General features: G+C 40.9%; 1 long non-coding RNA gene across 1 annotated transcript; it reads left to right on the top strand.

Annotated features, from left to right (window-relative positions):
- The first annotated feature begins 18,728 nt into the window (after positions 1-18,728).
- On the top strand, positions 18,729-55,163 carry LOC127423188 (uncharacterized). Its single transcript, XR_007894287.1, has 3 exons — positions 18,729-18,847; positions 42,045-42,123; positions 53,792-55,163. It is a non-coding gene; the product is annotated as an uncharacterized LOC127423188 (long non-coding RNA).
- Positions 55,164-72,089: the final 16,926 nt, after the last annotated feature.

Raw genomic sequence — 72,089 nt, 5'->3', positions numbered from 1 at the left:
AATGAGCCGTTTTCTGCTGAGTCATAGTCAGCCCTTTCTCACTCCCTCCTGCTCTTTCACACCTGCCACTGTTTGTCCAGAAGACACGGTACCTATTCGTCAGCTTTAATGCCTAAAGGCCAGTTTATACTTCTGTCAAACCTACAGTGTAGGCTAAGCGTAGCTATGGCGGTGACGGCATAGCCAATGCTGTACCCTTTGCTGTATAATATGCTTAATAAATAATATGATCACAAATGTTTTTAATGCAACAATAATTTAATAAATAGTTTTGAATCCACAAATTACATTGCTTTTGTTTATTTATGAAATGTATATTTATTTCAGAAACAAAGGCATTTTCTCTAAATACATGAGCATTTTGACTGTTTTGACTGTGTACTCGACTGTGTACTTGACTGTGAACGACGCAGATACCAACGGCAACTCTAAATGCAAACCACACAGAGCCTACGGCGTAGTTTCAACGCAAAAGTATAAACCAGCTTTAACATACCCACCACCACACCCCTTTTCTCTGGCTACTGTGTGCTGTGCCAGTGCACTGGACCAAGGATTTCCTTTCCCTTTTCCTCCTTTCACCATACCACTACCTATTCCCCCTTCCGTCTGTTAGCGGACCGTTAGTCACCCACCCACTCACTTCTACCAAGCGTCCCAATGCTCTCATCTAATTGTACTTTTGGGGATGCAGCCAGGCAGACTGAGTGGCGCAAGCTTTCAATATTTCAGTCGCAAGTCTACCGGCTGACAGCGATAATGATTCACTGCCTTACTTCACTGGATAATGCACAGTGACACGCACATGTGACAATGTGTGACATTTCTAGTGCGAACAGTTTACCTTAGTTGGGGTTGATGCCAGATTTAATATTACGTGAATAAAAACGAGTTGAGGGACAGACGTGATGGATAAACAAACAGGCCATTCAATGGGTTGTGTTGTTCTGTAACTTTGTGGCAATCGTTCAGCCGATGGAACATTTGGAATTGCTTTAAAAAATCCACTGGACAAAAACTGACGTGACATAGGATCTTATAACAGTACAACTTAATGAACAGACTGTCTGTCTATCACTCTCAGCCTTGTTTTCATTTGTTTAAAATGAATTATGGTGTCTACCCTGCTGAAAAATCAAAAACAGCACAAACCAGCCTATGGAGGTTTTCTGGTCTTTGCTAGTCTCCCTGCTTGGTCAGGCTGGTGTGTTTGCTCATTTTAGATGTTTTTTGGGGCCCTTTTCAGCTTGGCCAGTTTGGGAGACCAACTGGTTTTAGCTGGGGGTTTTTTACAGCAGGGTACCCAATTTCTCTTGATGCAAGATGTGCCACCATTGATAGTGTTTGCTGTCAAGACATGGCTTGTTGCTCTATGTACATATGACTATTGTGCATGTGTTTCGTCAGTAAATGCAAGCTGCTAGCTGCTCAATGAGTTACCACTTTCTGCAATTGAACGCTTCATGTTACTTTTCCCATATTATACTTTATTATTTACGGGAATAATCGTAAATGTAATTTGGGAAATTGATATTTTAGCACTTTTGTATCAAATTTTGAGTCACGGAACACTTACTTTGTGGCTCCAGAAATGCCAGTCACCTGCTTCTCAATGTTCTCACCCTCCTACAAGCCAGTGGAAAGAAGTATTGCATCGTGTTTTATTTCTGTTTTCTTAGCTATTTCTCTGAGACTGGGATCCTCGGTTTTGCTGGCACTAGAGTCAGGAAAAGCCCAGAGCGCCACGCCCTTGCACCTCGTAAGCAGTGACGTTGGTTCTAGCGAGTGCAAGTCACCTAGCATGATGTTGGGACATTTTTATTGCAGGAAAGAAGTCTAAATATAGTACAGAAGTTGGCAAAAGCATATTCATTGTAAGATTTGACCCTCTACTAACTGAAACTAACTACTGCGTCAGACAGACACTAGGGAGATGGGGGGGGGGGGGGGGTTTTGGAGGAAAGAGAGAAGAAAAAGGATTACAAAGATGAAGAGGTAATATTTGCAGAACAAGAAAAAGGCAAAGAGAAGAATAAACATGACTGCTTGTTGTTTAAAAGGTTTGGGATGGGATGTTCCTAATGAGAGCAGCTGACTGAATTAAGATTATTAATGCAAGATGTTTCGATTCCCGGTTTGTTTTAATTCTGTTTAAGTCCCTTTGCCTGTTCCCAATCCTCTCTTCCTGAAACAATGGGGATCTCAGCGGGCAAGACCACTGGGGGCTCACTACCCCACCTAGAGATATGTTTTGGATCATTTTAATATTGGGGATGTGCAATCACATTTTCAAAATCGACACTGGGTTACCCAAAATGCCTGTTGACTGATCCATTTTATGTAAGCCCTGGTTATTATAATGCTGGTTTTGGGTTCCCCTGAATCAGATCAGACGTTTTTCATAGGGGATGTTTACATCAGATACATTATTGTGTTCAAAACAACAAGAAGGAGCACAATGGAATGGAACCGTATTATAGACCCCCTTAAATGGAACATAATGCAGCATTTTCAGAGTTTGCAACCATTATTGCGGGGTGCTTAAAACAATGCAATGGCCAGAGACATGCATCTGAATCAGGGTCAGAAATGAACAGGGGCTCGGGGGAAAAAAATAACACTAATTCAAAATGTAGGGGCAATAAAGGCCCCCATAATGAAGTCCGTTGTTTTATTTGTGACATCTGATGTATTTCTTAATATTCTCTATTCTATGCCTAGGTATAGGCAAAAAAATATAGCATAAAACATAACTCAGATTGAGAATTTATGTTAATAAATTGATTACATTGAAGTATGTCATTATTTCAGTTATATGATTAGAAAACATGTAATCATAAATCATACAACCAGGGGGTAAATATTGTCCCTTAATATTAATTTCTGACACCGGTCTGAATGTAAATTGCTAAGGCAGCAGTGCCTTAAAAGGGATGAATTTAAAGACAACTTTTCCAAGAGGATTTTACAGTCCAAACTGCCTAATGGCTACAGGCTGGGTTTCCCGATAACGTTTCAACTTAAGCTTTAATGATCATCTTAACTAACGTCACTCGTTATTTTACAATGGAGTAATGCCTGTTTCCCAAACCAGCACATAGATCGCTCGTTTTAAAGTAGAACTTAAGTGCTTTGTTACAGGAGCAGCCCGGTACAAAGGTGCTGATCACTTTGGCAAATATGTCCGGGTGTTTGTCTTCTCAAAATGAAAATAAGGTGGAAATACTGACAAACATGGAAGTTGTTTCTAACCTTGTTGAGGCGGCAAAATGTATTACCTAACTACACAGAATTTACAGAATTTAATTAAAGAAATAATTATGGCTTTAGCAAGACAGAGTTTCAGATGTATTGATGCTCAGTCATAGAGATTAATTGGAAGTGACGCAATAAACGCATGTAACGTGAATGTACGCTATGTGAATCTTAAGGGGCTCTCACATACAGTATCCTAAAGTTTTGTTCCTTTGGTTGGAAACTGAACAAATGCAAATAGAACAGAATTAAAATGACAGGCATCAGTATTGAACTACTCATACTGTCTAAATATTAATATATCATCTGGTTAGTTGAAGGTAGAAGAATTTATCCATAACAAAGAGGCCTGCAGAAAATGCCATCCCTGTAGCCAAAGACAGGGAAGATCTGACAAGACTGGAACGACTATTGCTATAAGTGGGATTTTGGCCTCTGTTTTCCATGCCACTCCTACACAACTTTCTCTCTCCTACTTTCTAATTTATACCTCTCTCTGTCTGTCTGTTTTAAGAAGAAAGTACTGACCAAACACATGCTGACTGAAAACTCAGATGTATTACACAGATCCTGCCAATGAAACTATGCAATGCTGAATTTGATAGAGGAAGAGAGAAAGAGAGAGAAATGGAGAGAGTAAGTAAAAGACAAGGAAAGATGTGGCCATTTCACGATCCAAACTGTTGTGACAGGTCTTAGGGAGTGTAAAACTAGTCTGTCATTCAAAGTACCACTCATGCTAAAATTTTATGTGTGTGTTTGTACTGTTCATATGTGTAGGGTTATACAATATGTTCCAAGCTAATAGTCTTTAAGTTGTGACTGGAAGTATGGTTCACTTCTGTGTTTCAGTGTATCTTATTCTTTGATCGTGCAATTTACATTAACATTAATCTGTGCGTAAAATTGCACTGCATTCTGTAGTGTAACTATAATCAAAGACTCACTTTAGTTGTGTTGTTCTTTACCTGGTCACAATCACAGGTGCAAACACTGGCTCTGTTCCAAAACCTAGTGAGCTGCCTTGCTGTGTACTGCCTGAATAGGCTTACAAAGTTCCGTTTTAGTTAGGAAGCTGTCTGAGTGGGCAATTTGAAATGCTCTCCATAGGCAGCAGCTCTGTGCTTCATACAAAAAGCACACACATGAGTTCTTTCACGATTGATTTCAATAGAGTGTGGTGTTAGCATGTTGCAAAGCTCACAACTCGATACTCTAAGAATAAAGATACATAGCACACACAGATATTTGGGTAAAGTAGTTTTTTTTTCTTTCTATTTTTATTTAGATTTAACTATTTTTATGAACACTCTTTGGTATATAATGAATGATATACAGTATGTTAGTAATTCTCTCTGGAATACTCTATTCTGATTGGTCAATCGCAGTCTGATATTTCTAAATAACAACCACACATCCAGGGATAGTGATAGAGTGATATCAGACCGATCATTCAGGTATTGCGAGTCATCTTTCCTATTTCTTGTTTCACTCGGCGATCTTTACAAGTAAGCTAATAAAATGATTTCAATTTGAATCAATGTTTCATGTCAATTTATTTGTTTATTTGGCAAGTAGTCTTGTAATAAGTGGGATAATGAGCAGTCAGATGGTCATTTTTACAAAATAAAAAAAAACACCAACAGAACAACAGCAGAAGCAACCAGAGGTGCAATTCAGCTGTTTCTAGAGACTCTCACAGAATAATTTAAACTATATTTAATGTCCATTTCTTTATTGATTTGGTAGTAAGCTGTGTAATAAGCATAATAAGTTACAGTCAGTCAGTCAGTCAGTCGTTATCACAAAATAAACCCCAACAGGGTGATCAAGTTCTTTCATGTGAAGCTGAGGTTGGGGTTTATTTTGCAATAACAACTGTACATTATCCTTTACATATTGTAGCTTTTTTTAGTAACAAGCTACTTTTTCCAACATGTATCGTCACAAAACACCACATTTGTCACATGTAGCAATTAGGGATGCACCAAAATTTTGACCGCTGAAAATGGCATAAAATGCTATTTTTGGTTTCTTGCCGACAGAGAAAAAAAGGCAGAAAATCTTGGCTGAACATTTTAACAAAAAAACATTACTTTAAAATACGGCAACAGAAACACTAAAATGAAGAAAAAGCTTTGTTTATTTTAAACATTCAAGTCCACATCCCCAGAAGTGAAGTGACCGCTCTCTTGGTCATTAGCGCAATAATATAGAATGTTTTCCAGTGCTCCGGTAGTGTGTGTCATGGTTGTTAGTGCCAAGCTCAAATATGACATTAAACGAGCATAAACACACTATTAAAGTAGTTTATATGACTTTATATGATTTAAAGTCTCTTGAAGCCATATAATAGTTTTGTGGATCGCAAAGGATGCGTTTAATAAGTAAATATACGGTCTGCATGTGCTGCGTGCTTCAGGGAATGAGCGCTGCTCTGTTGTTGACACACACATAGCACACACGTGGCTGTTTCCAGCGCTGTGGGAACTCCTTCCTGGGAAATCATAAATACAATGTGATGTGTGTTCAAGTGATTTTAGTTGGAAAGAATGAACCCGTTTTGCAATTTAATATTTCTTTATCTCTTTTTTTACTTACTAGTGAAGGCAGGAAGCTTTTTAGCACCAATGCAAAAAAATGAATAGCAAAGCCACGCATTAGTTGTGTAATTAACACTATCTATTTTATCATTTTTGTGCGGCCACATATAATGATGGGAAATGTAGTTTTGTTGCAAACACTTGCCGTACATTAACAAGCTAAATTGATCTTATTTTCTTTCAAGTTTTATCGTTATGCTTCATTAACAGTACAAAAAATGCATTAAACACAACTGCACTGAGTCAAAATCCTAGACTGAATTACCATCAATAACACTTTGCTTCCACCATGATTCTTAAATCGACATGCCCCCAACTCGGAAAGTAGGGGCTCAAAGTTTCCGACTCATAATTACGACTTTGTAGTGACGTTCATGTGTGTTCAACTCGTAAATATGATCATTCCAACATGACTTGAATGCACTAAGAGGTCCACTAATGAATCCATTCCAGATCCACATACAACAGAACTGGCTTCTTATTCACAAAATATTTTCTCTGGAATTACTGTTAATTTTGCAGCTGCATTATCCACTAGAGTAGTTAATAATAAAGGTTTTAATAGGCTACACACTTTTTTATATAATTATTTTCTGTCTACTCTATTTTATAATAAAATGTGTAGTTATAGAAAAAGTGGTTTTGGTGCATCCCTAATAATAGGCCTAATATTTAGAATTTAATTATTCCAAACAAAGTCTCATTTAAAATATTAATTTTCAGTTTTCTGCCAAGTGTGTCCAGATTTTTCGATTTGTTCATATGGTTTATGTAAATGAACTACTTCAAATAAATGATTTCCTGATTCACTTCAGCACCTGCGCAGAAGTCACTTTGCTCATTTTTAAAGCAAATCGATTAGTTATTTACTTTAGTTTATCACTGTTTTATCAATGTTTCCTTTAGAATTGGGCCAAAATGAAGTACCAGAGAAACTTTTCATTTGATAGGCCTACCTTAAAATCTGCCTATGAAGTCAGCTCACCAGGTTTTGGAACCGAGCCATGGAGACTTCTTAACAAACCTCATTATATATATATAATACAAAGACCTTATAATTCTTTGTGCAAATCAAGAAACCTCAACTTACACGCAAACACAACAGGCACAAAGAATAAGGTCACAGTTTCACACAACAATAATTATATTTTGCTTCAACTGATTACCCTCTTGGCAGATATTTTTTGCCCATTTTTTGTGTTTGTGTCAAGAATTCAAATAAAACCTGTCAACTTCAATAAGTTCAAGTCAACAAAACTTGATGACATTCATTATTTGGAGCACCGAGGAGGGTCTGTTAAGTTCCTGCAGGTTTCTGGGTCCAGCTCAAAGCCTGGTGTCTCCTGCCTCCATCAGCATCTGTAGTCCAGAATCACTCTCCAAGTTAAACAAAGTGAGGAGCGATAGTCATTGAACCAGTGGCTCAAGGGGATAACAGACAGCCTCAACAACTGCTAGGCCTCTCTCACCTTTCTTGCTGCTGTAACCAAGAAGAGTTTATTCGAAGTATATGGAGACGTGAGTGTAAACTCTGTGCTGTAGTCCACATTAGCTTAAATTACTATTTGCTTGCTTGGTTATTCATTTGGGTGTCCTCAGGAAGACTTCCCTGCACCTCTCTGGGTCTGGTTTCAAGAGTCTTGTCCAAGTAATCCTTGCCTTGGGACTAATTCTAGAGGATGCATGCATGTACATGTATACATTAAGTCTAGACGCAGCAAGGGAGGCAGTGGAGTTGCACTTGACACTGACCTGCAGGTTCCTAAGCATTTGAGTATGTGTGCATTGGTGTATGGATGTGGCCCCCATCCTGACTGACACATGATGCATATGTGTTTTTGCGATTCCTTTTACATGCTCCTCACCAGCCCTGTGTGTACATGTATATGTTTCCACTGGCTGTACTTTCAAGAACCCTTATGGTCTGCTCATTGTGGAGGGGATATTAACCTAACCGCAGGGCCTATTTTCCCCATTTCAGTTTAAATCTGGTGCTGTATTGAATATTAAACCTTTTAATTTTATTCAATTGGTGGTGACAAACACACTCAACCAGATCCAGATGCCTGGAAGCATGTTAGTCCACCCTAAAAGGCTTGTTTGCTTCCTGGACCCAACTCAATTTGGGCTGCTTGTAGATTAGCAAAATCTAGAAAACAATCAGATATAGAGATATTAGCCATCTGATTTTTGGATTAGTAGAATTTGCCCTTTTTAAATGGCAAACTGGTCTGTCTTTTAAAAGTGCCATTTCTTTTTAAAAGCTTTGGCTATGAGATGCTAGCCCCCGATCATAAAATGCTGTCATTGTGGTGAAACTATTTTCTATAAGATAAATAGTGCCATTTTACTAATATCTTTGTTTAGTTGGGGTATTGGTGTGCAGAAAACATTGAAGTTGAAGTCATCAGTCGATATTGCTTTCCTCTTTTCCTTGTTTGAATATGAGGCCTTGAGGAAACTGAATGTAGTCATGTTACTTTAATGCTATAATAATTGGATTGCTTTACTGAATCGGGGTTTCCAGGGTCATGGAAAACCTGGAAATATCAGGGAATTTTACAATTGTGTTTTCCAGGCCTGGAAAAGTCATGTTAATTAATAATAAAAATAAATAAATAAAAAAACATGGAATTTTTATACTGAAATATGGAATACTTTTGTAGTTATGCTCGGCTCTAAAATATTAATATCAGCACATTACACTCTGTTGTATTCCGAGAAACCTGTATGTATATGTATTTAATTTCTTTCAAGCTACTTTTGGTGCAATAGCCTAGACTATTTTAAGTATTTTGTCTTTCTTTTCACATTAGCAGGAGGGTTTAAAGAATCCTTTAAATACATTTAAAACAATGCAGAATCGAATCGTTAATCGAATCGAATTTCATTATGAATCGCATCTAATTGAATCGTTCTGAATTTGCAAAAAATCACTTTGAATCTAAAACCTATGAATTGTGAATCGAATCAATTTGCTTTCAACCCAAAGATTCACACCCCTAAAAATATTAATAACTACAGTTTTTACCAACACAAAATAGGTATTGTTTTATAGAAGCAGTACTTTACAATGCATGTAGGCATTATGACCAAAACTGAACAAGTGCTGTGAAATTTGCATGCAAATCAGAAGTGATTCATTTTGATAATTTATTAATAATTTTGCACTGTACATATTATTGTAATGAGTAAAACATCAAACTAATAATTAAATGTTAAATGTTTCATATGTTGTTGGAAAGCTCTCAAAGAGTACAATACAACCGGCCTATTTGTTTTACTCTCAGACGAAAATATACCAAGTAATAGCTAAGTGTATGTCTTTGACATACATGTTACATGTAAACAGGTGTTGCTTATAAGCCGCGTTTTCGCTTATAACTTCACGAAAAATAAGCAGAACATAAAATATCATACCATTACTTAGAGATGGGGATTCCTGTTAAAACAAGCCCACACACAACATAATCGGATGCATAGATTATTAGATAATCCATACGAAGCACAATGTGCACACCTCACATAATTTGCTATCTGGCTGAAAACACATAGAGCTTTCCTGGATCAGATAACTTCATCAGAAATGCAGTACGTTGTCCAGCATCATGGAATGCTAAACCAATCATATTAGGATTCAAATTGCTACAACCAGAGGTGGAAGTCATCCAGATATGGGCAGAGAGGATTGTTCACTCTAATTACATATGGCCACCAGGAGATGGTGCCAAGGACATGACACAGACTCAATGATGGCTCAAATGACACAGAATGGAACTGAATGAGACCGTGTTACTCTTGACTGCATGCTTTGGAGAGAGAGCATACCTTTAGTCAGTGTTGTATTTGCATGTGTAATTAGTTCTTATGTACAGCTCTTATGTTTTTTTGTTGTTGTTTTTTTTTTTTTTTTGGAGAGGCTTTTGAACACTTTGAGGTGTTTTTGGACATTAGGATAAATTATATTTGTAATGCTATAACTTTTGATTGCTTTGTTGTATCAAATCAAAATTTTACTCAGTTACATGTGACATGATTGGGAACAAAACAAAGGAAGTTTATCTGAGCTTCTTTATTTACACCCTGAGATATATAATGTCAAATCAGAAAAATAAGGGGAGAAAAGTTCATTTTCCAGCAGTTTCTTAGGCTGTGGGTCTCATAATTTATCATAATCTATATCATCTATATCAGTTTGTCCAGCAGAGCGCTCCGACTCCATTGTTTACAGAGCTGAACTGACGGTGGCTCTGCAGAAAGGGCGGAGTTCAGCAGTGTCTTAGCAATTTACTGATAACTAGTTTGTGAAATACATACTGGAAAGTTAATAAACAATGACCCCATCATTTTATATAACTAATATAACGTTAACCCTGTCCCTGACAACCATGTCACTCATGTTTATCACATCTGTTTGTCAGTGCAGTCAGTAATGTAGCAGATTGAAAGGTAAACATCAGAGCATCTTTTTGCAGCTCAGCAGACAACGGTGCAGTGGTGGATTGTGTCTGTTGAGTGTTGATTTCACGCTCTGTTGTTACCTAGTTGGTGTGAGACAATGCTGGAAAGTAAATAAAGTCCATCTTTTGCTCTCCGTGGCAACGAGCTTATAGCTAACTAGCTAACCACATAGCTACTTTCATACCTTGTCAGCGTGTAAATGTATTCACCAACTGTTTTGTTCAGGATTCACAGTTTGGTACCCTCTTCAACCGAACAATTCCAGTCGTTGCATTTATGAAGTGTAATATTTAAAGTCTGGTTTTCCAGACATTACAACAGGATATGTAATAAAAGTAGATTTAATAAATAGTATATTTACCCTGTGTAAATAATAATATATAGGAACTGTATCTAAAATAAATAAGGGGTGATAAATAAATACTAATACAACAGGCTGGAAAAATAGACATTTATTCATTTTAATATCCTATATATATTTTGAATGCGTTGAAACTTGACACCGGGCGACGCACCCTGAAAACGGCACCGTTAGAATGGTTTCATGCTGAAGAGCCGCTTAAAAGTACGTTTTTTTTTCTCTCTCTCGTAAATGTAAACAAGTGTAAATGCCAACACCATCATATATGTCGAAAGGACTGAAGCCTGTCAACCAAAACATGAGTTCATTGATGTCATTAAACGACTCTGCTTTTTCATTCCATCAGTTACTCCTGGTCGGAGGCTTCCGTAAATATTTAGTTTATATGTAGGGTTATATCCTACATAAATTTAATGGTGCAACACTCAAATATTTAGTAGTGCATAAATGTTGACTTAGTGCCCATTTACGGCACAACTAGGCTAAGTTTTAGCCTACGTATAGCTGGGGCAACCGGCCCCTGATGTTTATTTAGGTATTTATTTTATTTGAATTTTTTCTTTATTTTAATGGTCAGCCATTGACTGATACTAAATATACAGTACTTATGTATATTTAGCTATTTATTGTATTTTTATTTATTTTTTAATTTAAATGGTCAGCATTTCGCTGATACTAAAAATACAGTACTAATGTTAATTTAGCTATTTATTTTATTTGAATTTATTCTTTATTTTAATGGTCAGCAACTGACTGATTCTAAATATAGAGTACTGATGATTATTAAGCTATTTATTGTATTTTTTATTTATTCTTTATTTTCTCAGTGTTCATTTCTAGAATTTGTTGACAATGTAGAATAATAATGTCAAATATTCTTTGATAAAAATATTTAAGAAAGCAGCCTTCTGAGTACGATTGCATAGTCATATCGGTGCAGAATCGGTGCACAATCCACATAGAAAAGGTCTGTTTTCATTCCAGCTCAAAAATTTGCTATATCGGCCACCATATCGGTAATCTGTGAATTTTCCCTCTCTAAAATCGGTATCGGTCTCAAAAATCCCATATCGGTCGGGCTCTATTAAATATATAACTGGCTATACCTTAAATGCATTGTTTGTGGCTTTGGGTAAAAATGTCTGCCAAATGGGTAAATGTAAAAGTTTGGATAAAGGAGTCAGCTAACTGACTACTTTCTTAACAGTGATTTGTGAGGTTATGGCTCTGAAGCCATGAGTTGAAGTTTATGGTTATGTGGTTAAAATAGCATATAAGTGTTAAATTACAGAAATTCCACATACCATTCCCAATCTGACCTGATGGCATTACCTTATCATGGGATTTTTAGCAACTGAAACTAAATTATATTATTTCAGATGGGATTTTTTTTTGCAAGCCACCTTCTTTGTCCGTGGGCACTTTTGTATGATTCTAGCAATTCAGATGAGTTATTGGGGTTTGTGTATGCACAAATGTGTTTATGTGTTTGGAGTTGGCATAGAGGGACTGAGACAATGTGTTCAACATTTTTTTTTTTGTCTCTGAAAAGGAATTTGACTATAACAGAATCAATGTTTGTTTATGTGAGTCTGTTAATGTTAATGCACATTTGGCTGTGTGAGTCTATATGTGTTTTTGTATTCTCACCATGTCTGTTTGTTATGGCGGTCAGAATGAGAGAACCGTCTTAAACAGGCAATTGGGAGGCGGAAGACAGAACTTGTGGTCTGGGTTGAATTATTGACATAGTCCTGGCCAGACCTTACCCTTGTGTCTCCAACAAATCCCAGGGCCTGGAATTTGACCCACTCATTTACATGCATACTGAGAATAAGCTTTATCCTGGTCCAGTAACGCGCACACACACAGTGTTCCGGAGGGAGAGTTACATTAGGTCTGATCTGTAGTCATGTGAAGCTTCTGGCTTTGGGGTTTGGAAAAAGGAGAGAATGGTATCAAGTGAGTGTATGTCGACTCTTTTTAGATAGGGTTGCATAATCGGGTGCAACTTTCTGCCTTGGCGTGGGTTGTGAATCAAAACATTCCTCACTTGGATTTAGGTTAAAGGTTATGCTGTAGCAAGGTGGGCAAGTCATCGGTAGAAGTTTTACACTTGTTTTGCCCTGCTTAAAAGACACAGGGCCTCATTTATACAGACATTCGTAGAATGATCTTAAATGTGAACGTACATCAGTTTGCTAAGGAACGATTTATAAAACGTCTGTATGCATGAAGAAATGTTCATAAATGCATCCCACTTTATAAATCGCACATCTTAAAATCTTGCACACTTGAACAAGCGTATGGACCTACAGAACGGCCACAAATGCCAAACATTTACATGCTTGTTTACATTAAATTAAATAGGCACAGTCTACACAGCATTCGTGTTCTGTATAAACTACATGCAAGTTATTTTCCCGCTATTCTCTTCTGCTTGCTCTAGGTATTAATTGTGCTGCATTCGATTGTATCGATGTCCTTAACAACAGCAGACAAGAGGCTGAAGGATGAATTCATGCAACAAAAAAAAAATGTAGGTGAATTTTAAATCTGAGACTGTTATGATGCTTTCAACCATCTTTGTATTGATTTAGCTATGTTTTTAGCATTGCCAATTATAACCCCTCCTTCTCCTTATCCCAGAAATGTGCTTCACATATGACATACCTTGTAATACACCTGCCTCTCAAATTTAATTTATTATGGAAATGTGCAGAAAGGGCTATAAATAATATTCTGTTACAGCAGATATCCAAAATAAAGCATTATCATTATGCAAACCTTATGTAAATATGACCACATTCTGACTCATATATTGGTATGTAAACATGCTCACTCATTTATTATTAAATTCAGTCAGTCAGTGACATATTTGCATCACCAAAATTAGGTCAGCGTGGATCATGAGCACAAAAAAAAAAAATAATAATAATTTGTAGCCTACACGTTTGTCAGTCGACATATGCATAAGAACATTTTCACATCAGTTTCTGCCTGATTCTTCCAGATTTGTTCTTCACTTTTGACATAGGATCAAATCCATGGAATTTAGGATCAAATCTGATTGTACGTACTAGTTTGTTGTTGGATGAGTAGTGGAACATTCTGTCTCATTTGTAGTACAGTATGTGTACCTTTTATATGAGGTCTGTCTGCATGTTTTACATCTGTCATCTTCAGTAACCCATAGTCATTCAAATGCTCCCAAACAGCCGATTTAAATCACTTTTTGGTGGATATTGGAGTCTGGAAGATCAAATTCCTCTTGTGTAGCCTCAACTTCAGTCCGCAATAACTGGCATAGTACCAAGCGGACACTGTCCGTAACCATTGCAACAGCAGCTTCAACCACCCAAGCACAAGAGATTTTCAAATGTATGTTTTCACAGAAAAATTCAATTATATTATATATTTGTCTTTTATAGATATAATATTTTTGCCATCAGTAAGCAGAAAAATGTAGCTGGTTTTAACCGTAGTTTATGGATAAATTAATATCGAGTTTGCATGTCTAAGTATTTAATAAATGCAGTGAGTTTGCACATGTTTTGAGTGTTTCCGTGCATTGTGTTTGAATGTGTTTAATAATGTGCATCAACTTTTCACATATGCATGAAAAATTCAGTGTAGGGTATGTGCATGCACCGTGTTGGCACGTACGCCTGAGTATTTAACAGATAGCATATGTGCATCCATCGAGTTGCATGGATGCGTGAGCATTTTATATTAAATGGGCATCCTTCGAGTTGCATATATGCACATCCACCGGGCTTCATGTATGTACGGGAATTTGTCTAATTTAAGTATATGCGTGTCAATCCTTTTTTCGCATATGTGAGAGGGGGTGGCTGGTTACATCCAGACTATGTAAGTACGTTTTTCTTAAAGATAGGCTAAGTGCATGCTCCATGTACACTGGTGGCCAAAAGTTTGGAATAATGTACAGATTTTGCTCTTATGGCTGTCTTGTCTGGCACTTCTCACGCACCTTACAGTCTAGCTGATCCCAAAAGCTCAATAGGTTTTAGATCCATAACACTTTTCCAATTATCTCTTGTCCAATGCTTGTGTTTCTTTGCCCACTCTAACCTTTTCTTTTTGTTTTTCTGTTTCAGAAGTGGCTTTTTCTTTGCCATTTTTCTCATAAGGCCTGCTCCCCTGAGTCTTCTCTTTACTGTTGTACATGAAACTGTTGTTGAGCGGGTAGAATTCAATGAAGCTGTCAGCTGAGGACATGTGAGGTGTCTATTTCTCAAACTAGAGACTCTGATGTACTTATCCTCTTGTTTTGTTGTACATCTTGCCTTCCACATCTCTTTCTGTGCTTGTTAGAGCCAGTTATCCTTTGTCTTTGAAGACTGTAGTGTACACCTTTGTAAGAGATCTTCATTTTTTGGCAATTTCAAGCATTGTATATCCTTCATTCCACTAAACAATGATTGACTGATGAGTTTCTAGAGAAAGCTCTTTCTTTTTTGCCATTTTTGACCTAATATTGACCTTAAGACATGCCAGTTTATTGCATACTGTGGCAACTCAAAAACAAACACAAAGAAAATGTTAAGCTTCATTTAACGTACCAAATAGCTTTCAACTGTGTTCGATATAATGGTAAGTGATTTTCTAGTACCAAATTAGCAATTTAGCATGATTACTCAAGGATAAGGTGTTGGAGTGATGGCTGCTGGAAATGGGGCCTGTCTAGATTTGATCAAAAATGATTTTATTTTTTTTTAAATAGTGATGGTGCTGTTTTTTTACATCAGTAATGTCCTGACTACACTTTGTGATCAGTTGAATGCCGCTTTTGTGAATTAAAGTACCAATTTCCTTCCGAAACAGCAAAATCTGTACATTATTCCAAACTTTTGGCCACCAGTGTATTTTACAAGAATATGGTTATCCATCGAGTGACATTAATGCCCAGGTATTTTGCATCCATGGGGTGCACATATACTTATATATATATACAGGGTTGGGAGGGTTAGTTTTGAAATGTATTTCACTACAGATTACAGAATACATGCTGTAAAATGTCATTTGTAACATATTCTGTTAGATTACTCAAGGTCAGTAATGTATTCTAAATACTTTGGATTACTTCTTCAGAACTGGTAGATTGTTTCACTTGTTTTGACTATAAAAACTCTGCCAGTACACTAAGACAAAATACACGTTAAAAATACATTCTTTGAAAAACCTAAATATCTTATGCAGTGTTGTTTCTAAAACAAGAAAAATCAAATTGATCTTGTTTTAAGGATTTTTAGATATTTTTACAGGAAAACAATACAAAATGTATTATCAAGAATATGATTTTTGCCCTAATATCAAAGATCTTACTAGAAAAAAGAAATTATTATCCCACATGAATTTTCTTGATAAAAAAAAAATATGATCGTGCCTGGTAACATGCATGTAAAATGGCTAGAAATAGCATTTTAGCTTAGCGTAAAGCTGACAATTTACACAAGGTTTATTTCTATTTCTTCTATTTTCTTCTTCAAACTTACTTCTGTGTCTGCTCAAATGAATGTAACACATCATAAGAAAGTGTTTCACCACTGTTCGAATGCACTTCGGATCGCAACATTTATATGTATAAATGTTTTCCATCTGATAGGACTAAATATTAAATGAAACAAATGACAATAAAATGCAAAGTAATCTCTTCAGTAATCAAAATACTTTTTGAATGTAACTATTCTAATTACTAATGATTTAAACTGTAACTGTAGTGGAATACAATTACTTATACTTTGTATTTTAAATACGTAATCCTGTTACATGTATTCCGTTACCCCCCCAATATATATATATATATATATATATGTATATATATATATATGTATATATTATTTTACAGTTGCTTGTTAATTGTGTTCAGACATTGTCAGCTAATTGGACAGTTTGTCGGCTTTGAAGACAGTGGAAAAACATGGCTGTTCTGATTCTGTTTCCACCTCCTCTGAAAAGTTCTGCACTAAGCTTTTAATAAGACTTGTAATTTTTTCTGCTTTTAGTGCCTGTTAATTTGGATGGATATTGGTTGCAAACTATTAGGATGTGCTCAACTGTGCTATATTAAAAGGAATACTCTGGGTTAAATATAAGTTAGGCTCAATTGACTGTATTTTTAATATAATGTTGTTTACCACAAAAAAACGTGCTTGAAAAAGCTATCACGGTTATAGGGGTGCACCGATCGATCAGCCACCAATCTAAACCGGCCGATCTTTGTCTTAACTCTGTGATCGGCCGATCAGCCTAGAATCAGGGCCAATCTTTTTTTGCAGCACACAGGGAATCACACTACACTGTTACTATATTGAATGAGCGTTTTCTCAGCCCTTGATGTATGACAGTGTGGCCTCTGGAGGGTGAATTGTTGGCAATTCTAAGTATTTATGAATGCAAACTTTCAGACATGCTGTTATTCAGATGAATATGCAGGTTTGTTTTTAAAAATGTGTAAGAATTACACATGTATGAATAGTAATTCTGACTTGCTGCACAGAGCACGGAGAGGATAAAGAGTCTGCAAACGGGTATAAAAATGAATTAAACAACAAATAAACATGCATATACAAATCTGAGTATATGTGATGTAACGTGAGTCGTGAGAGCTTGTAATGGATATATTTTTCTTCTTTTTGAACGTATCTCTGCTGTGTGTGATGCTCTCATGGTTTTTAGAGAGAGAGAGAGAAAGTGGTAAGGGTGCTTGCACCTGAGCTAGAATATGTTTAACACCTGTTTCTAATTCCAGTGAGCATGGGGAGAGTGGCATATAAGCAGCCACACCACCAGCAGAGCAGAGAGAGAGAGTCTGGCACAAGGAAGGCCACGGTGTTCCTGAAGCTGTTGCGTTTAATCTGTTGTGTGTGTGAAGCTGATGTGTTTAAGTGACTATGTGCCTGTGAAGCTGATGAGTTTGTGAAGTTGTAAAACACTGAAGTGGCTGATTAAAAGTCTTACCTGAGCCTGGAAAAACCCGCTTCCCTGTGTTCTTCTTCCCTTCTGCTGTGAAGTTTGTTACACTGGTGCCGAAACCCGGGAATTGAAGTTGGAGGAAGTACACCCCATGGAGTCCTCCCAGTTGGCAGAGATCCTCAAATCCCTTGCTGGCCTACACCAGTCCCACCAACAATCCCTGCTTGAGCTCCGGCAAGATCAAGATTGCCGTTTCTTAAAGATCCTTCGGGCTCAAGCAGAGGACTGGCATGCGATCCGGAGCCTTCTCAGCCAGGAGAGAGCCCCAGCCGCGTCCCCAGACAATCACAGCTCCATGCCCCTGCCCGTGCTCGCAAAGATGGGGGCAGAAGACAACCCAGAGGTGTTCCTTGATCTCTTTGAGCGTATCGCTGAGATCTGGGGCTGGCCACGTGATCAATGGGTGGCCAGGCTCCTCCTGTTGTTGTCCGGGGAAGCCCAGCTCGCAGCACAACAACTGCTGGCGGCAAACTTCCTGGCTTATGAAGACCTGAAGAAGACCATCCTGCAGCAGATTGGGGCAGTCCGGAGCAGCATCGCCAGCTCTTCCGGTCGATGAAGTTGGAGATGACCGGCCGCCCGTTTGCCTTCACCCAACGGCTCCGAGACGCCTGCCTGAGATGGCTGCTTGCGGGGGATCACGACGTCGAGGAGTGATCGATCAGGTGGTGCTGGAGCAGCTCGTCCATCGGCTACCGCGAGGAATGGCAGAATGGGTCCAGTGCCACTGCCCGGCATCACTGGAGGAGGCTGTTTGATTGGCGGAGGACCATTTGGTGGCGTACCCGAGGGTCGGAAGAGCCCTCCCATTCTCCCTCCCCTTCCCCTATGCTTTCCCCATTCTCTTCCCCCTCCCCTCTTCTTTCTCACTCTGCTCTCTCCCCAGAGCCCATTCCTGTCCCGCAGAGGCAAGGAGTCCCACCACCGGAGCCAGTTCCCCGCGTATGGGGTTTGCATCGCCCACAGCATCGACAGTGCCCCGCCCCTCTCCCCCTCAGGTGGAAGTGTCTGCTGACGCAGGTGCGGGCGTGGTGCCTGGGCCGGTCTGCTTGAGTTGCGGGGATCCGGGACACTTCCACAATGCCCTGTGATGGAGCTGGGAACGGTGGTCCGGATCTCCGACCCTCCGCAGGCTACCTCCGATCGGGCCGGAGCGTACCGGATACTGGTAAGAGTCAAGGGGGGTACTGACCATGCATTGGTGGACACGGGTTGTAATCAAACCACTATCCACCAACGATTGGTTCAACACGAGGCTTTGGGCACAGCTAAAACAGTGAGGGTGAAGTGTGTGCATGGGGATATTCACAACTACCTCATAGTGACCCTTGTGATTATATTCCAGGGAACAAAACATAGAGTGGATGCCACGGTTAGTTTCCGCCTCACCCATCCGCTGATTTTGGGGACTAATTGGCCTGAATTTAGAAATGTTTAAAGGGAATATGCACGGATGGGTCCTGCACAAAAGCGATGAGATATGAAATGTGCGATGCTCTGGCAGGGGAGGCGGAACCGGGGCCATCTTCGTCAGCTCCACGTCAGGATGACGTGAGGGGGGGAGAGGCTGCAGCCCCTCCCATCCTCGAGATTTCCCAAAGGGGATTTCCCTTTGGAGCAGTCACGAGACAAAACCCTTAAGCACACCTTTGACCAAGTGAGAGTGATCAATGGTCAAAAACTCCAGTCGAATGTCGCACTTTCATATCCTTATTTCGCAATTATAAACGAGCAGTTGTATAGAGTGACGCAGGATGCTCAAACAAAGGCAGATACAACCCAGCTTTTAATACCGTGGAACCATGGGGAAATGGTGTTCCAGGCGGCTCATTATAATCCCATGGTGGGGGTCATCTAGGGGGAAGAAAAACACTGAACCGCCTAATAGCCCGTTTTTAATGGCCGGGCATTGGCGGTGATGTCCGCAGGTGGTGTGCAGCATGCCGCGGATGTCAGCTGGTGAATCCACTGGCCACCCCAAAAGCGCCATTGCGCCCCCTTCCGCTGATCGAAGTCCCCTTCGAGAGAATTGGATTGGACCTCATTGGGCTATTAGAGCGGTCAGCATGCGGACATCGCTTAGTATTGGTCCTAGTGGACTATGCAACACGATATCCAGAAGCAGTGCCTCTACGCAGCATCTCAGCACGTAGTGTTGCGGAGGCACTCTTCAAAATAATCTCCCGGGTGGGGATTCCGAAACAAATCCTCACCGGTCAGGGCACAACCTTTATGTCACGGACATTACGTGAGCATTACGAATTATTGGGCATTAAATCGATCCGCACCAACGTTTACCATACACAAACAGATGGCCTGGTGGAGCGATTTAATAAAACCCTTAAAAATATGATTCTTATGTTTGTGCACGAGGATGCTAGAAATTGGGACAAATGGCTCGATCCCCTGTTATTCACAGTACAAGAGGTCCCGCAAGCCTCCACTGGGTTTCCCATTGGAGCTGCTTTATGGGTGGCGCCGTGCGGTGTGCTTGATATCATACACGAAGCTTGGGAGGAGGGACCTTCAACCAGTAAAAACAAAATTCAATACGTTCTTGATCTTAGAGCAAAACTCCACACTTTGGGGCAACTAACACAGGAGAATTTGCTCCAAGCTCAAGAATGACAGAGCCGACTGTATGACATGGGAACTCGGATGCGGGTATTTGGAGATAAGGTACTCGTATTACTCCCCATATCGAGCTCCAAATTACTCGCCAAGTGGCAAGGACCTTGTGACGTTGGCAACGGTAGTTCCGGAGAGGGCGGAGCTCAGGCCGGAGTTGAATACAAAACACAATCATTTCACCTCGGTCACTTGCGGAGATCACCTCTCACCGTATCAACTCACAGAGGTTGCCAAGTTGCATCAGTTTGCAGACATGTTTTCCTCTCTACCGGGTCGTACGAACCTCATCCAGCACCACATCGAGAACGAGCCGGGGGTAGTGGTACATAGCCGTCCCTACCGATTGCCCGAGCACAAAAAGAAAATTGGCCGGGAAGAATTGGATGCAATGCTCAATATGGGGGTAATAGAGGAATCCCACAGCAATTGGTCCAGCCTGGTTGTTCAAGTTCCTAAGAGCGACAGGTCTGTACGGTTCTGTGTGGATAATAGAAAAGTCAACGTGGCGTCTAAATTTGATGCATACCCAATGCCTCGCATTGATGAGTTGCACGATCGGTTGGGCACTGCTCGATTTGTTCGACACTGGATTTGACAAAGGGTTATTGGCAGATCCCCTTGACACCAATTTCCCATGAAAAAACAGCCTTCTCCACACCGTTTGGATTACACCAATTTGTTTGGCTTGTTTGGGGCCCCACCTACATTTCAGCGTCTCATGGACTGAATCCTCAGACCGCATTTGGTGTACACCACTGCCTATTTAGATGACATCATCATTTACAGTAATGACTGGCAGCGGCACATGCAGCATCTGAGGGCAGTTCTGAGATCACTGCAACGAGCGGGACTCACAGCAAACCCCAAGAAGTGCGCGATTGGGCGGGTGGAGGTATGATATCTGGTATTCCACTTGGGCCACAGGCAGGTGTGTCCCCAAATTGACAAGACTGCGACGATTGCGACCTGCCCGAGGCCAAAGACCAAAAAGGGGGTGAGACAGTTCCTGGGGCTGGCTGGCTATTATAGGTGATTTGTGCCTAATTATTCAGATGTCACCAGCCCGCTGACTGGTCTCACTAAAAAGGGAACTCCAGACCCAGTCCAGTGGACGGAGCAGTGTCAACAGGCATTCACACAGGTTAAAGCCACACTTTGGGGGGGGGGTGGCTCTCTCCCTTTTGTCTTGCAGATGGATGCTTCAGACAGAGGGCTGGGGGCTGTACTCTCACAGGTGGAGTGTCTTGCCATCAAGTGGGCGGTCCTCACTCTCCGGTACTACCTGTTGGGGCGGGCCTTCACCTTCTGCTTGGATCACGCTCCACTCCAATGGCTCCACCGTATGAAAGATACCAACGCGTGGATCAACCGTTGGTATCTGGCTCTTCAGCCGTTTAAGTTCAAGGTGGTCCACAGACCAGGAGCGCACATGGTTGTCGCCGACTTCCTTTCCAGAAATTGGGGGGGAGTGGTAGACAGGCCGGATGTCTCCCCAGCCTGAGTCGGGTGGTGGGGATATGTGGCAGCGGGGGATTAAAAGTCTTACCTGAGCCTGGAAAAACCTGCTTCCCTGTGTTCTCCTTCCCTTCTGCTGTGAAGTTTGTTACACTGGTGCTGAAACCCGGGAATTGAAGTTGGAGGAAGTATATATATATATATATATATATATATGCCAGTAGGAGGTGAAGCCATTGGAAGTGTTCGAGCTACCATCTTAGTATGCCTTAACTCCCATAGAGCGTTAAAGACTGAGCTGCCTGAGTTTTGCTGTAAACCATGGTTTGTCATTGTTGTATGTTAGTAAGTTCTAGCAGGAATGCACATGTCCTCACAGAAACTGATATATGATGTCACAGTATCTGTGAGCTCATACAGGTCGGTGGCTGCAGCTTCAAAAACACTCCAATCAGTGCAGTCAAAGTAGGCTTGTAGTTTCAGCTCTGCTTCATTGGTCCATTTTTTTACAGTCTTTACTACAGGTTTAGCTGATTTTAGTTTCTGCCGGTAGGTTGGAAGAAGATGAACCAGACAGTGATCAGAGAGACCTAAAGCTGCATGTGGGACAGAGCGATATGCATCCTTTATTGTTGTGTAGCACTGATCCAGTGTACTGTATTTCTGTCACTGTTGGGGTATGTAATGTGCTGTCTTTATTTGGGCAGTTCACATGCGAGATTTGCCTTGTTAAAATCTCCAAGAATAATAATAAGTGAGTCCGTTCATTGTTTCTCCGTGTCTGTGATCTGATCAGCCAGCTGTTGCAGTGCTGCATTTATGCACACATGTGGAGGAATATAAACACTCACAAGAATACACGAGGAAATCTCCCATGGCAAATAGAAAGGCTTACAGTTTATGAAGAGTGCCTCTAAAGTAGGACAGCACATCTTCTTCAGCGTTGTTACATCTGTACTCCAACATTCGTTGATGTAAAAACACATTCCGCCGCCTCTCGTTTTCCCCATTAACTCCGCAGTGCGATCTGCTCTGAACAGCTGGAAGCCCGGCAGATGTAATGCGCTGTCCGGAATGACTTCACTCAGCCAGGTAAAGCACAATGCAGCAGAATTTGCAAAGTCCTTATTTTTGTGGATGAGAAGTAATTCGTCTGTTTTGTTAGGAAGAGAGTGGAGATTAGCTAGATGGATGCTTGGCAGCATGGTTTGAAATCCACGCTGTCGGAGCTTGACCAGCGCGCCGGCTCGCTTCCCATGTTTGCGTCTTATAGCGTACTTGTACAGCACCGCAGATCCTCAAATTAAATGTCCAACAGAATGTCCGAATAATCAAAAACCGGTAAAAGATTGTCTGGCGTGTGCTGCCGAATATTCAGCAGCTCGTCTCTGGTAAAACTGAAAGGAAATAAATTACTAAACACAGGACAAACAAACAAAAACAGCAAAAGAACTGGAGAGCTCCACACCGAGAGGTGTGTGTGTGTGTGTATATATATATATATATATATATATATAGGTTTTTAGTTAAGTTTAGCCTAAATATTACTTTGAAACAACTTGCTATTATTTGTTAACTATTTTGTTGTGACTTAATTTTTCTTTTGGTGTGACTTAATTTTTGTAAGAAAAGGAAGCTGAATGATCTCATACATTTGTGAATATCTTACAAAGGTTTTCCAGCTATGTTGACTTAAGATGACCTTAAGTTGAATTTGCTTAAAAAGTGTGATGCAAAAATGCTATGTATATATTTTAAGTAAATCCAATTTTCAGTACATGTCGAGCACTTTATTAGGACCATAGTGTTCCTAATAAAGTGATCAGTGAGTGTATATTAGGCACTAGGCACATTTTATTTTCTAATTTGATTAACTGGAACTGTACTGTATGGCGGTATTATCATCCCTTTCACCATGTTTCTCTTAGCAAGAAAGACACATTTTCCATGGGTAGACCATTCATGCTTTTTCTGTGATGCAAAAGATAGCAGCCGAAGTGAGAACAGGTGGCAAAATAAAACACATTGAGCTGCTCAAAAAAGTTACAAGATCACAATTAATTTTAAATGATAGGGGTGAACAAGGTCCTCCTCGCCCCCTGTTAAGAGTTTTCAAATATGTTAGTTAGCCTATGTTAACGCTGGTAAGTGCAGGTTTTGTGCTGGTTTAGCCATTAACCAGCAAATAAATAAATACTGGTTAACCAGCATTGGTGTCCTGGTGAGACTGGTTGACCAAGGAAGTCTTATTGGTTATGCTTGTTAAGAAGCCTATAACGGGGACACCAGCTCAACATGCATGCTGGGGTCCAGCATCAAAACACAACATATGCTGGTGACCAGCAATGCTGCTCTTTTTAAAAGGTCATACTAGAGAGTCCATACTAGAGATGTCCTAAGGATATTAGTTGTAGATCAGGATTAATGTTGCACCAGAGATGTGGCTCAACAGCACATTTATCTTAATTCCCCCTCTGCTTCACTTTTTGGATGCAGTCCTGTTATAGGAATCCACTGCCAGATCTTTTCAATGTCTTCAGCTACAACACTGTTTTTCATTTGCAGTGTCATTAGGCGCTTAAATTCATTGATTCCTGATTCAAGTCTCTTCAGTTGGAGCCAATGGAAATGAATAAACAACTTAATTAACTTTTAATGAAAAGGCTTGAATGCCTCAGCCCCACTCTGCCTAATTTCCTAAACATGATGGCACCAGATTTTTATAATTTGAAAATTGGATTAAAAGAGTGCTGGGAAAGAAAGGAATCATGGCTTATTTTGGTTAGTTTTACACACTTCTGGGAATTACATGCTTATAATGAGTTGATATTTGTCTTTATGCTGTGTGTTCATGTGAGAGAAGGGCAGAGAAAGTTGGAGTAAGAGCTGGAAAAGGAAATATTTTAGAGACTTGCATTATGAAAAATAAATTCATTTGACAAAAACAGAGTTTGGTGAATTCCTATCTATCATATTTATTTATAAAACCTAAACTGCAAAGACAGCATGTTTTTCTAAATTTACTGAAATGTGTATTTTTGTCATCAGGAACTTGCAGATATGCATTTATGTGGTTTCTGCATTTTTGTGTGTATCTGTGTGTGAGTGCACGTGCATTTGGAAAACATATGCTGTTGGCTTGAGAGGTCTGTTCTCAGAAGCAGGAGATAATTCCTCAGTGACAGATGTTTCCAGATGTGTGGAATACTTACTAATTGCAAAAGACTCCCGCAGAGCCATTTCTAACCCCCACTCGCTGCCGCTTTCCATGCAAGACTTTAACATTAAAACCTGCTCGGGGATAAACTTTAACTAACACTCTACTAAGATCTCACTATGTGGACACACACTGGCACACATGTACATTGGGATAAGACTCATTTTACCAATTACATGATCATTAAAAACGTCTTGTACTAAGCTGAGAGGAATGCCAAGACAAATGCCAAGTGAAAGATGCTCTGTTCCAAACCTTAGTGAGCTGTTTACTTATGCAGCATTAAGGCATCATAGGCATGCTTCTGATGCAAAAGCTGTTCCAAAAGTGAGCCAGCATAATTTGTTGCCTCCAAAAACACCTAGTTTTGGCCAAATTCTTGGCCAAGAATTCGGGTCGCACACCGGATGAAGAGCACCTAGCTGCTTCACATCACAGGTAGGGCAAGGCACAGGTATCGCACATAGAATGAGTCCTTGGCTGTCTAGAACAGTGAATCTAATCCCCGTTAGGGATAGAACAATACAAATTGCATTACTTTAATATTTCATTGGACCGCCTTTAGCTTTGAGTATGGCATGCATTCGTCGTGGCATTGTTTTGACAACCTTATGCAACGTCACATCATTTATTTCTATCCAGAGTTGCATTAATTTTTGGCCGAGATCTTGTATCGATGACGTGAGAGTCGAACCACAATTTAAAATGTAATATACACATAATTACACACAACACAATATACAAATAATAACATACAATGTACAGTATACAATACACACAATATAGAATACACATTAAACAATAAAAATAGTATATATAGTATGTATAAAATATACAGTAGGTTGTATTGTACTGTATTGACATACAGGCTGTCGGTTGATAGTAAGTTGCCAGTGTGTTGTTAAGCAAGAATATAATTTATGACAGTCCGGTGTGAGATAATAAGAGTAATAAAGTGCAGTGCTGATGTATTTGATCGTGAGAGATCAAGAGTTCAAAAGTCTGATTGCTTGGGGGAAGAAGCTGTCATGTAGTCGGCCGGTGCGTGTCCTGATGCTGTGATACCGCCTGCCTGATGGTAGCAGTGAGAACAGCCCGTGGCTCTGGTGGCTGGAGTCTCTGATGATCCTCCGAGCCTCTGATATGTCCAGGAGGGAGGGAAGCTCACCTCCGATGATGTGTCTGGCAGTTCGCACCACCCTTTGCAGGGCTTTGTGGTTGTGGGCGGTGTTATTGCCATACCTGGCGGAGATGCAGCCAGTCAGGTTGCTCTCTACAGTGCAGGTGTAGAACTGTGTGAGTATGTGGTGGTTCATTCCAAACTTCCTCAGCCGTCTCAGGAAGAAGAGGCGCTGAAGAGCCTTCTTCACAACGGCCTCAGTGTGGACCGACCATGTGAGTTCCTTAGTGATGTGGACACCCAGGAACTTGAAGCTGCTGACTCTCTCCACTGATGCTCCATTGATGGTGATGGGGCTGTGTTCTCTTTCTCTTCTCCTGAAGTCCACCACAAGCTCCTTTGTCTTAATTATTAATTATTTCTGATAGTAACACTGATCTAAACAACCAGTAAAGCCCTACACAGTACTGATATATATTTAGCTATTTATTTTATTTTAAATCTTTATTTAAATGGTCAGCAACTGACTGACACTAAACATACAGTACTGATGTTAAGCTATTTATTATATTTTTATTTATTCTTTATTTAAATGGTCAGCAGTTGACTGATACTGAGCATACAGTACTGATGTATATTTAGCTATTTCTTTTATTTTAATTCTTTATTTAAATGGTCAGCAACTGACTGACACTAAACATACAGTACTGATGTTAAGCTATTTATTGTATTTGTATTTATTCTTTATTTAAATGGTCAGCAGTTGACTTATATAGTACTGGTGTTTATTTAGCTTTTATTTTATTGTAATTTATTCTTTATTTAAATGGTCAGCAATTGACATACTAAACAGTACTGATGTTTTTTAAGCTATTTATTGTATTTTTATTTATTCTTTATTTAAATGGTCAGCAATGGACTTATACTAAACAGTACTAATGTTTATTTAGCTATTTTATTTTTATTTATTTTTTTATTTAAATGGTCAGCAACTGACTGATACTGAACATACAGTACTGATGTTTTTTAAGCTATTTATTGTATTTTTATTTATTCTTTATTTAAATGGTCAGCAATTGACTTGTACTAAACAGTACTGATGTTTATTTAGCTATTTATTTCATTTTTATTTATTCTTTATTTAAATGGTCAGCAACGGACTGATACTGAACATACAGTACTGAGGTTTTTAAGCTATTTATTGTATATTTATTTATTTTTTATTTTCTCAGTGTTCATTTCTAGAATTTGTTGACTATGTATAATAATAATATCAAATATTCTTTGATAAAAATATTTGATTAAGGAAGCAGCCTTCTGGGTACCTTTGCATAGTCATATCGGTGCAAAATCCGTGAACAATCCACATAGAAAGGTCTGTTTTCATTCCATCTCAAAAATTAACTATAATGGCCACCATATCGGTAATCAGTGAATTTTCCCCCTCTAAAATCAGTATCGGTCTCAAAAATTACCATATCGTTCGGGCTCTATTCCCAATCATGTAAATTCTCATCACATTGTGCATGAGGAAATGCTCTTACTTTCACTATTAAACATAGCTGTGAGTTCTGCTGTCGATTTTTTAAAATGTGACTTCACCAAGCATTTTAGTGATCTCCGATCTTTCTCATCACGTGAGAGTTCGGCAATTTCTACACATTTCTTCCTCGAAGCTGATGGTTCACCACTATACTTACAGGTTTTAATAATGCGTTGGACAGTTCTTAACCCACTTCCAGTGATTTAAGCAATCCTTATTTATTTATTTTTTATTTTTATTTTTTTTTGCTTGATGCAGGACAATAATTTGCCTCTTCTGAATTTAGCTTTTAGAAGTACTGGTATACCTGGATAATTGCCTTGTTTTGTTACAACTAGTTTTGAAGGTTCAGTTGTTTGTGATCTTTTATTATATAGAAAAATATGAGAAACTTTTATTATTTGAACTTTGAGCATTTAAATTGTGTTTTAGACAACTTTATTCTGATGAGAAATTAGAATGTACATTGTGCTCTGAAAAATAACCACAATTTTCAGTCATGGTTTGTTAATTAAGTGTTGTTATATCGAATCAAGATTATATAGAATCGTGAACCTTATATCATACTTCAAACCGAATTGCGAGATAACCATATCGTCCCACCACTTATCACCATACAGGCACGTTTCATATGAAGGTGTTTGCACTTTTTAAAGAATTAACATTGTGACGTTGATGAGTTTGCAGGTTGGTGTATAGAAAACAAAACATTGCAACTGTGCAAACATTAAGATTATAAAGGGCAACATTTATTATGCAACATATAGCCTAGCCTTTATAGGGCCCTAGGATTTCCGTGATGCAGAAAACATGGACGGAAACCCCGAATCCAGCCTGTGACAAGGTTTGTTCTGTGATGGATAAGGAGGAAGCAGGAGCCGGTTTCCACAGTTCACATGAGTCAGAGTTTTATTTAACAAAATAATTACTTTTCAGCTTCACACTCAAAACACAAAATTCTGCTTTGCAACTTAAAAGTTAAGACAAGTCAGCTTTTCAGCACAACACTCTATAATATGGAAACACAGTCTCTGGTGTGCAACTCTCTCTCTGTGGACTGGATCATCTTTTATCTCCCCCGTCTCTCACTGCAAACACAGAAACAGCAGTTAGTCTCAGGTGGAACTCCTTAATGCTTTCTCTCTCTCCAGATGGGCGCTCGACCACGCCCTCACCTCCACATACCCCCACCGCCCGACTCAAGCCGGGGGAACCGTCCAGACTTTTTTAAGGTCTTATTAAATCGTTTGACCAAGCTGTTCGTTTGTGGATTGTACAAGCTTGTCCAAATCGATTTAATACCCAACAACTCGTACAGCTCGCGTAGTGTACGTCACATGAAATTAGTGCCCTGATCAGTGAGGATTTCTTTCGGAATCCCCACTTGGGAGATTATTCTGAAGAGTGCCTCCGGAATACTACGTGCTGAGATGTTGCGAAGAAGCACTGCTTTCGGACATATGGTGCGCAACCCCCTTTAGGAAACATCGCATGTATCCTTTGTAGAGAAGTCAATCCCAAAATGCTTTGCTCTGAGCACAGTAAAAAAAAAAAATCCAAGGTGGTGGACAAAGTTAGAGAAATGCAGGTTATAAGTATGCTATTATATTATTATAATATACTGTTTACTATGTTTTATTTAACACTGAAAAGTAAAAAATAGTCCAGTGTTATTTAAAATGGACTCTCCTACCCAATATTTATGTATGCTATGTATTTTTTGCTTAAATAGACTACTATGTTGTCTGCTTAGCAGCATACTAACGTCCAAATCGATATGAATCAATTGTCAGAGAAGTCTGTCTGGTAGAGTACTATTTGTGTGGCGTGCAGAGATGCTGCCTATGTAGAGCCTTCCAAATAGATCACTTATGAGGTTGCATCTCGGATAGGGTGCTTCCTAAGAAAGAAGCTGCCTATGTGAGCAATAAACAGTGGGGCAGCTTACCAAATTCTGGAACAGAAATTAAGTGTGGAAATGAAGAATTCTACTGTTTGTGGTAGAAATCATAAATTTTGGCCAATTTATACAGATTTCCTCCTCATAACGATGTTGTTTGGTACATGATTGTTACTGCCATAGAGAACACAGGGATTATAAGAGTTTAGACACGGTTGAGCAAGAGCAAGTAGGCAGGGGGGCACAAAATTTAGGTTACTTTACATTCACCATTCACAGTAAAAAGCTCATACATATGAAGATATTTTGCTATGCTAATCAATACAGCAACACTTTTCCCTCAAAGCAATCTTACCTATATAATAACCATTATTCTTTTAAGTGTTAACAACCCTCTCCCCCTATTTTTTTTAAGGCTGAACAGAGTGTTACGTGCCTACAGATTCTCATGAAGGTTAACAGGCTCTCCTGCAGGCTGGCATCCCCAGACTGATGGGCCATGCTGCCTGCCAGCTCGATCTGCGTTGGCCAGGGGCTGTCCATAGCTCCTCCAGCAACGGCATGCTGGTTCTGAAGGCTTGATCTCAGGCCAACAGGTCTGCCTTTAATCATGGAGCAGAAGCCGAACAAAGCACTCAGGAGTTTGCTTGCTTGCATTCTTGGATGATTCAATTTGGTGCCGTGCCATTAGGACTGACTATGTTTTAGCGGTATCTTGGGTTGTTTTATCACATGTATAGTCTGTCTTAAAGCACTGGAAAGCCACATCCAGTAGAAATGATATTCCCTATTGAAAAGGCCAGCATTGCCGGTCCCCAGCATGGGATGCTAGTGTGTTGGTGTCCCCACCAGATGGCTTAATTAGGTAAACCTGTATGAGTTTATTGGTCAACCAGCTTCAGCAGAACATGCTGATTGAGCAGCATTTTTTGTTGTTGATCAGCATGGCTTTAATTATTCACTAGCTAGACCAGCTCCAAACCAGGCTAAATTTGAATGGATATTCATTTAGCAGTGCCAAGTACAGTGAGGGGGTGTTTTGGTGGAAGAACATTTTCATTAAAGGATTAGTTCACCCAAAAATGAAAATTCTCTCATCATGTACTCACCCTCATGCCATACCAGATGTGTATGACTTTCCTTCTACTGCAGAACATAATTGAAGATTTTTAGAAGAATATTTCAGCTCTGTAGGTCCATACAATGCAAGTGAATGGGTGCCAAAATTTTGACACTCCAAAAAGCACAAAGGCAGCATAAAAGTAAGACTCCAGTGGTTAAATGCATATCTTCAGAAGTGGTATGATAGGTATGTGTGAGAATCGGATCAAAATTTTAGTAAAGTTTTGCTAGAAATTTTTCTCCCTGTCCAGTAGAGGGTGTATGCACTTTGGTCAACATCTGTTGTTTTAATTTGTGCTTTATAAATACATTTGAATTGAATTGAAAGAATGTGAATCACTAAAAAGACAAGAATAATGTGAACATTAAAGAAGGAGAATATATAGTAAAAATTGACTAAAATATTGATCTGTTTATCACCCGCATTTATCAGATTGCTTCTGAAGACATCGATTGAACCACTGGAGTCATATTAATTACTTTTGTGCTTACCTATGTGATTTTTGGAGCTTCAAAATGTTGGCACCCATTCACTTGCATTGTATGGACCAAAAGGGCTGAGACATTTTTCTAAAAATCTTAATTTGTGTTCTGCTGAAGAAAGAAAGTCATATACATCCAGGATGGCATAAGGTTGGGTAAATGATGAGAGAATTTTCATTTTTGGGTGAACTAACCTTTTAAACTCTGGGATTGAATGAAACATACTCAACAATTATCAAGTCACGTAATTCAAGTTCCCTGTCTGTCACTCACTCGATGTTGTGTCAGTCTAGTGATACTAGGGGTTTGATACGTGGTCACGACGGACGCCTCGAACTCGGACTGGGGCACCATGTGCAATGGGCAGGCAGTGTTGGAGCTCTGGACGGGGCCCCGACTCCAATGGCACATCAACTGCTTAGAGTTGCTGGCAGTATCGCTGGCCCTGGGGAGGCTCCAGCCGTTGATTCAGGGCAAGCATGTGTTGGTCCGAACCGACAACACGGCAACCGTAGCGTACATAAATCGCCAAGGTGGTGTACGCTCGCATCGCATGTCGCAACTCACCCACCGCCGCCTCCTCCTCCTTTGGAGTCAGCAGACCTTGAAGTCTCTGCAAGCCACTCACATTCCAGGCACCCTCAACCGTGTAGCAGACGCACTCTCATGGCAGGTAACGCTCTGCAGGGAATGGAGACTCCACCCCCACATAGTCCAGCTGATTTGGGAGAGATTCGGGGAGGCACAGGTAGACCTGTTCGCCTCCCAAGACTCTTCTCACTGCCCCTTGTGTTACTCCCTGTCCGAGCCCCCCTCGGCACGGATACCTTGGCACACATCTGGCCTTGGGGGCTACATAAGTATGCATTTTCTCCTGTGAGCCTCATTGCACAGACTCTGTGCATAGTCAGGGAGGACGAGCAGCAAGTCCTATTCGTTGCACCGTACTGGCCCAACTGGACTTGGTTCTCGGATCTGACACTCTTGACAGGAGCACCTCCCTGGCGCATTCCCCTAAGGCAGGACCTTCTCACTCAGGGGCAAGGCACGCTCCAGCACCTGCGGCCGGACCTCTGGAATCTCCACGTCTGGCTCCTGGACGGGACACAGAAGACCTAGCAGGTCTTCCGCCAGCACTCAGGCCAGGGCCCCCTCTACGAGGCGGCTGTATGCCTTGAAGTGGCGTCTTTTCGCTAACTGGTGTTCTTCCCGTGGGGAAGACCCACAGAGATGCACTGTTGGGCCTGTGCTGCCTTTTCTTCAGGAATGGCTGTTTCCCTCTACCCTGAAAGTGTACGTGGCTGCCATAGCAGCTCACCACGATACACTGGATGGCAGTCCCTCATGACAGTGACAGTGGCACGTAATGTGCGCTTTTTTCCACAACAGCTCCCCGTACCGGTGAACTCTGGATGCCTCTTTAATTCTTTAGCACTGTCCGGTGACGAACTCGGTGGAGGAATAACGCCACCAGGCCCAGTACTCATGGTATTCCCCTTTTCAGGTGAGCCCGTGTGCTTGGGCTCAGTGCTCCATGTGTGGTGACTCCCCTTTGGTAATCCCGTATGATGAGTTTCCACTGTTCGGTTTTCCCCTTAGGTGAAACCTGTGTTTCCCCTCATCAGAGCTTTCTCTGTCTCGGCCACTGTGCTGCGTACCCTCTCTGTAGATAGGGTCCTCCTGTGGTATCATTCCGTATGTGTACTTCCCCGTTGGTAAGTCCATGTGAGGTATGCTCCACATGTTAACCTCCCTCCGGCAGGATGTGGTCTCCATAGTGCTCTCATTCCTGGAGATGGAAGAGCACTTCCCAGTGTTATTCTAGAAAGTGCTCAGCAGGAGATTGCTTAACAGCAAATTAAGAAAGGCACCGGCAGTAGCCTACTTGGGTAAGTGCCTTCTCCACCCTTAACGGGACTAGGGAGACGCCTTACCTAACTCGCTGGAAGGTCATGACATGGTTGAGCACTCGCTGCGAGGCACGCAGCAGCTTGCCTGTGTCCACTCTTCCGTACCTCGTGATACAGTTCAGCGCCAGCGCCGTTTCCTATAGGAACCCCTAGTGTCACTACATCGACACAACGTCGCGTGAGTGACAGACAGGGAACGTCTTGGTTACTGATGTAACCTCTGTTCCCTAATGGATGGAACGAGACGTTGTGTCCCTCCTGCCGTGGCGCTGACCTGGCCACTGACATGGCCGGGACTCTCTATCGCCTCCTCAGCATAAATCTGAATGAGTGATGCACGGCATCTCTTTTTATACCCGTATGTCTGGGCAGAGAGTGGCATGCAAATTCCACTCGGCAATTTTCATTGGCCTTTTCTATTTTAAGCAAAGGTGATAGGGGCTCTCATGATCAAACCCCTAGTGTCACTACATCGACACAACGTCTCATTCCCTCCATCAGGGAACAGAGGTTACATCAGTAACCAAGACGTTACATTGACTCATGTATAGTTTTTTAATTGTTATACTGTATTATTGAAATGAGATTACAATACAAAACAATGAATCATATCAGAGAAGGTTAGAAAATGGATTCAATACTACAAATAGTTTGCAACTTAAAGGGATTGTTCACCAAAAATGTAAATTCTCTCATGATTTACCCTAAAGTCACTCCAAGCCTGTGTCACTTTTTTTATGATAACCATCAAATAATTAATGACTTTTAATAAACAAATTTAACTAATATTGGTATTATATTTATGCTATATAGCCAGAGTGGAACTGGCTTCTCCAGCTGAGCCTGGTTTCTCCGAAAGTTTTCTTCTTTGAAGGTTTGGGTTCCTTGCCACAGTTGCCTTTGGCTTGCTCACTGGGGGCCTAAAGAAAAATAATTTTTAAAGCATTAATCTTATTAATGCATTAACGGTGTAAGAACATGCATGAAAACACTCTCATTGTTTGATAATTGAGGAATGGTGAAATTGACTAGATTAGACTGATCCAGGCGTGGTATGAGAACTGTGGAATGTGAAGCATGAGGAAAGACTGATCCAGGTGTGGTATGAGAACTGTGGAATGTGAAGCATGAGGAAGTGTAATTGAGCTTTAACTCATGATCGCAACTAGTTAAGGGCAGATGTCAATATTTTTTGTGAAAAATTAGTTATATTTTTGTCTGTTCTAACCCAAAACCTTATAGCTTCAGAAGACAGATTAAACCACATGAGTTGTATGGATTATAGGGCTGGGTAAAAATATAGATTTTCCGATGCATCGCATCTTCGTTTGTATGATCTCGATCTCAATTCTTAAATCCCAAGATCGATCTTTCACTTAATGTGGTAACCCTCTATTATGCAAGTAAATCACTTGCATGTGCAACCAAATCTCACGCTATGCGACTAAAAATGACTATGATTGGTCACTGGCTAGTAAAAGTTCAGATTTCACTCACCAGTGATTGAGTAGTAAAGTTGAGAAGTTATTTGCATGTTGAGAGTAAAAGTTCGTTTCTGTGTGTCCAAAGACGAGATCCACAGATCCATATGTCATTGCATAATGTCTCTTTTAATACCCTGTCTTTTTTTTTACAGTCAGTTGTTGATTTAAAAGCAGCAAAAAAAGACATTTTTAATTCAAAACACACATGGATGCACTAAAGAAATTACGCACGTCTGCTCTTCTTATGTGCGCTTACTGGCTGATGCTGCTAGTCTTAAAAATACAGTACAGATTAAGCATATCAATGTAAATGTAAATGTTCTACATATCAGTGTAAATACTTGTAAGTGCAAATTATGCAAGTAAACAATACAAATTTATAGCGACATAATATATTCAATTCCAAGACATGAATTAATAGAATAGACTGAATTTGAACATTTTTGCTAAACAAAGCTAAAAGCTTTTGAACAAAGCTAAAATGTGACCAGTTTTATGAAAAACTATTGATAAAATATAATTTGTAAAATTAATATTTTTGAATTGTACCTAGAAGAGTTGCCTTTATAATTTAAAGCATTAGCTGTTTGAGAATTTCTTTTATGTAAGCAAAATTGACATTTTGCCATATGAATCGAATCTAGAGCTTGTGAATCAGTATCGTCTCTGGAAATCTGTATCAATACCAAGCCCTAATGGATTAACTTTATGCTGCGTTTATGTCCTTTTTGGGAGCTTGGATGTGTTGATTTACATTTTATGGATTATTCACATCATATCTTTGTGTTCACCGTAGGAAATAAAGTCATACAAATTTAAGACGGCATAAGGGTGTAACAAACTGGCCATGGAGACAGTGTTAGGATCCATGTGCAGGAAGTTTATTAAAGTACACAAGCAAACAATTCAAATCGGCAGGCAAATAGAGGTAGTGGTTAAGCAGGCGGTATAATCCAATAAACTAAAAAGACAGTCCAACGAGGCAAACAAAACAAAGGGGTATCCAAAGGCAGTAAATCCAGGAAAACAGGCAATGGTCATAACAAGAGAACAATCAGCAATGGCAATGGAATAACGCTTGGTAAGGCAGGGTAAACTGGCAATACTTCACAAAGTCAAAATAGAACAGCATGGTATTTATATAGTTTAAACAGGAAGTCACCAAAGAAGAAACGGTACAGAGTTAGTATTCGGGAGAGGGCTCCCTCTGGTGGTTGGTATGAGGGGTAACAAACTCGGATGTTACAGAACCCCCCCCCCCCCACGTACAACTCCTGATGTTCTTCTACCGGGACGTCCCCTTGGTTGTGGTGCTGGAGGATTAGGATGGGCATGATGAAATTCTTGGTTCAGGGATGGGTCCAATATGTCCTTGGCAGCTACCCATGATCTCTCCGCTGGTCCGTAGCCCTCCCAGTCCACCAAGTATTGCATCTGGCTCCCTTGTCGTCTTGAGTCCATGATCTCTCTGACCATATACGCTGGGGCTCCATCTACCTCCAATGGAAGGGGAGGCTCAGAATCCATGGTTCCAGAGCCAGACGCCAGGTGGACGGGTTTCAGCAAGGACACATGGAAGGAAGGATAAATGCGGTAATTAGCAGGAAGCTCTAAACGGTAAGTAACTGGGTTTATTTAATGGATAATTCTGAAAGGATCCACATACCTTGGACTGAGCTTCCTGCAGGGTAGCCGCAACTTGAGATCCCTTGTGGACAACCAGACCCTCTGTCCTGGCTGATAGTTGGGATGGGGGCGCCTCCATCAGTCAGCCTGGAAGCGTTGTGCTCGGACCGCTCGCTGTAACCGAACATGTGCGCTGTCCCACACCCTCTCGCTTCGCCTAATCCAATCGTCTGCCGCTGGCACCATAGAAGGTTCTCCTGACCAAGGGAACATCAGGGGTTGGTAGCCCAGCACGCATTGGAAGGGGGTTAAACCCGTAGAGGTATGAGTGAGGGAATTCTGTGCATATTCGGCCCAGGGCAGGAAGATGCTCCACTTCTCTGTTCAAGGATACAATAGCTCCGAAGATATCTGGCAATCTCTTGGTCTGCCAATCATTGGCCTGAGGGTGATAACCAGAGGTGAGACTCACATTAATGTCCAGTTGTTTGCAGAACACCTGCCAAACTCCGGACGTGAACTGTGGACCTCGATCGGACACGATGTCCTCTGTTAATCCATAGGTGGATCAAAGCATTTGCGTTTTCCATGGCAGTGGGTAAACCCTTGAGAGGGACAAGTCTACATGATTTAGAAAATTGATCAATTATTACCAGAATGGTAGTATATCCATGGGAGTTTGGTAGGTCTGTGATAAAGTCAATGGACAGGTGAGACCGTGGTATGGGCAGTGGTTGAAGCAACCCCGTGGGCAGTTCTCTGGGGGTCTTGGATTGAGCACACACCTGACAAGACTTCACATATTTAGTCACATCATGAATCAAAGATGGCCACCAGAAAGAATTACGTACCAGGGTAACAGTTCTTTGGATACCAGGGTGTCCTGTACTCAGGGAAGTGTAGAGCTTGGGGTACGTAGTGCTTGGTAGGGGGGCAGTTAGGTGGTGACGGTTCATGCTGTTATGCTCATTGTATCTCCTCCATGATGTCCCAGCTAATGGGTGCTATGATAACAGATGGTGGCAAGATGGACCCAGGGTGAGTTTGGAGGTGAGGTGGATCATGTCTGCGTGATGGTGCATCTGTCTTGCTGTTCTTGCTGCCAGGATGGTAAGTGACTGTAAAATTGAACCTGGTGAAAAACAATGACCATCGTGCTTGACGTGCTTGGGTTCAATCTCTTGGCTGCCTTGATATATTCAAGATTCTTGTGATTGGTGATAACTTGGAATGGGTGGACTGCCCCCTCTAACCAGTGACGCCATTCCTCGAGTGCCACTTACATAGAAAGTAATTCTTTATTCCCCACATCATAGTTATGTTCAGCTGAGTTCAACTTCCTGGAGAAGTTCAATAGCACAGTCCCATGGATGATGAGGAGGAAGTTGTGTAGCTTTAATCTTACTAAACACTTCACTGAACTCTGTATAATCCTTGGGAATCGTGGTCTCCTTCTGTGATTCAGGACTCTCAATACTGGTGATAAGGCAAGGCCTGGAAACAGCAACATGGAGACAATGTTTATGACAGAAACTTTACCAGTGTGTGAGCTCACCTTGGTTCCAGGATATCGATGGGTCGTGGATGGCCAGGATAAGAGCGTGCTTGGGTGAGTTGATGACATATAGTGAGATATTCTCTACATGAAAAAGTCCAATCTTGATGGTTATAGGAACAATCTGTTGTGTTATGCCAGTACCAATAGGTGCGTTGTCAACAGTGGTGATGTTAATCTTAGGAAAGCATTCAGTGGTGGGTATGTTGAGTTCTTGAGCAATCTCCTGATTAATGAGATTAACAGCAGCCCCAGAATCCACTAATGCTGCAACACATCTTACATGATCACCAGTGGAGGTCTCTACAGGCAACAGAAAATTATGTGAAATGGGTGATATAATGTTCATGGTACTCACATGCTGCCTTGACTCAGGGGAACTTGATTTCTTGTGTGGACATGCAGCATTGAAATGACTTGGTGAACCACAGTTAAAGCAAAGGTTTTCGTTGCGTTGACGTTGGCATTCCTCCATGGAAACACGATTGTATGCAACTTGCATGGGTTTGTGTGATACAGTGGATGCCTGGGCTTGTACTGAGACTTTAGAATTTGAGGTGAAGCGAAACTGAGGCTGTGAAGCATTCTGAAGCAGGTTATCAATCTTGATGGCCATAGTTATGTATTCAGAAAGATTTGTACCATCACCCTTGCAGGTCAGTTCCGTCCCGAGTTTCAGGTTAAGCCCTTTGCGGAAAACAGTCTTCAGAGGGACATCATTCCACCCACTCTGAGCCTGAACAGAACTGCATAATCCACTGCTGATCGATGACCCTGGCATAGATGAAGTAGCTGAACAGAGATATATTGGCCGCCCGATGGATACTCGAAGACTTCGTGGATTTGTTGAATGAAGTAATCAAATGAAACCTGGATTTCAGTATCTTTATCCCAAACAGCGGTGGCCTAATCGAGAGCTTTGCCGGTAAGCAGTGACATCAAAAAAGCATATTTCCTGGCATCTTGATCAAATGATTAAGGCTGATTTGAGAAAAATACTTGCATTGTCGTAAAAAACCCTGGCATTTTTCAGCAGAACCATCAAACTTATCAGGTAGAGCAAAGCTTACTGGTTTAGCATGAGGAGCTGGCAGTGAGTGAATGTATTGTGTCAAACATTCGTTGGCAGCTCATAGGTTGTTCAGCTGGTCTTGGTAACCCCTTAATACCTTGCACTGGTGCACGAATGCGGCCTGGAGCTGTGAAACTTCCGCTGGATCCATGTTTGGTGAAGTATTCTGGGTGAGTAAACGATGAAAGAAGTATCATTTTTGGGTGAACTTTTCCTTTAAATTCGCCATCAAGTTATGAAAGAACTGTTGGTTTTTATGATGTGGATGCAACCACACAAATACATGTATGGATTTTTGGTTGTTATACTTTGTCCATGATTTATATTGTCAACTGCTTGTTAATATTGAAAGGCTTTCTCTTGCACCATTTCTCCATGCTGCATAAATATTTGCACTGTTTGACATGTTCTGATTTTGCCATGATTGAACAATATTCCCTTTAGATTGGAGAGTGAGTGTGCTGGCATAAAAGTGTATGGAGCTGCAGTGGATTCTGGCAAATATTATTTCCTTCACTATCTCTTTTTATATTTTTATGTTGAATTTGTTTACATTAATTTTCTGTTTCTTCTATTTGAATATTTAGATTGTCATTACACTCATAGATCTTCTTTGCAGTTCTAGGATTTACTTTTTGACTTTTCCATCAGTTTATTGCTGTTTGCCTCATGTTATGAAATAATCCATGAAATATTTAAATTAATTTACCTCGGTGTATATTGTATCCAACATATCCAGTTCATTTAGGTGTTTTATCTTATAGTCTGTCAGCAGGATGATACTATGTTATCATGTGGTAAGGTTTGGTATTGCTTTAATTGCAATGGATAGTAATGATTATTCACTTTAAATACATTTCCTTTTACTCTGTGGGGTATCTTCTGATGAATGTTCAGATCAGGAGGTCATGGTGTATCTGGTTAGCTTTGGCAGTTAGCCACTTCTGCTAGATGCCTTAACCTGCACCATTATGTAGGCAAACTGGAAATTTTCTCTGTCATTCAAATTTTTGACCATCATTCAAAAGTAGCTGTGTCTTCTGATAAAATATAAATAATTACAATTTCATTATAGAAGAAGTTTCAACTATATGCTTTTAACAGAGTGAAATAGACTTTTCCCTGTCTTGAGTAATCTGTAGGTTTCAATTTTGCTCTAAAATAAAAATTTTACTCCACTGATGGTTAGGTTGGGGTTCGGGTGACGGTTAGGTTAAGGGTTGGGGTTAGGGGTAGAGTTAATAAAATATGCATTTCTGTTGACTGTATAACATAATTTACAACTAAAAATAAAACTATGCCAATCTATGGACATTACCAGTCAACAGCACTTCCAGCTTCTGCCAGTGGGGGGTAGTCATTCAAATTTCGGGTAGCACAGACCGATTTCCACAGCAAAACTCTTAACCTGCTGCCTTTGACGTTACAGCTATTGCTCTACTCCTGACCAAGGTGTTTTAATATACCGCTAGTGAAGGGCTTGGGACGTTATTGTTCATTCCATCAGCCAGTCGGTGTTATCAGGACTCCAAGGTGGTCAGTCGCATGGTATTTAATGTGATTCAGGTAATTCATGCTGTATGCACTAACCCAGTAACTCCCATTTAGATCAGCGGGAATGCTAATTGATAGCTGTCTCCAAGCATTATAGACCTCCTTGGTTTTGCTTTTTGGCAGGCAACATTAGTATTTTGGCAATTGGGATGGTGTCCATTGGGAAAGTAATAGCGATACTTTTAGTCTAAGGGAAGCAAAGAACTGGTTTTTTATAATGATTTGGTCTTATTTCAGGAAATGTTCTTTCTGACAGGTAAGAAAAGCAAATCCCTAGTGAGTAAACAGGCATACCCAGCAAGAACATCCATGGTAGGGTGAACACAATATAACAGCGACCTCTTTTTGGAGCGATTAGAGGAAAGAGAATCATTTATCAGTGATAATTGACATGTCACAGGGAGGAGGGCTGGTTCTGCTTGGCTTCAGAATCATACTGGATTTGTTATTTGTTTTTCCATCTGTTTGGAATAAAAGAGGGAGGGTCTGTTGTCTCTGAGACAGCTGTGATGTCAGAGAGAGAGAGAAAGATTGGGCACATTTAGAGAATTGTAGGGGTAATATGTGACCAAGACATTTTTGTATTGGCCTTGTAATAGTAGTAGTAAAAGCCCAGTCAGTTGGTGGCCAGTTTCATCAACATAGCAGTCTCGCTGATCTGACCACTTGGGTCACATTATTACGTTCCATCTGTATTGTTTTGTAATTGTTGGTCTATGCACATGTGCACCATTGTGCCGCATTTTTCTTTTCTTTTTTTTTTTTTTCAGCATCTTGCACCATGAGCACCACATTTTTAAGCCACTGTGTTAAAGTTAAAAGTAAACTTTTGACATGCAGAACAATGGACCTTTTCAGTTTTAAAACAATGGGCCAATCAGATGAATCTTTGGGCAGGATAAAAATCAGTGTATGGGAGTTAATGCACCTATGAATAGAGATGCACCAAACTTTTGGCCACTGAAATGGCATAAAATGCAAAGAAGATCCCATAGGATTGCTATCTTTGTATTCTAATGCAGAAGTTGGGTATTTAGTGCAGCACTTTTGTTACTAAAGAACCTGCCACCTTTCCTTTAGAAATGGAAAATGTGCATTTTGTACTTTGTGTATTTAAAATTGTTGTAGGGCACAGATGTGCTTATGCTTATATTACAACATTTTAAAAGTTGTTGGAGCCAAGATGTAGTTGTAGTGATGCCAACTGAAGGAAGAGCAAGTACAATCACTCACAAAATTGTTATAATGTTAGTAAAAATTTTGTTATTCAAAACAAAGGCTAGTTTTCGGTTTTTGGCCAAGTGTGTCCAGAACTTTTGGCTCTGCCCAAAAAATTTCATTTCAGTGCATCACTACCTTCTGATCAATTGCATTGCGCTTTGTCTAGCTGTTCATCAACACAATAATGTGTCCTGTGTGAACGGCCCCTTTGACGATTAGATCATAGCGCCAGTCTTTGGAGTAGCATCTGGGCTTTTCCCAGCCGGGGCAGGGGACAAAGAAAAATGTGAATATCAAAGACCTTGTGAGACATGAGAACCTGAAACAACTGGGCTTTCCATAGTGAGTCTGTTGCTCTGTTTATAGATTGGAAGAAGACTAAATGTCATGATAAAAGTTGGCTTTTATAAACATCATACATACATGGTGATAGTGTAACAATTATGACTGGACCTCTTCTGTTTTGTTTCAGATGCATCATCTGCAGTAATCCAAGCAATGAGAGGATGGAACATACAACATGCATCTTGCAGATGGAATGATATTGGCTGGTAAAAATCTGCTGCATCAAATAATGTCTACCTCTTAATCCAAACTTAAAAATGTATGAATGCTATTGCATTAAATAACAAAATATCAAACCATGTATCATTTATTTAAAAGAAACATACACAAACACTTTTCAAACAAAACATTTCACAAAAATAAATTTCTTATGATTTAACCCTTTAATCTCGGACCGTGAGACAAATATAATTATCAAAATATTAATAACTACAGTCTTGATCAACACAAAATGGGTACTACCGAACAAGTGACTCTCAAAGAGTGGAATACAAACAGCCTATTTGTTTTACTCACAGACAAATACATATTGAGTAATAGCTAGATATATGTCTTTGACATCCATGTTTCATGTGAACAGGTGTTACTCATATTCCTTGTTTTTGCTTATAACTTAAAAAAAAAATAAACAAAACATAAAGTATTGCATACCATTACTTGGATGAGGCGATTATCTTTAAAACGAGCCCACACACAATTGGATGCATAGATCATTAGATAACCCACACAAAGCACAATGTGCATGCAAAATCTGGCTATCTGGCATCTTGGTATTTGGCTACAAGCACCTTAGCTTTCCTGAATTAGATGACGTCATCGGAAATGCTGTAGCGTTATGGAATGCTAAACCAATCAAACTGGGTTCAGATTGCTCCAACCAGTGGCGATAGTCCTCCATATTTGGGCTGAGAGTCATGTGATCAATCACTGTGTTTACATATGACAACCAGGAGGTGGTGCCAAGTAAGACTCAATGATGACTCAAATGGTACAGAATGAAACTCTTTCTGTGAAATCTCATTACTAAAATCATGTCTGCATGCTATGCAAACCTTTAGTCATTATGTTTGCATGTGTAATTAGTTCTTATGTACAATTATTATGTTTTATTTGTTTGGAGAGGCTTTTGGACACTTGGAGACGTTTTTGGACACTAGGACAGATTATACTTTTGATTGCTTTTGTCATATCAACACAATATTTGACTCAGTTTTGGTGACATAATTGGGAACAAAACAAAAGCAGTTTTTCAGAGCCACGTTATTTAAACACTGAGGTATATAATGTAAAATCAGTAAAATTAGAAAAAGAAAAAAAAAAGAAAATTTTTGGCGTTATAAGCCTTTAATTTTGGGTATGCCACTGAAACAGGAAATCTTTAAAAACACCCTCAGAGCCTAAAGAGTTAAATGATTAAAGATATATTGTTGAGAATCAAGACAAAGGATTTGGACACTTTCTGGTTGTCAAACTTTACTCTGCTACTGCCTACTGCTAGGTTACCTGTGTGACTTGAGGGGAACCGACCTAATACATCCACTAAAGATCACCTCGACACCAGTAGCTTAGTTAGTTATTAGGAAAAAGTCTAGCATCATTTGTTTGCAGATGAGTTTGATTATTTATTTATATATATATATATATATATTATCTTATGCAATGATATTCACACATTTTCAAATTGTGACTTAAGTGTCAAAAATTGCCCAAAATAATTTTAGGCCACTGTAATCACAAGAGTGGAGATCTGGATATCATTATTGTGGACCTGCACAGTAAAGAAAACCTGCAGAGTAATAATGAATACATTGCTGAAGTGCTCTCCGATCTCACTCAGCACAGGAAAGCTGGCGATCCAGACCTATAAGGTCTGGCCAACCATGAGCCCAAGGGAAAGAATGCAGATGGCTTAATGTTATCAGTCTCGGCAGTGGCCCAGGCCTCAGAGCCAACGAGCTGCCTGCTATATGATTATTTTGCTCTCCTGTGATATTTACAGCACTGATCCAGTCTTGCCCCACCCTTACTAACCTGAGGTCTTTATCAGTCAAGCTTCTGATCTGGATCAGAGGGCCGGTGGTCTGGAGAACAGATGGACCTGTGTAAATAATGCTGAGATCATGGCAGAGCAGTTGTGTTTGTGTGTTTTAGGTGACTCTCCTCAAGGTGCCAACATTGCATGTCATTTATACCAGGATTTATTTTGTAAGGATGAAATGATATGTAGTAAGACTATTGAATATTTAGACTTCTGGAAACAATATATGGCATTAACTCAAGGCCCAACTCACCTCACCTCAAAAGGTTGTAGAACAGTGGTTGGCAACATTAGGGGCTGTTCATACAATTAAGTGCTCTTTCAAAATCAGCTTTACTGAGCGCAGCGGAAGAGAACTGAATGCAGGAGTCTCCAGGCGTCTCCGCGTCTGAGACCGTCAATCCGTGCATCTTATCACGTGACTTGTTGAGTGCGTTACCACGGAGACCTAATGTGTGTGGAGGCTTCACACTATTCTCTGCGGCATCCACGCACAACTCGCCACGTGCCCCACCAAGAGCAAGAACCATATTATAGCGACCACGAGGAGGTTAACCCAACGTGACCTAGCATCCGGGCCAATTGGTTGCTTAGGAAGCCTGACTGGAGTCACTCAGCATGCCCTGGATTCGAACTTGCAACTCCAGGTGTGGTAGTCAGCATCTTGCTGAGCTACCCAGGCGCTCAAGATATACACCTACTCCCGACCACGTGTAAATAGTGCTCAAGACATCTGAACATGTGATCTTTTAGACAAACTGCCATTTCTCTCAAACTCGATATTATGGAATAACATGGGTTAGTTATTGATTAGTTTCCCTTGGCGTAAGCCCCATCCTACAGTTCAGCATCAAGATTCTAGCTCGAACCATCAGATCCTGCCGGAAGGCGATGATGGCAGGGGAGAGGAGCTTACCCCAAAAAGGAAATTAGACCTAATTTAGATTTATAACCCCGAAAAGGAATTAGAACCTAATTAAAACGTATAACACCCCCCCCCCCCCAATAGTTCCACTTGGAACGACCAGGTCTCAATGCAAAGGAACCTGAAAGAGGCAGAATATTTGTAAATTACATTAATATAACCATTTGTGATGCAAACATGAAACCCTTACAAAGTGCATTAATAGTGCCATATCCTGCCAAAAGATGACTAGCTTTGTGAAATGACATACAGTTGTGCTCAAAAGTTTGCATACCCTGGCAGCAATTGTGAAATTTTGGTCTTTTATTTAAGGATAGTGATCATATGAAGCCATTTATTATCACATAGTTGTTTGGCTCCTTTTTAAATCATAATGGTAACAGAAATCACCCAAATGGCCCTGATCAAAAGTTTACATACCCTTGAATGTTTGGCCTTGTTACAGACACACAAGGTGACACACACAAGTTTAAATGGCAAATAAAGGTTAATTTCCCACACCTGTGGCTTTTTAAATTGCAATTAGTGTCTGTGTATAAATAGTCAATGAGTTTGTTAGCTCTCACGTGGATGCACTGAGCAGGCTAGATACTGAGCCATGGGGAGCAGAAAAGAACTGTCAAAAGACCTGCGTAACAAGGTAATGGAACTTTATAAAGATGGAAAAGCAGATAAAAAGATATCCAAAGCCTTGAAAATGCCAGTCAGAACCGTTCAATCACTTATTAAGAAGTGGAAAATTCAGGGATCTCTTGATACCAAGCCAAGGTCAGGTAGACCAAGAAAGATTTCAGCCACAACTGCCAGAAGAACTGTTCAGGATACAAAGAAAAACCCATAGGTAACCTCAGGAGAAATACAGGCTGCTCTGGAAAAAGATGGTGTGGTTGTTTCAAGGAGCAGAATACGACGATATTTGAATAAAAATGAGCTGCATGGTCGAGTTGCCAAAAAGAGATGTGTTTTGCCTGCTCACTCATGTTTTCTTATAAATGGTTCATATATTACCAATTCTCCAAGGGTATGCAAACTTTTGAGCACAACTGTAGCTTGTGATGTGTATGTGCAAACGGACTGCCCATGGAATGGGTGGCATTGCTCTGTGACATGTCTGTGAAACAGAATGGCCATGAAATGGTTGCAGTATGTCTGAGCGAACAGACTGGTCGTGAATTGGTTGCGATGTGTCTGTGTGAACAGACTGGCTATGAAATGGTTACAATGTGTCTATGCAGACAGACTGGCCATGAATTGGTTACGATGTGTCTATGTGAACAGACTGGCTGTGAATTTGTTGCGACGTGTCTGTGCGAACAGACTGGCTGTGAATTGGTTGCGATGTGTCTGTGCGAACAGACTGGCCGTGAATTGGTTACAATGTATCTGTGCGAACAGACTAGCGTGAATTGGTTGCGATGTGTCTGTGCGAACAGACTGGCTGTGAATTGGTTGCGATGTGTCTGTGCAGACAGACTGGCCTTGAATTTGTTGCGTTGTATCTGTGTGAACACACTGGCTGTGAATTGGTTGCGATGTGTCTGTGTGAACAGACTGGCCATGAAATGGTTGCAATATGTCTGTGAGAACAGATTGGCCGTGAAATGGTTGTGATGTGTTTGTGAAACGAAATGTGTCTGTGAAACATACTGCCCATGAAATGGGAAGCAATGATTGCAATGTGATTATTTAAACTCTACTGCCTAAGGAATGGTTGGCAATGCTTGCAATGTGTCTCAGCAAACAGCGTACACATGCAAGTTGTGGCAAGCTGTAATATGCCGAATACATAAATGTAGATTGATAAATACTATTATATAATTAGATATTATTATGGTAGTTTAACCACCAATGCAAATACCTACACTGGTATGTTGAAATGACCCCTTGTTAAAAGGAAACATTGGAAAACTGCAATACATGGTTGGTACATCCCATTTGATTTAAATAATCTGATTGGCAGCAATTATACATGCTGTGCTAAGATTTCTTATCAAGTTATGTCGATGTGCAGTTGCCTACCGCTAGATAACAGTAGGCAAGCAGCAACGATTGATCCTTCTGTTAAAGAGAACGTGATAATAAATGTTCTTACAATCATGCGAGATAATAGTGTTAATGTGAGAAGGCAACTACAATGAAAAGCATCAGCAGGAAATGTTGTAAATCAGAGAAACAGCAGAGACAATCCTGCAATAGGTAAAAAGCCATTGGACTATAATACTAACGAAATATGAGACGAACATAAATATCCATACCTGAAATGAAGAAAGATTATCAGACCACATGCACTTAAGTATTATTCCATATTTTGAAGTGCATGAATACTCAATCCTGATTGCCCAGTGCAGGAATATAGTAGGGAATGCAAATACCATTGATAACGTACACAACATGAAGTTGACTTAGCATATCTGCGGAACAACATGAAGATCGGTGAGCACTGACTATCCTTGTAATAGTTAACTGCTGCTTGAAAAGTGATTACTGGATGCAATATGAATAATGTTATTGATGGTGAATAGTAAACATTAATAACAAAAAGGCCTGAAACCCTAATGCCAACTATGGTTAAGAATATTGTTCCCCCAAAGAAAATACACAAAAACTTGCATATGTTGCTGATGGAGACCAGTTGAATGAGCATCAAGGTGAGTACCAAATGAAGGACAACAAAGTGCTGTTGCTTGGAAAGCAAAGGAATAGCATTTGAGATGATTGCGTTTCTCTTTTACATGCGAGTGTGAGATAACGGAATACGATCTGACCTGAGAAAACAAAAGAATAAGAAAACACGAATCACTGCAACTACATAAAATTATATAGTATGACAATGCCCAAGCATACTGTTACAAATTAAATTTCAGTAATGTTTTAGCACCATAGCCTACCACTAGGTGTCAGAAGTTACACAGCAACAATTATACTGCCCCTTTAAGGGAGATGTGATTGTAGGCATCTGAAGAAAATCAGAGCAAGAGTTCGTGATTTAACGTGCGATAGGAGCTACTAGCAGAAAGCGAGAAGCTCAACTGAATATAATGGAGATAATCAACCACGTACACAAAGTAGTTGTGCATAATCAACCTGCGTGATTTATGAGTTTTTACCCTGATTCCCGTTACTGGGATATACTCAGGCATACAACTCTTATGTAAAAGATCTTTCGTACACCAAACGTTAAGATCAGTGTGCAATGTGCATTCATTGAATACTCTTGTAATGTGAAACACTGCCGCAAAAGGAACATTGCCGCTTGAAAGCAATTGTTGATGCAGATAATGAAAATGATTACAGTGAATAGAGGAACATTGACAGCAGAAATGCCTACACCCCAAACGTCACCAGCTATTTGTTTGCAATTATTCTGTCAAAGAAGAATAAACAGAAAACTTGCGTATCTTGATGAATTGGGAGCATGAGCATCGCGGTGAGTAGCCGAACAATGTATAATACAAATGTTGAGCGACTGTTGCTTGAAAGTGCGTAGTTGCATAGCGTGTGCTATGCTTGTGTTTTTCTCACATGCTAGTGAAAGCAAAGCAGCATACAAGCAATGAGACACAGCTGTGGGACCTTATAAGGCATAGGCTAGATAATGATTGGATGAGATTCCGAAATTGAATGAATGACGTAATGCTACTATGAATCCTCTGCGAGAATGATCTCTTAGGCTTCCATGACTACATTTTGATAGAAGTAAAATTAAATAAGTAATAAAAACATTTACAAAAAATGGAATGAGTGATATTAACCTGTGAAATTGTGCCTGTACTTATTTAGAAACGTGTCTTTGCTGCTTGAATTTATTTATTCAGAGTAAAGCTTTTTTTTCCCCAACTCTGCTTTCCATTTTTGAAGCAGAAGCACTTGACATGGGGTGAAAAGTGAATGGAAAGATGCAGTTCACATGTAATTTTCTCGAAACAAAATTAATGCCCTCTAATGTGACACAGTGGACAGTTTTTTATTTTTATTTGATGAGCTCCATAATTTAGTATAGGCATCGGTAAATTGCGTTCAGTTGATAACGTATGGTATAACTCAATGCTAATGCTGTTAAACCCATAAATAAACACATCGCAGGCAGGTGCGTACACAATACAACTGGGAAAAAAAATAGAAAAAGCCTGCACACTGTCGTATTGCTTGCAATTTTGTAATATCTTACAGCAGTTCAGTCAAACTCATCTTCAGGCCTTCTATTAATTTCTCTGAAGATTCTTCCATTTGCAAGTATATTACTGTTACCATCATGATTTACCCAAGAAGTTTCACAAATGGTGCTGGTGATGCACTGCAAACTGAATCAGAGAAGATTAATTGTGGTGGACATTCTCCTTCTAAAAATTTTTTATACTCATGTCAATTTTTTTTTATTTAATTCTTAAACTGTTTGATTTACAATAGAGCCTCCAATGACAGCAAAAACATGCGATGACAGTAAGTTCTCACTTTCTTTGAGATGCTATTGTGCAAATTTTTACGATGTGAATGCACTTCATTCATAACAATTATTTCATTACTGTTCCGCATAGATGTTAAAAGAATTTACTACTCTGGTGCTTTCCTTATATGACGTGTTCATGGGTGTGGATTATGATAATTGTGAATGAATGTGCACAAATGTTTACAAATGTTTTACTAAACATTACTAAAACAAGTTTTACTAACAAATCTGGCAAGGATGAAGCGTTTGTGAATCTGGCGGAAGGTTTTCAGGAAGGTTAATTTTCTCAGAATCTACTCACAAATTTACGAAAGTTTCATGAATGAGGCCCATTATGACTAGTTAGTTGAACTTAGTTCAAGTTCACCTGTTCATTTGCTTACTTCTTTACTAGAGCCCGACCGATATGGGATTTTTGAGACCGAGACCGATTTTAGAGGGGGAAAATTCACAGATTACTGATATGGTGGCCGTTATAGTTAATTTTTGAGCTGGAATGAAAACAGACCGTTTCAATGTGGATTGTTCACCGATTTTGCACCGATATGACTATGCAAAGGTACTCAGAAGGCTGCTTTCTTAAACAAATATTTTTATCAAAGAATTTTTGACATTATTATTATACATTGTCAAAATTCTAGAAATGAACACTGAGAAAATAAAGAATAAATATAAATACAATAAATAGCTTAATAAACATCAGTAATGTATGTTTAGTATCAGTCAGTTGCTGACCATTAATATAAAGAATAAATAAAAAATAAAATAAATAGCTAAATAAACATCAGTACTGTTTAGTATCAGTTAAATGCTGACCATCAAAATAAAGGATAAATAAAAATAAAATAAATAGCTAAATAAAAATCAGTACTGTTTGGTTTCAGTCAAATGCTGACCATAAAAATAAAGAATAAATAAAATAAATAGCTAAATAAACATCAGTAGTACTGTTTAGTATCAGTCATATGCTGACTATATTAATACTGCCAGTCAATTATTGGAAGGTTGTAACACAAGAAGCATTTACACCTGCCGAGTCAAGAGATAAACAGCGGCAGTGGTGTTACACCGTATTCTGCTATTCGAGTTCAGGGGAAACTTTCAACGGTGGAAAACCAGACTTTTAAATATTACATTTTATAAATGCAATGACTGGAATTGTTCGGTTGAAGGGGGTACCAAACTGTGAATCCTGAACAAAATAGATTGGTAAATACATGTTTACACATTAGCTTCCACTCAGCTGACAAGCAATTAAAATAGCTGCGTGGTTAGCTAGTTAGCTATAAGCTCGTTGTCACAGAGAGTAAAAGATGGACCAGCATTGCATCTCACCAACTAGGTAACAACGTAGCGTGAAATCAACACTCAACAGACACAATCCACCACCGCACTGTGAAAAGATGCTCTGATGTTTACCTTTCAATCTGCTACATTACTTACTGCACTGACAAACTATAGCTGGCTAACAGCAAACAGACATGAGTGACATGGTTGTGAGGGACAGGGTTAACGTTATATTAGTTATATAAAATGATGGGGTCATTGTTTATTAACTTTCCAGTATGTATTTCACAAACTAGTTAGCAATTTATGGAGACCACTCAACTCCGCCATGTCTGCAGAGCCACCGTCAGCTCTGTAAACAATGGAGTTGGAGCACACTCTGCTGCACAAACTACATAATGACACCAATTCTAAAACATTGTTTTCTGCATTCTATGTTTTGAAAAAAAGTTTTCATATCTGCGCATATCGGTAAACATATACGGCAATACTGATTTATATCGGTCGGGCACTATTCTTTACTCTGTGCAGATGTAAGTTGTAATAGTACATATATGTTGTAGATATAGTGATTAATCTCATGTATAAATAGAATGTGTTTGAGTAAGGTAATTAACACATTTTAAAGCGGTTCATTTTGCCGGTGTTCAGCACGTTCAGCTCGTTCAAGATGTTTCTTATTTTGTTTATATCTTGCACTGTTAATATCATGCATTATAATTTTTTCTCGTCATATTTTTGTCAACAGAATAAAGTTTAATTATCATCATGATGCATCTTTTTTGTCTCGTATCGTTCATCTACAAAAATTTCAAACATTGACAAGATTAGCACTATTAACCAAAAAACAAAAATGATACTTCAGAAAGTTTGCTGTCCTCTGTTAAAATTTTTTAGCAGAATGCAGAATGTCTTGCTAAACAACTACATGATTTTACCCTTGCTATTTTTCTGCCATCTGGCACAAAACTACTATATATTTTTTATATAAAAATAAACTTTTTATGCATTGATCCAGTGGGATACAGTCAGTCGAAAATAACCGAGGAGGTCAGCATGACTTTTCTCAACTTCCACTGATCTTTTCAACAGAGCTTAAGTGAAAAGAAAACGCAAAAAGAAAAGACATTCTGACAGATCTCAACACTGATCCATCCTGATGCGCTAATGCCGTCTTTCATTTCTGTGGTTGCTGCCATCTCACTGGTTAATGTCGCATCACCATGGCAATGTACAGAAAACAAATGGCTAGCCGTGATGTCATAGTTGGACGGCTTTATTTGCACCCACAGAGAGAGAGAGAGGGAAACTGAGTGGAAGATGAGGACTGTGGGAGTGGAAGATTCTGGCGAGTCTGCAGTCCGGCACAGTAACTCTAGAGGAGGATGCTACTGAATCCAATTGTTTCTCTATGCTACCTGGAGTCAATGCACTTTAAAAAGGTTAGAGTTAGCATGACAAATGAAATACAACTGGAACCAGCCCTTCTGTTTAGTGGGTATTTTACCACAGAGCATGAGAGCACTGCAGTGTGAAATTTAGTTGGTTAGCCCACTTTTGAGTAGCCCAGTTTGCATATTGGCAAAAAAAAATTCCATGCTGAAAAGACAAGCTTAGTCCTTTTTATTGTGGTTTGTGTGGGTCTTGATGGTGGTCTAGCATACCCATGGTGTTTACCAGCATAACTGGTGAAGGTGGAAACTAGCATGGTTCTTCTGAGTAAGCTTGTTGACCATGAAACCAGTGTCAGAAATAACAAAAATTAATTATAGTCATTTGCTGATTCTGTCTATAAATAGTTGCAGTACAAAAGGTTTAAACTGCTTGATGTCATGAACTAGATGTTTATAGTTATTAGCCTATATTTTTGTTGAAATAACAGTTAGTTACAGTGTTGAAGTGCTGTGCTTAGTGTCTGTATTTATCTCTGTAACATGTCTTATGGGAGTCACATGAACACAACAGAGCCCAATTATAAATTGTTATCCTTAACTTTTTTTTTTTTTTTTTTTACCCCAAATACCATCCTTTCACTTAATTGACAGTTATTAAAAAAAAAACTTTTGATTTAATCACCATGTACAAAACTGAAAATTATAAATAAGTATTTTGTCTAAAAATAAATGTTAATTTCAGAGATGTTCATTAGCTACATAAATTTGCAACATTTAAAAAACATTACAAATTAGATCAAATTGCCTCAGAATCAAACTTTAGACTCCACACACAAATATCTCATGGAACAGGAACATTTTGCGGTGTATAGTGACAAACTGTGGAAAAGGCTGTGGTGTTTTTTGTTGCTATTTAGTGTTTTGGGAGAAAATAAAATCAAAGGAGCCTTTTTCCCCATTGTACCCTACATGTAGAGCAGAATTGTCTGTTTGTCTGACGCAACAGACCTTAATTATAGGATTTATCAAACAAATATCTTCTGTGTCTTGTATAATGGACATAAAACAAGTTTAAGATGTGAAAAATATATTACTCCTTAAAATAAATGTATTATTATGCCTCATATTTAGATTAATAGCAGTACATTTTTATATAAATCATTGCACTAGATTAATACATTTAAACAACAGCCCTAATAAAAACACAGTGTGCTGTCTGTTTAGGACAAATGCTTTAACAAACTCAGACAGCTGCCTTGTTGCCTCACTGCCTGCTTTGTCCACAAACTCACAGGCAACAATTTGTGTATGAAGGTATTTAGCAGGAAACTCGATTCCGACCGGCTTCCAATGCACTGTAACATCATGGGTAATTATCTAAAACAAATCTAAGTGAGCTTTAGAGATAACCAAGCAAATGTTTAGTGGTGACTACAATGCCTATTTCTTGACAGAATTCGAGCCATTGGTTGACATTTATAGATTAATTTACCACTTTCAATCGTTCCTTTTAGATGCCATTTTTGGTCTTTCCACTAACAGCCAAACCACACACACAGGATTGTGAGATATCATAGGCAGTGAAGGATACATCTGTGCTGCCTTCAAAAGCCAACCAGATGAAGACATTTTAGCAGACAGGTTGTTACTCAAACATTGGACTTGGACTTTCCCTGTTTTCTTCATCTCTCCGTATACTGCCTGTAAAAGTTGCATTAAGTTGTTTCTTGATTTTTTTTTTTTTTATTAATTTTTTTTACCCTCTGTTTTTTCTGCATTGCAGGTAGTGAAATGGAACACAGATGACTTCTGTCACATGGAAGAAGAAACTGGGAGACATAGCTCGGCGTGCCATGCACCTGGTGTATCAAACACATAATGTGGCCTCCTTGTCTTTGTCACCGGTATTTTTGGGGCCAATCAGCTGGAATAAATGCCAAGTACTCTGGTGTTTGTTACCACAGGGAAATCTTATTTTGTCAGTTGTGAGACTGTCAAAGCGCTCTGCTCATGTGAGAGATTTACTTGTCTGGAGAGTGTATGGCTGTCCTCAGCCTCCCAGCTATTGTCAGCTACATGTGGAGACAAGCAGCGGTTTGGAACCTCTTGCACATTTGCATGTGCCTCTAGTTGTTTGCAATAGTGACGGTGTAAGGAGAGACACCCTTTCTCTTTTTTACTCCCCTTTTTACTCCCCCCTCTTCCTTCGCAAATCCCACATCAGTCCATCTGGTTTATGTTTGTTTGCCTATGTCTGAGCCATAGCCGCTTTTCAAACTCTTGCTTCTGGCTGCATTGGGGTCCAGATGGCTACTCACACACTCTTTTGGTACACTCCATGGGTCATCTGTGATGAGGAAGCCCTACCCAAGACTGTGATCCATTAGTGTCCAGTGGTTAAGCATTGAACAAGTATGCTTCTCTACAGTCCCAAAGAGAGATAGACAGCCAGCCCAAATTCAGCCATGGATGGCCAGCGGGGACTTATTTTAAGACCGAATTTACCTTCTTAAAATGCCGGACCTAGTTTGTAGGGATAGTACTCCATAAATGAAAATTCAGTCATTATTTATTTATTCTGTAAATGAATGCTGACAAATATTATTTTCATTTTTGCATGAATATTCCCTTTAAAGCAAAAGCTTTGCTTGTGCTTCAATGGTAAACGGTGGATAATTTGAAAATGAATGAGTCAAATGTTGGCATGGCCACTTCAAAAACAGCAGAGCACAAGATAACACATTATTGGCTGACAAAGAAATGGACTTCAGTGGAATATCTGCATGTAACTTTGTGTACTGCAGACAAACCAGCAATGGCTACATAACCACCACATGCAAATGTATATTTCTAGAATCCTTCTGTAGTTGTAATCTCTTGTAAGGTTTCACAGTAAATTTTCAATGTAAACAGCTGAAATGTAAGTAGGCTGCTTTGTAATATACAATTTTTGGCCATAAAAACAAATTTGTGGTTGATGTAAGCTTTATTTACTGGTTGATTTCTGTTCACCATCTATAATGTTTCAGATTCCTGGTCGATGAAGTACAACAAATCCAATCATTTCCATCATTTGTTCATTGAGGATCATCATTATGCTTAATTGTAATTTTGAATGTTGACATCATCCCACAAACTGCTGGCAGACAACAATAAATTAGGGTATATTTATTTTCAACCCAGTAGGGTAACTACATGTGTGCTATTCTTTTTTCAGCACAGATATGTATCTCTAGTTTATGGAATACTTGGGGTCCCTTCTATGTTTGCCATTATAGCAATAGATGCTAATGTCCGCTTATATATGGTTTTCCATTGTCAGTATTTGTAGTAATGCTTAATTCTATTGCTTTTTGTTACATTAAGAGTAAAATGGCAGGCTCAAGCCCAACTACAAGCTGAATATGTAATGATTGTTAGAGCACTGAGAGAGCATGGAAGGTAGAGCTAGCGCATTTCATTGATTTATAGTGGCATAGTACTGTTTAGACTTAAAAGACCCCATGAAAGCAAGCTTCCGTCCATGTCTATAATCTTATTATCTATATGTTAGTGTACTCCTAAAAGTTGACAAAATGAACCTGTAGCAGATTAGGGTTGGGAACCATGAACTAGTTCTTATCTGGAACTGGTTCCTTTTTTTTAATATTTTAAATACTGGAACCTACAGATCCCCTTAGTTTTGCATTCCCTCGCAATAAATTTACCATTGTTTTGCATGATTTTATAACAGTAACCATATTTTAACCTTGATATGCGTTGTAAAACCATAGTAATAATACAGGAAAACGAAAATTATGGTAATAAAAGACATCATTTTGTGGTTATGGTTTTACTACAAATACCATGTTAAAACCATAGTAACCACAAAATTACCCATGGTTAATACATAATAAAACCATGGTTACTATATGAATACAGTATACTGCATCAAAACCATGGTTTCTGCCAAAAGAACATGGTTTCTGTTCATAGTTACTACAATATCAGTATAGTAAAACGTCCTGGTTACTTGCTTAACCTCCGTTCCCTGATGGAGGGAACGAGACATTGTGTCGATGTAGTGACACTAGGGGTCACTCTTGGGAGCCCGAAACACCTCTGGTCTTTGATAAAAGGCCAATGAAAATTGGCGAGTGGTATTTGCATGCCACTCCCCCGGACATATGGGTATAAAAGGAGCTGGTATGCAACCACTCATTCAGGTTTTATGCTGAGGAGCCGAGACAAGGTCCGGCCATTTCAGCGGGTAGTTCAGCATTGTGGCAGGAGGGACACAATGTCTCGTTCCCTCCATCAGGGAACGGAGGTTACGCAAGTAACCAGGACGTTCCCTATCTGTCACTCACTCAACGTTGTGTCGATGTAGTGACACTTGGGGTCCCTATACAAAACGCCGCAACCGGCTGAACTGTGTTATGTGAACTGGCGGTGTGTGATGGGCAGACAACTGTGTGCCTCGTAGCCAGTGCACCAGGCCAACACGTAACCTCCCCCAACATAGTTATGAGTGTCGAACGGCCCTTTGGGGACAAGTCGACTACCCAAAAGATAGAGACAGGCTAACCCAGTTGTGGCCTCTTTTCCCCTTCTTTTTTCCACTCCCTAAAAAACAAGGGGGATTATCCGACTGGGCCGCCAGGACACCGCGGAGACCACACCTCGCCCAAAGGGGGGGGGGGTATTTAAGTGGAAAATATGTCACACGGTCTTGCCGACTATGTGGAGAAGTCTCATGGTAGATCCTACCCAACGGGGTAGGAGTTACTACAAACATGGAGACTGTGGCAGAGGGGGCTCTGCCCAAGGAAGACGCAGTTTACCAACAGGGAAACGAATTAGCGGAAGATATACATCACATGGGGTTACCTTACAGGCAACCGCCACATGCGGAGCACCTACCCCAGAACAGGGCTCTTAGCACGAGTACTGGGCCGGCAGTGAGTCTCTCCGAAAACTCGACTGCCACAGGGCTCGGAGGAAGTCAACCAGGGAACATAGTTTGTGAACACTACTGGGAATTAATGGTGCACATCTTCAGCTCAGAGGAGGTGAAAGGCGCTATGTGCAAGCGATACACCTGGCCGGCTATCCCGGGCTTATCTGCTTGTATTGCGTGCCATTACCTGGGACAAAACCGGTTCCACCCGGAGGTTGTAGAACCTTGCAAAGGTGTTGGGTGTTGCCCAGCCGCTGCTCTGCAAATGTCTGTTAGAAAGGCACCCCTGGCCAGGGCCCAGGAGGCCGCTACACCCCTGGTAGAATGGGCTCGTAGCCCTACCGGGGGCAGCACGTCCTGGGCTAGATATGCCATAGCTATTGCGTCAATGAGCCAGTGGGTGATCCTCTGCTTGGAGACAGCGCTTCCTTTCCGCTGTGCACCACAGAAGACAAAGAGCTGTTCAGAGATCCTAAAGCTCTGCGTGCGATCCAAATAGATGCGTAAAGCGCGCACCGGACACAGCAACGACAGGGCTGGGTCTGCCTCCTCCTGGGCCAGTGCTCGCAGGTTCACCACCTGGTCCCTAAAAGGGGTCGTGGGAACCTTGGGCACATAGCCCGGTCGGGGTCTCAGGATCACATGAGAGTAGCCCAGACCGAATTCCAGGCACGTTTTGCTGACAGAGAACGCTTGCAGGTCTCCTACCCTCTTGATGGAAGTGAGTGCAGTGAGGAGGGAAGTCTTCAAGGAGAGTGCCTTAATCTCAGCTAACTGCAAAGGCTCAAGGGGGCTCTCTGTAGACCCTGAAGAACTACAGAGAGGTCCCATAAGGGAACAAGACACGGTCTGGAGGGGTTCAGCCTCCTGGCGCCTCTCAGGAACCTGATGATCAGGTCGTGCTTCCTTAAGGACTTACCGTCCACTGTGTCGTGGTGTGCTGCTATAGCAGCAACGTACAACTTCAAGGTGGAAGGGGACAGCCGCCCTTCCAACCTCTCCTGCAGGAAGGAAAGCACCGATCCGACTGCACATCTCTGGGGGTCTCTGGGAGAACACCACTTAGCGAACAGACGCCACTTAAAGGCATACAGGTGCCTCGTAGAGGGGGCCCTAGCCTGAGTGATCGTGTCTACCACCGCGGGTGGTAGACCACTTAGGTCTTCCACGTCCCGTCCAGGGACCAGACATGGAGATTCCAGAGGTCTGGTCGCGGGTGCCAGATGGTGCCCCGTCCCTGAGAAAGAAGGTCCTTCCTCAGGGGAATTCGCTGGGGGGGTGCTGTCGCGAGGAGCGTGAGGTCTGAGAACCACGTCTGGGTGGGCCAGTAGGGTGCTACCAGGACGACCTGCTTCTCGTCATCCCTGACCTTGCACAGAGTCTGTGCAATTAGGCTCACTGAGGGAAACGCATATTTGCGTAGGCCAGGAGGCCAGCTGTGTGCCAGCGCGTCTATGCCGAGGGGTGCCTCGGTCAGGGTATACCAGAGCAGGCAGTGGGAGGATTCTTGGGAGGTGAACAGGTCTACCTGTGCCTGTCTGAATCGACTCCAAATCAGCTGGACCACCTGAGGGTGGAGTCTCTACTCTCCCCTGAGGGTAACCTGCCGTGACAGCGTGTCCGCTGTAGTGTTGAGGTTGCCGGGGATGTGAGTGGCTCGCAGCAACTTGAAGTGCTGCTGACTCCAGAGGAGGAGACGGCGGGCGAGCTGTGACATACAACGAGAGCACAGACGGCCTTGGTGGTTGACATATGCTACCGTTGCCATGTTGTCTGTCCAAACTAACACGTGCTTGCCCTGGATCAATGGCCGAAACCTCCGCAGGGCGAGCAGAATTGCCAACAACTCAAGGCAGTTGATGTGCCAATGCAGTTGCGGGCCTGTCCACAAGCCGGTGGCTACGTGCCCGTTGCAAACAGCGCCCCAGCCCATTTTGGAGGTGTCTGTCATGACCACGACGCGCCTGGAGACCCGCTCTAGGGGAACACCTGCCCGTAGAAATGAGAGGTCAGTCCAAGGGCTGAAAAGACGGTGAAAGACCGGCATGATGACCACACGATGTGTCCCGCGGTGCCATGCCCATCTCGGGACTTGAGTCTGAAGCCAGTTCTAAAGCGGTCTCATATGCATCAACCCGAGCGGGGTGGCCACCGCTGAGGAGGCCATATGCCCCAGGAGCCTCTGAAAGAGTTTCAGTGGAACCGCTGTTTTCTGTTTGAACACCTTCAAACAGGCCAGCACTGACTGTGCGTGCTTGTTCGTGAGGCACGCTGTCAAAGAGACTGAGTCCAACTCCAAACCGAGGAAAGAGATGCTCTGAACCGGGAGGAGCTTGCTCTTTTCCCAGTTGACCTGAAGCCCTAGTCGGCTGAGGTGTGAGAGCACCAAGTCCCTGTGTGCACATAATATGTCCCGAGAGTGAGCTAGGATTAGCCAGTCGTCGAGATAGTTGAGAATGCGAATGCCCACTTCCCTTAACGGGGCAAGGGCTGCCTCTGCGACCTTCGTGAAGACAAGGGGACAAAGACAGGCCAAAAGGGAGGACCTTGTACTGATATGCCTGACCCTTGAATGCAAACCGCAGGAAGGGTCTGTGTCGAGGTAGAATCGAGACGTGGGAGTACGCGTCCTTTAGGTCTACCGCCGCGAACCAATCTTGATGCCGGACGCTTGCCAGAATGCGTTTTTGCATCAGCATCTCGAACGGGAGTCTGTGTAAAGCCCGGCTCAGTACTCACAGGTCCAAGATTGGCCGCAACCCACCACTTTTTTTCGGTACAATGAAGTAGGGGCTGTAAAACCCCTTCTTCATCTCGGCCAGAGGGACAGGTTCTAGCACACCCTTCCGTAGGAGGGTAGCGATCTCCGTGCGCAAGGTAGCAGCATTTTCGTCCTTCACCAAGGTTAAGTGGATACCGCTGAACCTGGGCGGACGCCTGGTGAACTGAATCGCGTAGCCGAGTCGGACGGTCCAGACCAGCCATCGTGACGGATTGGAAAGCGCAAGCCACGCATCCAATTTCTGCGCAAGGGGGACCAAAGGGACAAAGTCGTCGGACGTACCGGCAGGTGGGGCCTCGCGGCGGGGTGGAGCTCGAGGTGCCACACCATGTCATGGCCGTGCTGAGTCTAGGGACATCGAAGCGCTTACCTGGCTCCTTGTGACCACCCCCGGAACAGCCTGGGACGGGAGAGGAAGAGGCCTGTCCTGCAACCCATGGAGACTGTCACATCGGGGGAGGATGTGTGCCACAGCTGGGTGTGCAGGGGCGGGATGACCGCCGCTGGAGCGCCAATCCTTCAAGGGGAAAAAAGGTGGACGGTGGTCATGATGATGACAATGCACACTGGGTATGTGACCCAGGGAAGGAGGAAACCGCTCTTTTGCTGAACTGTTGGGTACCGCAGCCACTTGGGCATGCGGCGAAATCAAATGAAAAGGCAACAAAAGATTCTCCACCCGGCCCTCCACCGGGGGATGGAGTGGTCTTACTACCAGCTCCAATGCAGTGGGTTTCGTCGACCCTGGTCACCCGTCTCAGGGGCGCTTTGACGACCTTCGTGGGTTCTTGGCGGCCGGACATGAGACGGGTGGCGTCTGCTTCCTGCAGTGGGCTCCACGCCAGGGCTGGGCCGAAGGGGCGGGCTGTGGCGGAGCCGGTGCCCTTGGCGACGAGCAGACGGGGTGCGGGATCTTGAGCCGCGCCGGGCAGGATATGCCGTATAGCCTCCGTCTGCTGCTTCACCGTTGAGAACTGCTGGGCAAAGTCCTCGACGGTGTCGCTGAATAGGCCAGCCTGGGAGATGGGGGCAGCAAGGAACCGTGTCTTGTCGGCTTCACCCATCTCGACCAGGTTGAACCAAAGGTGGCGCTCCTGGACTACTAATGTGGACATCATCTGCCCGAGAGACCACGCCGTGACCTTCGTCGCTCGGATAGCGAGGTCGGTCGCCGAGCGCAGTTCCTGCATCAGATCTGGGGCGGAACTACCCTCGTGCAGTTCTTTTAGCGCTTTGGCTTGGTGGACCTACAGGAGAGCCATGGCATGCAGGGCAGAGGCGGCTTGTCCAGCAGCGCTGTAGGCTTTGGCCTTCAGGGACGACGTGAACCTACAGGGCTTGGACGGGAGCTTTGGCCATCCGTGCCAGGTGGCGGCGCTCTGCTGGCATAGGTGCACCGCGAGTGCCTTATCCACCAGGGGAATCGCCGTATAGCCCCTGGCCGCCCTGCCATCAAGGGTAGTGAGGGCGGGGGAACTGAGAAATCGGGACCGGTCAGTAAAAGGTGCCTCCCATGATTTTGTCAGCTTCTTGTGCACTTCCGGGAAGAAAGGCACTGGAGTGGGGTGTGGCTGCTTTGAGCAACGCCGTGAGCCCAGGAACCAATCATCGAGCCACGAGGGTTCAGGGGAGAGCAGAGGGTTCCACTCTAGCCCGATGCTCACGGCCGCCCAGGAAAGCATATCCGTCATCTCTGCATCAGCCTGTGACTGGGCAATCATCTCCGAAGGGGGGAGCCCAGCTGAGGCTTCTGCATCCGACTGGACAAGCCCGCTCTCCGATGCTGCACTTGAGAGCTCATCAGCTTCGCAGGCTCCAAACAAGAGGTCAAACTCGCCGTGAGACGAGCCGGTGGACTCATCCGGAAGCCCGATCGGGGCAGATGAGCATGCTGGGGAATGGGAGGTCCGTGGGGGATACCAGGCGGAGGCGGTCCCATTCTTACGAAAGCAAGCCACGAACGCAACGTTGCCATGGTTATGTTCTCGCAGTGAGAACATGAACCATCCATGAACACTGCCTCTGTCTGAAGTTGAGAGGTAACGACTGCAACCAGGATTAACACACAATCGGAAAGGCATCTTTAAAAAGACGCGTCTTTAAAAAGACGTTCCGTGTGTGGCGCTTTTTTAGAGAAATATACTCTTTCAGGAAAATATACTCTCTTTTTTCTGCGGAAGCGCCCAGGGGCGTTCTCTGCAGTGCACCAGTGCAGAGGAGGGAGAAGCCGCTGAAATGCGCCGTCAGATCCAGCAGAGGTGAATGAACAGTCGTGAGAATTCAGCTCAGTGAGCATGACCGTTCGGCTCCGAAGAGAAAATCTGAATGAGTGGTTGCATACCAGGTCCTTTTATACCCGTATGTCCGGGGGAGTGGCATGCAAATACCACTCGCCAATTCTCATTGGCCTTTTATCAAAGACCAGAGGTGTTTCAGGCTCCCATGAGTGACCCCTAATGTCACTACATCGACACAACATCGAGTGAGTGACAGATAGGGAACCATTATATCTGCCAAAAAACTATGGTTACTACAATCTACAGTACTGCTATAGTAACACCATGTTTCTGCCAAAAAAATAAAATAAAACATGAATTGTCATGGTTGCGCATAGTAAAGCCATAGTTTTACAACAATAACCATAATTAAACTATGGTATTTGTACAGTAAAACCATAATAACCACAAAATTATAATTTTTATTACCATTGTTTTTGTTTTCCTGTATTATCACTATGGTTTCACAATGAATATCATGGTTATATGGTTACTATAGTGAAACCATGGTAAATTTATTGCAAGGGAACGCAAAACTTATTGCAAGGACAAGCAAAACTATTTCAGAAAAAAAAAAATCCCGCCCTGTCCTTTAAGGGGCTCCGTAGGAACCCGGCGATGCGGACGAAAGACCAAACTAAAATACTCCGAATTGAATTTATGCCTCTAAAAAGTCTTTGAAAAGTCATCAAAATGTCGGTCTAAGCTAACCTTTTGCAAGAATTGTATTAAATGTATTTTTTATTTATTTATTTATTATATCTGCTTTGAAATCTGAAATTATCTCATCATTTGGCAACAGACTGCTGAGGGCAGTAATATCCCATCAAGAATCGTCAATAGATCGTTAAGGAACCGGAATTGTTAAGGAACCAGAATCATTAAATTCCTTATGATTCATATCCCCATAGCAAAAATACACATTTAACATGTACAGATTTCTCTTCTGGAACAATGGACCAAAAATACTAATGACTCGTCTCACACAATACAGATTTTTGTCAAATCAAATGCTCTCTAGAATGAGATTGAATCCCTCACTAATACCACCTGCAACAGACTAGCAAGGAGTAAATTACGGTTCATGGCTGTGAAGTTACTAAACCCTATTTGCAATGTAAAAAAAAAAAAAAAGTCCTTCAATATGTCCTGTCCCAGCTTTCTGTTTCAATAGGCAATGCGTCATCACAGGAAAGAAAACTATGCTTGTCAAGGCATTTCATGTGGTCTTAAAAATGTAAGCACAGTTAGGGGATTTAGATAGCAAGCTCTGAAGCTGTAGATGTGGATAGTATTTTGTGTGCATGTATTTTCTACTTCATTGTACCAAACAAAAGAGTCTAGAACAAACTTCTGCAGCACAAAGAGAAAAATGGCCTCTGCCTCAACTTTTGACATTCACTGAAAAGCTTCCCTCAGTATTGGGTTGTACATTCAGTGACTCCTTTAAAGTTCAGGAAGGCCCATTTTGGTGCAGATCAAGTTTGCGGAGGAGAGGTTTAAAGGGCTGGCGTCTGATATGTGCGAAGGTTAAGCTGAGTTTGATGACATCTTTATAGCTAGCGCGATTAACATGTCCTCTACCTTAGCCTGCAGTTTCTCACACTCAATACACAATTCAGGCCAGCTCTGCTGTATTGAATGGAGACGGGCAACAAAAGGTGACATCATTTCAGTAGGATCTGATTGCTGGACCCCCATTACACGCATGCACAAACACACACACACACACACACACATACCCCTTACCAAGGGCCCCCAGAACAATGACATCATAGCCTCCCCCTTTTCTCAGTCTTTCTGTGATGCTGGGTTGCCCCGAACAACTCCACTGGATATTGTTGTCATGTTTGTGTGTGTGTGTGTGTGTGTGTGTTGCTTGTGTGTGTGTGTGTGTGTGTGTGTGTGTTTGCGAAAGAGAAAAATAGAGACAACCACAGGCGACTGTTCAGTTTCTTGCGATGAAAGGTCATTTGTGCAGCAGGGCTGCAGAAGAATGCTACAAAACCAAAGTGTAGCTCAATTTTACGTACAAATGTTTCCTTTTTGAGTGCAACAGACCCATTTTATTAGGTGTCTTTAACTTCTATGTACTTTAGCATTTGTTACATTGTACTTGTGTTGTTTCATTGTACTTAGATTTATGGTACCTGCATTTAATTACATCTGTAGTTATGCTGTTAACCTTACCCCTAAACCTAACCCTACCCTAATCCTTACTGTAAACCCTAACCCCTGAACCTAACCCTAACCCTATCCCTAAACCTACACATACCTCAACCTCAGTAGCAGCAAATGTAAATCTTCGGAAAATTGTGCAGAGCAACATGTAGTTACTAATAAGTACATTGCATCGTATGCACTTTCATGTTTGTACCTAGAAGTTTAAGACACCTAATATAAAGTGGGACCAGTGCAACTAGTCATTCCTGATGAGAAAAAAAAAACAAAACAGCTTAAACCAGCCTTAAATGGTTTGCTGGTCTAAGTAGGTCTCTAAGTCTGGTTAGGCTGGTCTGTTTGCTGGTTTTGGGCATGTTTCAGCAGGTCAGGGTGGGAGACCAGTTGTCCAACCAGCAGTTTGGCCAGGCTTGGATACCAGCTAGGATAACCAAACCATTTTAGTTTTTTTTTTTTTTTTTAAATAGTAGTTCTCCCTAAAATCTAAATGAAAATTAATTTCGCTAATAAATGTATTGCCTCTGGCAGTTAAGCTGTATTTTTTTTATGCTGGGTCCATAATATAGCACACACTCAATACAAACATTAGTTTTATATAACCAAATGGGTGCCGCAATCAAAACCCCCTCTTCATTTGCATATGGCCGTATCTGCAACTCCCCGTGTCTCTCGTCACTAATTGCCTGTACTCTCCTCACACGACACATTGTGCTGCCGTGATGTCAGTGTCAGGCGGCTGTCCCTTAGAACTTCTTCAAAGAGTGAGGAGTGAATGGAACAGGCCGGGAAGTGTGGAGAGGAATATAAATTTGCTAGGGAAACGAGATGGAGAGAGTGCAGTTTTCCCGACCCCAAACATCCAGGGTTTTGAATGAGCTAAACAAATTTGTTTATTAGATTGTTCCACCCTTCTTGCTCCAAAACTATATTCTTTCTCTTTCTTTTTAGCACTTTCTGAAAAAGAATGGGGTGATGAGAGTTGATTAACCTCCTTTCCCCCTCACAGAGTTTGGAGAACCCCTCCATAATTAGTGCTCGGCTGAATTAATTACAGAAATGGGAATGAGAAGGACAAGAGAGAGGTTTTTGGGGGTGGGGTTGAAGCAATTGTACCAGCACCATTTCAGGGCCCAATGTTCCCACTAATTAATCTCTTTATTCACATGACAGGAATTAGCTGCCCAAATCATATTTACCTGAATCTTAGACTCAGCTTAGTTCCATTTCTAAAACAGCCGGTTCAAAATCGACTCTAGCCTTCCTGAAATATACAATATCAACGTATTGACAGCAACTAAAATGTAAATGCTTATACATACACTCACTGAGAACTTTATTAGGAACACTTGTACACCTACTTCATACGATTATCTTATCAGTCAATCATGTGGCAGCATGCAGTGCAATGCATAAAATCATGCAGATATGGGTCAGGAGCTTCAGTTATTGTTCACCTCAGCCATCAGAGAAGGGAAAAAATGTGGTCTCAGATATTTCGATCATGGCATGATTGTTGGTGCCAGACAGGCTGGCCTGAGTATTTCTGTAACTGCTGATCTCCTGGGATTTTCACACACAACAGTCCCTAGAGTTTACTCAGATTGGTGTCAAAAACAAAAAAACATCCAGAGAGTAGCAGTTCTGCAGACGGAAACGCCTTGTTGATGAGACAGGTCAACGGAGAATGGCCTGTGCAGTGTTTCCCAAAACCATCGTAAGCGTAAGTAGAACGTAGAAACCATTGGTGCCAGAGGTCTCTACGATCAACTTAAGCTTGCAATGCTTTTGGGAAATGCAGCCCAGACTGGTTCGAGCTGACAGAAAGGCTACGGTATTTCAGATAACCCCTCTGTACAATTGTAGTGGGCAGAATAGCATCTCAGAATGCACAACACGTCAAACCTTGAGGCAGATGGGCTACAAGAGTAGAAGACCATATCACACACTTTATTAGAACCATAGTGTTCCTAATAAAGTGCTCAGTGAGTGTATGAGAAATGTGGAGAAATACAAATTGTTAACTGCACTAAATAAAGGCAATGGCAATAAACATTTAATTAATCTTATTTATCATAAGTAAAATAAAATCAACCTATTATTTTAATGGCTTCAATATGCTATGACTCTCAAAATGTATAGAAGTTTTACATGCTGTCAATATGTAATTGTACATTGGTTTTAATGTCTAGGCAAATGTATGAAAACTGGACATTTTAAAAACTGAACTGAATTTTCAGAACCTTTATACGGATTGTTGGTTTAAAAACTTACTGATTTCGCTATTTTTACGCCTCCCATCCACACTGAAACTGTATTTTTCACCAGCGTTTCAAAAACTCTCTCAGTGACCGCTTACCTCAGAAAACGAAGATGTTAGAAAACGTGGTTTTAGACTTAATCGGATTAGTGTGGACGTGGTCTCGAACACAATCCCGGCTCAATTTAATTATCATCAAAGCTCAAAAAGTATGAATTATAAATAAAACAGTTTTACAATGTAACATATCATGTTTTTTTTTTTTTCTCTCATTAACTGATTCGTGTGTAATATCACAATTGTTTTAACTAGTCTTTAGAAATCACACAATACTAATAAAATAACATTGTTCTTTCTCCTTTTTCTACTGTGCTATGGTTACTTCGTGTCATTTGGACTCTATCACTTGCTCTTTCCCTCTCTCTTTCCTCTTATTTGAGATTTTGAAAGCCTTTCCCCCCATTTTTATTAATTTTCCCATGAAATACGTATAGTTTAACTCTGGTCCAGGTCGACTGAGTGATGTCAAACATTTTGAAAATATGGGATTATCTGCTTAATCTCAAACACATCCCTAGAAACACACACACACAAGGTTTTTCTCACAAACACGCACCAAAACCCAACTGATCACTGTTAGTGTTTACAGTGGTTTCGGCTGTTATTCGAAAAGCAGAACGGCTGTTAACAGCGGTAATGGAATATAAGTCTGTCACTCCTCATGAGCAATGAAGCAGTCCCAGACTGGCCCATCCAGAGGCCAGCATGCATTTCTTCTATTGCATTAAGAGACATTTGCTATAGCAATTACTGCTTGTGGGAAATGGGCTTAACCTAACTCTCGTCTCTCTATCCAAAAACAGCTGGGAGGCACTTAAGGAGTATCGTCCTCACTGTCTTTTCCTTTCTATTCAGCCGGATTTGAATATAAATGGAGCCGTTTTTCATTTACTCTGTTTCTTCCCTTTTCTCTCTCCAGTAATTGTAAAATGTAGTTTTATTTCTGAAAGGCTGTCCAATTCAGTTGCAACGAAGTTTAACTCTTGCCAAACATGCCTCACATCTTAGTTTCTTGTCTTATAATTCAAATGTGCAGTTGAAACCACACTCAAAAATTTTAAATGTATTGTCTGGTAACATCCTAATTAACTGAAAAAAGTATGTAATATGACTGAATCAAGATGAAAAAAACGTCATTATTTTACATCAATGAATGATTTTTAAGTATCAGATCAGGTTCCAGGACAACATTTTATGGGCAGGACAATGTTCCTAGTTGTCTCCCCTTGACGATGGCCCTGGGTCAGATCAGATACTGTAGAAACAGTTCCTTTGGGTAACAATTGTGCGGTTTTACTTTTTACTGTGCAAATAAGCTGAAGTCTGGTGTCCACCAATTGGATTCATATGGACATATTGTGCAATTGATTACTATAATTAGCACATTTACTTATTGTATATTCTGCCAACATTATGGAAAAATAGCCACCACTATGCTGTGTATCCCGAGTCCTGATGCGAGAAACAAGCCAGAAAAGTTTCCAAATGAAAATAAGCCATGCACACATATTACAACGACAGTGTCAAACAAAACAAAAGTTCACATGATGGAAAAAGTTATGAGCCCTGTGCGCATTTTCTTGCTTCCATATACCCACAGCGTTTGGTGTGGTTTGGAGGGAAGAGTGATGGCCATTTATAAATGATGGGCGGCAATGCTGTCACACACCACAAAGACACACACACACGCAAACACATGGCCACACCCAGGCAAGGGGACTCACTCTTGCATGTTGTCCGAACCTGGCGCAAAACGATCCTTCTCATTCCCAGGTTTCAAACGAAAGGTCATTTGTCTGTCCAGACTGAATGCGAAACAGCTGCTTGATTTGACACAATTATAGCCAATCAGAACATAATAATCAAATTAAACATTTGATGTTTAATGTACAGTTATGGGGAATGGGATTTGGGCCAATGAGACTTTACTGTGGGTGGGGCTTCCCAGCACAACACTGCAGACAACTGGAGGCCTGTTCTTTCTATGTCACTTAATACATCTGAGATGATAAGATATATTTCAGAGCTTCTAATCATGATAATTCCTCTCTAGGTAACTCTGTTCTTCAAATGCATGAGCTGATTTGATTTGAATATCTGGATTGAGTTTTCTAAGACAATTGTGTGTTCCTGTTTTTTTTTACTGAAAAGGGCACATGTATCAGTACTCTAAACCATGATCAGCAATGCAGCGATTGGTTGGTGACACGACAGACCAATGTAATGACTTCATAAACTTTAGTCAAAATATGAATATAATATAAATCTTTATATGTATTTATTGATAAACATTTATATAAGGGATTTGTTATTTGTACATAACATTATAAATATATTAGGCATGTCATAAAATATCGATATATCGATTATTAATCAGCACGAAGAACAGAAAGCTTAGGCTGCAGTGGGCCTACCATCTGTGTACCTCAGCAGAAATCGAGATTCATCAGACCAGGCTATGTTTTTCCAGTCTTTAACTGTCCAGTTTTGGTGAGCCTGTGCCCACCGCAGCCTCAGATTTCTGTTCTTGGTTGATAGAAGTGGAACCCGACATGGTCTTCTGCTGTTGTAGCCCACCCGCTTCAAGGTTCAATGTGTTGTGCATTCTGAGATGCTATTCTGCTCACTACAATTGTACAGAGGGGTTATCTGAAATACTGTAGCCTTTCTGTCAGTTCGAACCAGTCTGGGCTGCGTTTCCCAAAAGCATCGCAAGCTTAAGTTGATCGTAGAGACCATTGTTTCTACGATCTACATAAAAACGCTGAACAGGCCATTCTCCGTTGACCTGTCTCATCAACAAGGCATTTCCGTCCGCAGAACTGCCACTCACTGGATGTTTTTTGTTTTTGGCACCATTCTTAGTAAATTCTAGAGACTGTTGTGCATGAAAATCCCAGGAGATCAGCAGTTACATAAATACTCAAACCAGACCGTCTGGAACCAACAATCATGCTACGGTCGAAATTGCTGAGATCAAATTTTTCCCCATGCTGATGGTTGATGTGAACATTAACTGAAGCTCCTGACATGTATCTGCATGATTTTATGCATTGCACTGCTGCCACAAGGTAGGCTGATTTGATAATCACATTAATAAGTAGGTGTACAGGTGTACCTAATAAAGTGATATGTGAGTGTATAATAATTCAGGACGACTATTCATTACCCCAGTCACAGCAATGTACACGTTTTTGCTCAGATAGTGTGTTTAACCCTTCCTTGGTCTTGCGGGTCATTTTGACCCATTTTCAAAATGGTTCTAAATGGGTCAGAAAGTTCCGCAAGGCCATAGAAGGGTTAAATAATACTGAACATATTAAAGCTGAAGTATGTAATGTCTGTGACAATAGCGCCACCGAATGGAATTGCAAAAATAAACAATGTTTTCAAAACAACTTTCTTAATACACCCCTCATCTGCCATTGTTCAAACAGTCAGATAGTCCCACCCCCAACTCACACCACTGGTTGAGTAACGTTGTTGGGGCGGGTCTAAGTGGGTCTCTCAAAACAAACACAGGAATTTTTATAGCGCCACAGAGACACACTGTTTACAATTTTCGAGAACATCAACCTATGAATGGCTTACTTATAGATGTCTCTGCATATTAATCTGAGATAGAAGAAATTATTTTAACATGAAAAGGTTACATCAGCTTTAAAATAGTTCTCCATTAATGTATCCTCATTTCAAGCTGTTTGTAGGTACTGATTTATATTCGTAGCATGGTATTTCATTAATATACAGATTTACTCATTTAGCCTGCTATTTAAATGTAGATGGAGCTGTCAGTCATCTCTACATTATATATTTACTGCCATACAAACTACATTTTTAAGATTAAATTTAAATTTATTAATTTAGCAGACGCTTTTATCCAAAGCAACCTACAAACTGAGTAAGGATACAACATAAGTGATTCATCCTAAGGAGACATGAATGAAATGAAAAGTGCTACGATTGTATTAGAGAAGTGCTTGCCAAGACTGAGATTAGAGTTTAACTATTTACACTGGTGGCCAAAAATTTGGAATAATGTACAGATTTTGCTGTTTCGGATGGAAATTGGCACTTTAATTCATTACAGTGGCATTCAACTGATCACAAAGTATAGTCAGGACATTACTGATGTAAAAAACAGCACCATCACTATTTGAAAAAATTAATTTTTGATCAAATCTACACAGGTCCCATTTCCAGCAGCCATCACTCCAACACCTTATCCTTGAGTAATCATGCTAAATTGTTAATTTGGTACTAGTAAATCACTTGTCATTATATCAAACACAGTTGAAAGCTATTTGATTCATTAAATGAAGCTTGACATTATATTTGTGTTTGTTTTTGAGTTGCCACAGTATGCAATAGACTGTCATGTCTTAAGGTCAATATTTGGTCAAAAATGGCAAAAAAGAAACAGCTTTCTCTAGAAACTCATCAGTCAGTCATTGTTTTGAGGAATGAAGGCTATACAATGCTTGCAATTTCCATAAAACTGAAGATTTCATACAAAGGTGTACACTACAGTCTTCAAAGACAAACGAACAACTGGCTCTAACCAGATGTACAACTAAACAAGAAGATAAGTACATCAGAGTCTCTAGTTTGGGAAATAGATGCCTCACATGTCCTCAGCTGACAGCTTCATTGAATTCTACCTGCTCAACACCAGTTTCATGTACAACAGTAAAGAGAAAACTCAGGGGTGCAGGCATTATGGGAAGAATTGCAAAGAAAAAGCCACTTTTGAAACAGAAAAACAAAAAGAAAAGGTTAGAGTGGGCAAAGAAACACAGACATTGGACAACAGATAATTGGAAAAAAGTGTTCTGGATCTTAACCCCATTGAGCTTTTGTGGGATCAACTAGACTGTAAGGTGCGTGAGAAGTGCCTGACAAGACAGCCACAAGCTATGGCAAGTGTTACAGGAAGTGTGGGGTGAAATGTCACCTGAGTATCTGGACAAACTGACAGCTAGAATGCCAAGGATCTGCAAAACTCTCATTGCTGCACGTGGAGGATTTTTTTTATGAGAACTCTTTGAAGTAGTTTTCTTTCTTTTTTTTTTTCTTTTTTTTAATTGTAATAGTAATTTTTCACGTTATTAATGTCCTGACTATACACTGTGATACAATGCAACATTGGTGAATAAAAGTACCAATTTCTTTCTATAAGAGCAAAATCTGTATATTATTTCAAAATTTTGGCTGCCAGTATATATATATATATATATATATATGTATATATATATATATATAGAATATATATCTCCATGGTTCAACCATTGAGGTACAGTGAAACCAATAGTCCAGGAAAGTGATTTGGTGCCTCTTTGTGTTGGTCATTTTATAAGATATGCAGAAGGGTTGACCATAAACAAAGCATGTGCTATCTTAGCAAACCATGCAGCTTTCAGTGTTATATACTGAAATATGATCTCTTAGCTAAATAAAAATAATGCAAATTTGAAAGCTGCATGGTTTGCGTTGTTGCAGTGTCTGAAGTACGTTTGCATGCCCAAAGCCTAATGTGACTGCACCTTTATGTCCATACTCATGCATATACTCAGTCACACACACACA

Source organism: Myxocyprinus asiaticus, chromosome 32, assembly GCF_019703515.2.
Source record: "Myxocyprinus asiaticus isolate MX2 ecotype Aquarium Trade chromosome 32, UBuf_Myxa_2, whole genome shotgun sequence".
NCBI classification, from domain to species: domain Eukaryota; kingdom Metazoa; phylum Chordata; class Actinopteri; order Cypriniformes; family Catostomidae; genus Myxocyprinus; species Myxocyprinus asiaticus.
The sequence above is the reverse complement of the archived record's forward strand: the minus strand, read 5'-3'. Positions and strand labels throughout refer to the sequence as shown.